General features: G+C 32.2%; 1 protein-coding gene across 1 annotated transcript; it reads right to left on the bottom strand.

The window, feature by feature from the left end:
* Nucleotides 1–13,268: 13,268 nt before the first annotated feature.
* Nucleotides 13,269–53,066, bottom strand: LOC114327247 (toll-like receptor 6). The gene is made up of 2 exons (XM_028275788.2): nucleotides 48,946–53,066; nucleotides 13,269–13,414 (listed from the first exon to the last, which is right to left on the bottom strand). The coding sequence occupies exon 1, from the start codon at nucleotides 52,806–52,808 to the stop codon at nucleotides 48,963–48,965; it is 3,846 nt and encodes a 1,281-aa protein (XP_028131589.1). The 5' UTR covers nucleotides 52,809–53,066; the 3' UTR covers nucleotides 13,269–13,414; nucleotides 48,946–48,962.
* Nucleotides 53,067–72,089: the final 19,023 nt, after the last annotated feature.

Raw genomic sequence — 72,089 nt, 5'->3', positions numbered from 1 at the left:
AGTCATGATTCAAAAAAGATTCGGAAGTACAGAACGCCAAGTGAGGATGTGCGACACACGCAGGCGCGGATACAGAGGGGGGTCAACGGGTCCATGGACCCCCCTATTGTATTTAGTCTATAAGTATTTTTTTTACTATTTATTATTTTTTCTGTCAACCAGAGCTCAATTCTTTTGATACCGTGGGTATCTGAGACGACTGAATTTTATCCTTAGAGTAAGTGTAAGTCGTATGGCTAAATCTGGACAATACAATATTTGAGGTACGCCTGACCCCCCTATTATGAATTTCTAAATCCGCGCCTGAACACACGCATATAATGTTCCAACTTAGCCAAATATTTATGGGTACTAATGGATAAAAGAATGACATGCACATTACATGTCAACAGTTATATCACTATTAAGAGCAAGCCCTACCTCTAAAAGATTGGATTAGAAATATGAACAGAAATCCAAAGAAGAATCGTAGTAGGTATCTACAAGCAACTGTGGAAAGAATAACCACTCCAAAGTGGAATTGGATATGACATATTACAAGAATGATTAATAGTGGATGATAGAGTGTTACACAATGTTCTTTATAAAAATTATTAAGACTTATAAAAAAAGGAATCTTGCAGCTGCTAATAATCCAGTTTTCCCAGTGTGAGCCGAAAACCTGTTAATATACGTCTTAAGACCATTAGGCCTCGAAACAGCCATTAACTAATTTAACAACTTCCCTGTTTCGGACTTTGTTCGTCTTGACAAAACTCCCCGTCTTGAATTATCGGCTATTGATTTTTGTAGTAGAAGAAGTAGATATGGATTATAATTTATAGGCAGTTTATTATGGAATCTAAATTGAGAAACGGTCATAAAACTGTTGGATGCCTTCGGGGCCGACCCTCTCAAAGGGAAAGAAAAATAAGAAGGAGGGCGACTAGCCGAAGATATGAGAGGACTGAATAAATTGAGTAGCTGGGGCTGGCTGGGTTGTTTATTGTTTAGGAAAGCTTGTTTTTGAGTTGTCGATTTTTTTATTTATTTTTATTGGGCCTGAGAAAGGCTAAATATGAGTTTGAATCATAATTTTGAAGGATAACGTGTCAACATTGGTTAAATCTAACAATAAAACACTGAAAAATTTTCGTTTTCAATATTTTCACAAAATTTATTATCAATGTCTCTACAACTGTTTCGGCGGAGGGCTTTTCTCAAGTGATGTATTCAGGGTCACTTTATCCATTAGGCAATATAGGCAGTTGCCTAGGGCGGCACATTATGAGAGGGCGGCAAAAATACTGTACAAAAAATATTTGTAGATATATACAAATTATGGATCTGGGTTATGTCATTAAAGAGTATGAAGCTCTTTCAAATTACTTTACCGCAAGGATGCCAAAAAATTGTGCCCAAATAAAACATTATATAAAGAAGTAAGAAACAGAAAAAGAAAAATTCAATTTGACGAGGGGGCCGATGATGAACTAAACTTTTCAGCTACTGATGAGATGAAAATCCACACATTCTATATTATAATCGACACTCTGATAAGAGACCTGAATAGACGCCTGGACTCTTATCGACTTATTTATCAACGTTTTCGTGTTATGAACATATTTGCCAAAATTAAGCAATGAAGAAATTGTTAGAGAAGCTGAAAATCTGATACAAAATAAAGACGACCAAGATACATCATTCATACATGAATGCATTCACTTAAAGTGTCATTTGGATACCACAATAAAATCACCAATTGACATACTTAATATTTAAATAAGAGTTAGATATTTTTCCTAATAGCCCAGTAAATCACCGTTTTGGAGTGTAATTTTCAGGGGCAACTCCGAATTGCATGAAAATTTGGATTTCGGTTCTACTTACCCTCCACTTCAAAGTTGAATTTGTGCCGTTGGTTGTTTTTACTTGGGGGATGACAGTCACCCTTTCTCGGGGGTGAAAAAACTCGTGTTTAAAATAAGCCCGGAAATGTATGAAATGACTGATTATAAGCAACTTTCGTGCCATACAGTTTTTTATGTTAGTCCAATATTTTTCGAGTTATTTTCGATTAAAAATGTTTATTTTTCTACAAAAAGACTACGTTTTCAGACGGTTTTTCGCAAATAGCTCAAAAAGTAAATATTTCATCTAAAACCCAAAACTGTAGCTTATAAAAAAACGAAAAAAAAACGGTGTATCAGTAATGTCTATAGACCAAGTAAACGCAAATTTGTAGCTCATGAAAAACGCGTTATCATTCGTCTAATTCCAGATCGAATAGTTCAACGTGAAATCACCGAAAAATTAAGCAATTTTCGGGAAAAACTTAACATTTGTTAGCTATTTGTATAAAAAGGGGGGAAAGTGTTACTTTTCCTCCCGAGAATGAAGTTTACTGTAATCATTCAAGGGAGGAAAAGGCACTTTACTCCGTGTTATACATATGATTTTTCCAACTTCCTCCAATAATATCTCATTCTTTGATTTTTAAATAGTTTATTTATGTAGGTAACTACCAAAATTTATTAGAGAACTAAAACTAACAAGTAGGTGCATTATAACTGTCAGCTGTCAAATATAAGTCAAATTTTTAATGTAAACATTGGTGAATCAAAATACCCAAGTTACTGTTTTTTACCATTCTGCATAATAATATACAGGGTGTTCTATAAATAAACGTTAAAATATATAGATACTTACGTAATAGATAATAGAATATTGTATAGGGCGTCAATAAGTTATTTCATGAATGACATACCATGACGTCACTTTTACTTTTTCTCCCTAGGGAAGAAAAGTACGACTTTGCTCCCTACAAGCAGGTTAGGAAAAGTATACTTACGGTAGAGGTAGGTGGAAAAAGCTTTATTTCTATTTTTTACAAAATTTTCTGGCAGCAAAAATAAACGAGTTACACTGAAAAAAAAAACGTTAGCCCCTTTTTTTGGTAAAAATATCGTGAAAATCTCTCTGTATTTAGCACCATAAATAAAATAAACTGTTAGCGCTTTACCATTTACTTTAAATGTAGGTATAGTATTTTTTACTACAAAAACGTTATTACGTAGGTCAAAATTTTTGACGTAAGAGAACTGTCAAAACATTAGAATGTGACTTTTCATTAATGCCGTATTTATAATAAACATAGCAATAATGAAAAGTCACATTCTAATGTTTTGACAGTTCTCTTACGTCAAAAATTTTGACCTACGTAATAACGTTTTTGTAGTAAAAATACTATATGTGTATTGTTTATATGATCTGTAAGTTTGACTGGTTTGAAGTGCTTATTTTTGAAAAAAATTGGTTTTATTTTAAAAAAAATTTCCTAAAAATTTTGGAAACATTTCCTTTTTTCAAAATAACTTAAAAAGTATTAGTGATACGAAACATCTCAAATAGTAAAAAATGTAGGCTTTGCTGTTATAAATATACTAGTTTCATTTTGTTTTTCTCTAAGACAAAAATTGGTTAAGATATAGCTGTTCAAAGTTTGCATACAGTTCAACTATAACCCTTTCAAAAATAAGCACTTTAAACCGGTGAAACTAACAGATCAATATAAAAAATAGATAAGTCAAGTAAATTGTTTGTAAAGCGGTAACGATTAATTTCATTTGGGGAGCTAAACACTGGGAGGTTTTCATGATTTTTTTTACCAAAAAAAAGGTGGCCCTTTATTTTGAGCGTAACTTGCTTATTTTTAATGCTAGAAACTTTTGTGAACAACTAAAATAATCCTTTTTTTAAATTCTTTAAAAAAGTTTAAATGAGTTTTTCCCGAAAAGTGCTTCATTTTTTGGTTATTTTACGATGAAATATTCTATTTGTAATTGGACGAATAAAACATATTTTTCATGAGCTACAAATTTGATTTTAATGGATTTATAGACTTCACGAATACACAATTCTTTTCGCTTTTTTTCTAAACTACATTTTTTTTTAATAAAATATTTACTTTTTGAGTTATTTGCGAAAAACCGTCTGAACACGTAGTTTTTTTTGTCGAAAAATAAACGCTTTCAACCACAAATAACTCGAAAAGTATTGACTTACATAAAAAACACTATAGAACGAGAGTTGCTTATAATCAGTCAATTTATCCATTTCCGGAATTATCTTGAACGTATGTTTTTTCACACTCGAGAAGGGGTGACTGTCACCCCCCAAGTAAAAGCAACCAACGGCACAAATTCAACTTTGAAGTGGAGGGTAAGTAGAACCGGAATCTAAATTTTCATGCAATTCGGAGTTGCCCCTGAAAAATACACGGTATCGCCGTATTTCCCGTTCATTTACTGGGCTATAATTTGACATTGCTTTGCACATTGATTTGTGCATCCCAGTTGCACACGTGTCCGCTGAAAGGTAATTTTCGAAAATGTCAAGAATTAAAAATAATTTCCCATCAAGTATGACGCAAGAACGTGTTAACAATTTGTCGATTTTGTCAAGAAAAATTTTTTTTGAAAAGTCTTTTTATGAAGAGAGGTCTGATGTGATCGAAATGAAATGACAATTTTTTCTGTTATAGGTATATAAACATCGTAGTTTAAATCAATTTTTAGTGCATTCTTATTAAAAAAAAAATCTTGCAATTTTTTTTCGCAAAAATGGTACATGTTTGAAGGGCGGCTACTAGAGAATTGCCTAGGGCGTCAATTAGCCTAAACGCGGCCCTGGATGTATTTTACGATGTGTCTGCACTTTAAAGTTTCTAATGAGCTGTTTGTCTTGAGTTGGGCATTCAGAATTATATATGTATTTTATAATTTTTTAATTTCCATAGATTCTAATAAATATAACTTAACACCTTGTGACTCAGGGTTTATTAATATTCTTACGAATTAATTATTATTCTTTATGAACCAACTGTACAAACAACATATTGATAATTTCTTTTATTATTTAATTTTGAGGCTTTTAGTAGAACCTTTAATAATATGAATCACAGGTTTTTACCGCAGTTTTTGGTTTGCTTTTGTTATAAAATAAATATCTAATTAAATATGAATAACTGACAACGCCGGCTGCTTTGTGTCGGGATATTTTTTCTAGTGCTTTGATAATTCTGGCATATTTTTTAAATACGTTTTTGGAAATTGTAAAATAAATTGTTGATTTGATATTTCGGCTAAAGATCTTCCAGTTTTTCAAAAAACAATTTATAAATTAAAAATAAACTATTAGGTTTTGTTACTTTGAAAGTAAAACAATTTAGAACTCAAAAATCTCATTAATTAATCTTAAATGCAACGTAAGATTGTAGAATGAACAAATATTATTTAAATCATATTGTGTTCCTCTTTTTTTAATTTTCAATGATTACCTAAGATTATAGATATGTTATATTATATCTATCACTTCCAGGAATCTTACAAGTGTCTATTGCCTCCTCTACACATCGGCAGACCCGTCCGCCGATGTATCATAACACGCTGACCACACATCTGAAGGGTCGTTCAGTCTTGGCACTGAAATCCTTTGATCTGTGCTGGAGAAACCGACAAGTATCGGATTTGCTGCAGATGTGTCTGCCGACATGATATACATACATCTGCATCTGCCGATGTGTATTGGAAGTATAAGACATTAGATTGAAAAGCTCTACTTTCCGTATGATCCTAATGCTGTGACACGGGATTAGATAAAGTAAAACGATTTGATATCGTCGTCCTCTTCTACAAAAGCATGTGTAGGTATACAGTTTGCATATTTTTATCGTCATTGGTATAGTAGCCCAGTCGGGATAGCATTTGACCTTGCATTAGGAGCTGCCCCAAATTTTATTTTTCTAATCTTTAGGGAGGGTCAATATTAGTATAAATTTAAAATCTCGACTGAATTCCACCGTTGCGTTAGCCGCCATCTTGATTTTAAACGAGAACGGTTTTTACTCAATATCTCCGCCATTTTCAACTTTTTGACAAAAAGTGTAAAAACTGAAATTGTTGAAAATGCGATTTTCTATAATTTCATTTATTATAATTTTTTTCGTGCTGTCGATATTTTCCGAGTTATGAGGGGAAAATAGTGACAGTTGTAGCATAATTATTGAATTATCTCGTTTATTATTAGTTTTACAACAAATATTTACCTATACAAAAATGAAGAGAATTAAATTTTGTACATTTTTGATGCCGTTTATTTTTTTGATAAAATCAATATTTAAGGTAGTACGTATGTGGTAAAGGTGCGAGCACCTAGTAAGACCTGATTGATTTTGTAGCAATTGTTTTTGTTCAATATCTCCGCCATTTTCAACTTTTCGACAAAAAGTGTAAGAACTGAAATTGTTGCAATTACGATTTACTACAATTTTTCGAGAGAACCAGTGGCGGGTCTACAAGGGGGGGAAATGGGAAAATTCCCCCCAACAGGGTCCAAAATTAAAAAAAAAATTGTTGGAACATCACGATATATTAGCTGACATAAAACTTAAAATATCGACAGAAAATTCAACCAATAAAACCCGCTCGTTAATAAAATTAAGTGAACTTAATGTATATAATGTCTTTTTATGTCTTTTATATACTTAGTTTGGTTGATGTTTCATTGGAATTTTCAAAAATTGTATAAAATATAATTTTCATTATTTTTGTTTATGTACAATTATGTCGTAAAGTTAATAATAAATGAGACAATTCAATAATTATGCTTCCCCTCCGCTTCCATTATTTTCCCCCTTAACTCGGAGAATATTGATCGTATAAAAAAATTGTGCTTAAGAAATTGTAGGAAATTGAATTTCTTTTTTCTTGAATTTTTTTTCCACCACTTATGTCGAAAAGTTGAAAATGGCGGAGATATTAAGCAACAACAGTTCTCATTTAAAATCAATATGGCGGCTAATGCAACTGCGGAATTCAGTCGAGATTTTAAATTTACACTACTATTAATCTCTCCTAAAGGATATAATTATAAAATTTGGGGCAGCTCGGATACAAAATTCAATTCAATAATTATGCTCCCCCCACCACTTTTTACTATTTTCCCATGTAACCCAGAAAATATCAACCGCATGAAAAAAATTGTTAAAAAGAAATTGTAGGAAATTATATTTTGAACAACTTTACTTGAAATTGACGTAGATATTGAACAAAAACAATTGCTATAAAATCAATCCGGTCTTACGCTCGCGCCATTACCGCATACGTACTACCTTAAATATTAATTTAAGCAAAAAAATTAAAGAGATCAAAATTGTGTAGAATTTAATTCTCTTCATTTTTGTATAGGTACATATTTGTTGTAAAACTAACAATAAACGAGATAATTCAATAATTATGCTCCAACTGTCACTATTCTCCCCTCATAACTCGGAAAATATCGACCGCACGAAAAAAATTATAATAAATGAAATTATAGAAAATCGTATTTTCAACAATTTCAGTTTCTACACTTTTTGTCAAAAAATTGAAAATGGCGGAGATATTGAGCAAAAACGGTTCTCGATTTAAATCAAGATGGCGGCTAACGCAACGGTGGAATTCAGTCGAGATTTTAAATTTATACTAATATTGACCCTCCCTAAAGATTAGAAAAATAAAATTTGGGACAGCTCCTAATGCAAGGTTAGGCCTGTTATTCGTCTAACCTAACCCGACTGGACTATAGAAATTTCACAAATATAGTGATTTCATTATCCTCATAATTGCCTCTTAAAAATGACGGTAAATTATTTAAAAAAATCCCCCCTGATAAATCTTCTATTGTTGAAAATTTGTAAGTTATCAGGGCCGATTTAAATCCTAATTTAAAGCTTCTTAAACCCCCGCTTTGGTTTATTGCTTGGTTTATTGGTTATACCACAAGTCTAGGCACTAACCTAAAGACGAAAAAAAAAGGCACTATAATAATTGTCAACCTGCTATACCACAAAGCTGTCTGCCTTTTCCTGTAATGTTTCGCTATTGATTCCTGTTCGTTGTCATTTGTCTACACCTCTACATCTACACTATCCTTCCTCCACAATATGGTCCAATTTCACTAATACCTTCCACTTCCACCGGTATTTATATTAGACCTTCTAGCTCTAGCCCACAAATCCACAAGTCCAGGCAAATTGTGGGAAGCAGAATTCAATTTGGCGGGGTATGAATATTTCTAATAAAAACAAGAAAAGGGTGGGCAGAGCAATAGTGGAGTCGGTATTGTGATATGACTCTGAAGTATGGAATCTCAACGCAGATCTGAAAAGTAGGCTACTAGCTGTAGAAATGGACTATATATACAGGGTGTCCCGAAAAGATTGGTCATAAATTATACCATAGATTCTGGTGTCAAAACTATGTTGATTGAACCTAACTTCTTCTTCTTCTTCATGTGCCATCTCCTCTAAGAAGGTTGGCAACCTCACGGCAATTCGCACTTTCGATACCGCTGCTCTAAAGAGATCAGCAGAAGTGCAATTAAACCAAGCTCTCAAATTATTTAACCAGGAGATGCGTCTTCTTCCGCGACTCCTTCTACCCTGTATTCTTCCTTGTATTATTAATTGTAACAAGTTATAACGCTCGCCCCTCATAACATGTCCCAGATATTGCAGTTTTCTGACTTTAATTGTATTACTAACTTACCTTAGTACAAATGTGCACATAAAAAGAGTTATAGCCCTTTAAAGTTACAAAATAAAAATCAATTTTTTTCAATATTTCGAAAACTATTAGAGATTTTTTATTGAAAATAGGCATGTGGCATTCTTATAGCAGAAAAATCTTAACAAAAAATTATAGTGAAATTTCTGCACCCCATAAAAAATTTATGGGGTTTTGTTCCCTTAAACCCCCCCCCCCCCCCAAACTTTTGTGTACGTTCCAATTATATTATTATTTTGGTACCAATAGTTAGACACAATGTTTTTAAAACTTTTTTGCCTCTTAGTCTTTTTTCGATAAACCAGTTTTTATTCGAGATGCGGATTCTTTTTTATTATGCTTACATACAAATTGTATGGGAGTTTCGTTCCTTTAAACCCCCCAAATGTTTGTGTACGTTCCAATTAAACTTTTATTGCCGTACCATTAGTTAAACACAGTGTTTTTAAAACTTTTTTGCCTCTTAGTATATTTTCATATTATAAAAATGTAAATTATAGATTTTTCATATTATTACCAGGTCTCTATTATAATCGTACTTAACCATTATACAAATAAGTGGTGGATTCGACAAATATTCAAAATATCTCGATAAAAACTGGCTTTTCGAGAAAGTACTAGGAGGCAAAAAAGTTTTAGAAACACTGTGTTTAACTAATAATACTTTAAGAATAATTTAATACTAACATACACAAAAGTTTAGGGGGGTTTAAGGGAACAAAACCCCCATACATTTTTTATGGGGTGCACAAATTTCACTATAATTTTTTGTTAAGATGTTGCTGCCATAAGAATGCCACACGTCTATTTTCAATAAAAAATCTCTAATAGTTTTCGAAATATTGAAAAAAATTGATTTTCATTTTGTAACTTCAAAGGGCTATAACTCTTTTTATGTGCATATTTGTACTAAGGTAAGTTAGGTTTAATCAACATATTTTTGACTCCAGAATCTGTGGTATAATTTATGACCAATCTTTTCGGGATACCCTGTATAAGAAGAAGTGCAAGAATTTTAAGATGAAAAGAAAAACTAACGAAGAAGTAAGAACAAGAATGAACGCTGGGAAAACGGTAGTAGATAGAATAGAAAGAATATCATTAAAATGGTTTGGACACCTATTAAGACTGCCTGAGGAACGTTGGCCTAAACAAATATTTCAGTGGAGACCACCAGGAAAAAGAAGAAGAAAGCAGGGTAGACCGCGAAGGTCGTGGAATGAGAGCGTCATAAGATCGATGTATGAACGCAATTTACAAGAAGACGATGCCTTGGACAGAGAGGTTTTGCAAAGGATGACGGGAATGCTGCAAGATGCTGTTAACAATTGAATAATTATTGTAACATAATTGTACCCGTAAAATAAAATGAGAAAGGTAGGTACTTTGTGCAAGAGAACTGAAATTAGACTTGAGAGTTAGGCTGGCAAGGTGTTATATTTTCTCGACTCTGCTTTACGGGATAGATGCATGGACACTTAACGCATCGACTACTAAAAAGTTGGAAGCATTTGAACTGTGGGTGTATAGAAGAATCCTGAAAGTATCATTGACCGAGCATATAACAAACAACGAAGTCTTGATAAGAGTCAACAAAAGACTGGAAATATTGGAAACCATCAAGACACGAAAGCTGCAGTACCTGGGGCATGTTATGCTTAATGAGAGATACAACATACTTCAGTTGATTATACAGGGGAAAATCCAGGGCAAGAGAAGTGTAGGAAGGAGACGAATCTCGTGGTTGCGTAACTTGAGGGAATGGTACATCAACCGAACTATTCAGAGCAGCAGCATCTAAGATCAGAATAGCCATGATGATTGCCAACCTCCGTCGCGGAGATGGCACGTGAAGAAGAAGAATTGTAGTCTCTTTTAAAAGTGGATCTGGGTCTAGTATCGTAAATAAATATATGTTTTTCGTTTATAACCAAATTTAAATGAATAGCAACAACTTCTAAATGTTATCCTGTGATAACATATTTTTTTTGTATATAAGCTTGTATATTGCTTGTATATATGAGGCCGTGTAAAGACCAGTTTCTTTCTGAAAAGGCGGAATATGGAGGTCCATTTAAAATTCGGGAGGCAATTATAACGGGATTAGTACCATATAACGGGATTAGTACCTACTACATATTTGCACTATCCCATAAAGAATTTCGATTAAAAAATTCAGTTTTTGTTCTAAATTGGGCTAGATTTGCCACCACCTTCCCTACATCTAGGTTTGGGCCCAGTATTTTCAGCTCCGAATAAATAGCTATCGGGAAGTTTATCCGGAAGATTACATGCAAATCTGTTAAATAAACTTCCCGATAACTAGTACCGGGCCTTAGTGAACAAGCCATTTCAAAAATGAAGTCTATGGCTTCCAGTAGTTGGTCTTCATTCAATTATTCTTCTTAACCCTTAAGTACTAACATCTTAAATCAATGGCGTAAACACTAACTAACCGCCTGACAGACGGGTTTAACATTGTAGTGGTATTTTTTGTTTTTGTTAAACATTTTAATGCAAAAAATTATCTCGATGACTTACTGAAAGTATTGATTATCTAAAAAACACAGTAATTAATCTCGTTTTTCTGTATTTATTAAAATAAAAGAAATTATAACAAGAATGGAAGGATTGTTTGTGTAATTTTTTACTCATGACAAAAAGTGTGATAAAAATTAAACAAATTAAAGAATCTTAATAAAAATTTATAATCGAGTTAAACAAATAGTAAGAAAAATGAAAATAATAAGGTTTTTAAAAAATGTTAAAACAAAAAAAAAAACTGACAGGTACTACACTTAGTACAGTGTAGCAATGGTAGTCAGTGACAACATTTTCACCACATATTGATTCCACTTCGCTTATGTCGTCTTCTACCTCATAAAACCCTTTCAAAAGAGGTTCCTCAGGGTATTTATTCCCTTATTTGATGTTTTTTGACGAACTGGGGCACATTATATGTAATGACGAACTGGGCACAAATACTAACACCCGTCTATTAGACGGAAATCACACTTTGAGCCTAAATATCTTTCGAATAAAAACCTGCAGCAACTTGCCGAATTCAGTACTACTAAAGAACAACCCAACTTGAAAAGTCATAAACGGGTGACCTTCAAAATTTTCTAGGAATAGAAATATCCCACTTTCGATAAGCGATGCCGTCTGAGAGACGGGGTGTTAGTACTTAAGGGTTAAAGACAAAAGGCACTTCTGATAATATAGATCTATCGAATTCTACTAAATTTATCTATTTTGATACGGGATGCAGAATTTGTTTAGTATATTGTAACAAATGTCAATTTTTCCGAATTTTTCCATTTTTTCCTGTTTTTTTTTTCGGAAAAAAACAGGTTTTTTCCTGTACCCAATTTTTCCGGAAATTTTAAATCTCTAGTCAGCACTGACCCTTGTGTTAAGTTCCTTCAGAGAGCTGATAGCAGTGCCTACAATTATTTAAATCATCCGCTGTTGTCTATCCACTAAAGACCGCTAAAGACTTTTTCTTGGAAAGCTTGACTCGATGTAGAAAGGGTGACCTGTAGTAAGGTGCTAATGAATAGGGTCGCGGTGAATTCGTAACTATTTTAATCCCACATCGTAATTACAGGCTAACTGGCAACTCTGGCCCTCAGAAATTTTTCGATAACCCATCAACTACCGGTGAATGTGTAACTTTCATTCTCTAAGTCAGCGGTTCTCAACCTTTTTGAGTGATGTACCACCTACAGCTATTTTTATTATTTTGGTACCACCTATATTTTTAAATTGTATTATCAATACTTACTAAGTACTACTATTTTAATTTTTTCTGTGTTTTGTGTACCACCGCCAATAATGATATGTACCACCAGTGGTACATGTACCACAGATTGAGAACCTCTGCTCTAAGTAGTATATAAGTTTTAATACCGGTATTCCAGGTATGTATACCTGGTGGTATAAAAGGTATTCATCATTTACTTATTTATTGCCAATTTAAATTAAAAATAGCCGATTTTAAGAATTTTCGTCTATAAGTTGAAACATTTTACCAAAAAAACTGAAAAAAGAACCGATTAGTTTATTGAAATATCTTTAAAATGAGTTGAAGTAAAAAGTAATTGGAGCTTTCTTTATTAATAGACATTAATGAAAGGTAAAAATTTAATAAATTGTTAATAACTTTTGCAAAAATGATTATGCAATTATTAATTTTGAGCCAAAAGAGGTATTTTTAATGAACAATATCCGACAAAAATCGCAAATGATTTAATCAATGGTTTCGAATTCACCTGTAGACAGTTTCGAGTTGGCAGGATCCGGTAGAAAAGATACGAATTGGCCGGTGTACATTTTGATTTGAAAATGTTTGTCATTAAAAGTTGGGAGTTGGCGCGTGTCCAATGAATGATCACCTGGCCAACACAACTTCTTTCTTCAATGGAGCTACAACTCTTCGTGAGTATTTGTCGCGTTTACTATTGCCTTCCATGTTTGTCGGTCCTGTGCCACTAATTTCCATTGTCGAACTCCCATTTTATCTAGATCTTCTTTGACTGCATCTTTCTTCTAATACTGTTACAGATTAACGCTTTCTTGTAGTTTGTAGGTTTTCGACAGTCCATATCCATCTTTAAGTAAATGCTTACCATCTAAATAATCTTTTTAGAGATTAGTCAAAGGGAAAATAACGACAACTGCTTTATGTAGAAAAATTACTATGTATTAAATCATAAATTATAAATTATGTAAAAATTATATAACAGAAAGTAGTATGTACAAACACAGCCATTAGTAAAAGTCTTGCAGGAGCATCTCCGGATGGATGTCACTCGTCCACGACATACCTTAAAGAAAAAGAAAAAACCAAAATAAATAAAATGTAAAATCTACAATCGAAATTAAAAATATGATAAAATAAATAAAAAATAAACAAAATGTTTCTATTGTTATACAGTGCATTCGTAAAGTGTGGAAACGGTCTATTATCTCATGACTTAATTATTTTCAGAGGTAAAGCTCTGACACGTCGTTTTTTATTTTTAAATTATGATTTTTTGACGTATAGTGCATAATAGTGACGTCATCGAATTGGGCGTCATCGATGATTTTTTTTAAATGGGAATAGGGGTCTTGTGGTAGCTTATTTGAAAGGTGATTCAATGCTCTATTTAGTTATATAAACATTAACATCAATATTTATACAGGGTGGCCAAAAAATAAATTTTGAATTAAAATAATTGACGCACAAAGAAGAATATAGGTATGTAATTTATTTAACTCAAAATATATTTTACTGATGCCACATAATATAAAAAAAATGTTTATTTCATAAATAAACATTGCTTTTCACTTAAATTAAATGTTCAAAGTCCCAAGAGGCAGGTGTGTGGCTGTTTGACATTTAATTTAAGCGAAAAGCAATGTTTATTTATGAAATAAACATTTTTTTATATTATGTGGCAACAGTAAAATGTATTTTGAGTTAAATAAATTACATACATTCTTCTTTTTGCGTCAATTATTTTTTGGCCACCCTGTATAAATAATGATGTTAATGTTTATATTACTGAATAGAGAATTGAATCACCTTTCAAATGAGCTACCACACGACCCCTATTCCCATTTAAAAAAATCATCGATGACGCCATCACGCCCAAATCGATGATGTCACTATTATGTACTATACGTCAAAAAATCATAATTTAAAACTAAAAATCGACCTGTCAGAGCGTTACCTCTGAAAATAATTAAGTTGTGAGATAATAGACCGTTTCCACACTTTAGGAATGCACTGTAATGTTTATCAATAATGAGAGTACAATAATTCCATAGAATTTTGTGCCAAATACGAGTTTTCCAAATATCATAGTTAGCATAGATAGTCCTGTCGCCAGGGGGGGTACAACGGCCTCCTGTATTCAGATGGACTTACCCAAGATTTTTTTATGTATTTTGACCTGTAGAACACGAATTTTTTGGGTAACAGTTGATCCGGATGTCGATAAGATTGTTATAAACCAAGAAGTTGAGGAATCACATAACAGCGATTTCTTGCAAAAGAAAACATTTTTTTGTATTTTTTGGGCCTTTCTAACCAAAAAATGTTTTTACAAATTTTTTCGTAGGATGCATAGTTTTCGAGATAAACGCGGTTGAACTTTCAAAAAATCGAAAAATTGCAATTTTTGAACCCGAATAACTTTTGATTAAAAAATAAAATAGCAATTCTGCTTACCACATTTGAAAGTTCAAGTCAAATTATATCGGTTTTAATTATTTGTATTGCTAAAAATTTATTATCTCATTGTTAAAACAAAGCTATAAACACCTAGTGCTTGAGTGATGTTTTCAATGATTTCTCATTTAAAATCGAATGAGTAGGTAGAGGAGGTAAAAGTGCAAGCGGCGCTATTTCTACGTAGCATGCATTAAAACGCATGTATTAGGCACGGGAAACACTATGTGTTTATAGCTTTTTTTAACAATAAAAAAATAAATTTTTAGCAATGCAAATATTCAAAACAGATAAAATTTTACTTAAACTTTTAAAGGCGGTAAGCAGAATTGCTATTTTATTTTTTAATCAAAAGTTATTCGGGTTCAAAAATTGCAATTTTTCGATTTTTTGAAAGTTCAACCGCGTTTATCTCGAAAACTATGCATCCTAAGAAAAAATTTGTAGAAACATTTTTTGGTTAGAATGGCCCAAAAAAATACAAAAAAATGTTTTGTTTTGCGAGAAATCGCTGTTATGTGATTCCTCAACTTCTTGGTTTATAACAATCTTATCGACATCCGGATCAACTGTTACCCAAAAAATTCGTGTTCTACAGGTCAAAATACATAAAAAAAACTCGGGTAAGTCCATCTGAATACAGGAGGCCGTTGTACCCCCCTTGGCGACAGGACTAAGAGGGACGATTATGAAAGAGGGATTTTTTGAAAAGAAATTTCGGAGTACAGTCAAAACCTCAAAAAAAGTATAATATTTGGATGAGCCTTGCAATTTCAGGCAAATTTATTGTTTGCGACATGAAAGTGAAGACGAGTTTTTGCCGAGAACGTTGTGAACGTTTGAATCGAGCACTATATGGTTATAGTGATAGCCAAGAGTTCGGTGGTTACAGAGAGATGAGACGAAAATAATTCATTAAAAATAAAAATTAAAGTCTCACTACTCGCTCTGTCGTAGTCAGTTCGAATAAACTGCTCGTCAAAAGTTAGGGATATAGAAAATTATGCTGATTTTCATAGTTGATTTTTCCGCGAACAGGCGGATACCGTTATTTTTTTTATTTTAGATTTTTCTGTAGTATTTACACAATTGTGAAAAGGTTTACTCACACTTATTTTCTGTACTTATACCGGGTGGAAGAAAAGAAATGTTTTTCTTATGTTAAGTTTGAGACACCCTGTAGGGAGGACGCGGTACAAATGTGAGTATACATCACAATCGTATTGTAGTCTTATGTTTTGTGAACATGTCGTTGTTTGAATGTCCCTGATATCTTTAGAAACAAAAAAAATAGACGTTTTTGTAATTTATCATGTGTTTTAACCGAAACAAAAGTTTGAGACACCTTGTAGGGAGAAAAAGGCACAAAGGTGAGTATACCTCGATATTATGTTGTAGTCTCGTAGTTTGTGAATATTTTATTTTTTTAATTTCTCTAATATCTTTATTAACAAAGAAATTAGACGGTATTACTCTTTAATATGTGTTTCTATGTTTCACATGTATGATGTGATGCATGTCGTCAGTTAAAACCAATGAACTGTCAACACCGATGGAATGGGCAAGAAGTGAATTTAATGACGCCAGGATGAGATAGCGCTAGTCAGGGAAGGAGGGAAGATAATGGGCCATCTTTCGTAAACAAAAAATTTATAGTGGTAGTCAGCGTTGCCAGCTTGAGGTATTTTTCCATAATTTTGGAGTAATTTGAAAGCGTCTATAGAGGAATTTTTCTAAGCAGAAATGGTTGGGGAGGGACAATTATGAGATATTTTAAGGGGTCATGGTAAATTAAATTTGCGTATATACGTAGAACTGTATAATTATACTCTCATATAATCGAAGACGATAGGACCTATGAATTATTTCCAGGGCCTTCTGTTGCAAGAAGTATAATTTTGGTTTACTGTTCTCTACATTTTTGACTACTAATTTATTAAAATGCGGCAAAAATTTAAATTTAAGGAGTTTGAGCTTTAATTTGAGGGAATTTCAGTTTCTAAGTGGGGATTTATAAAATCACATCTGGCAACTCTGGTCATTATGATAATATCCAACCAATGAAGAAGTCAAATTTTCCCTGACAAGCTCTGTCTCTCTCTAAGACCTCTCACTTGTATGTTGGCCGCAATCACGCTTCACTGTTTGAATGGGATGGGGCCATTCCATCCGTGTTGACAGTTCATTGGTTAAAACACATATTGAAGAGTAATACCGTCTAGTTTCTTTATTATTAAAGATATTAGAGAAATTAAAGAAATAAAATATTCACAAAATACGAGACTATGACCTAATATCGAGGTATACTCTCATTTGTACCTTTTTCTCCCTACAAGGTGTCTCAAACTTTTGTTTCGGTTAAAACACATGTTAAATTACAAAACCGTCTATTTTTTTTTGTTTCTAAAGATATCAGGGACATTCAAAAAACAAAATGTTCACAAAACATAAGACTATAATACAATTTCGATGTATACTCACATTATTACCTTTTTCTCCCTACCGGGCGTCTCAAACTTAACACAAGAAAAACATTTCTTTTTTTCCACCCGGTATAAGTACAAAAAAAAGTTTGAGTAAACCTTTGCATAACTGTGTAAATACCAATGAAAAATCTAAATTAATAAAAAAAGAAATAGCGGAATCCGTTAATCTCTTCACGAAAAAATCTACTATGAAAATTCAGCAGAATTTTCTATATCCCTAACTTTTGACGAGCAGTTTATAATGACAGTCTTCAACGTTTTGGAAAGTTTGGAAACTTTGGAATTAGATTATTGTAAACATATGATTCCAAATTCTTCTTCGTTAACTAACTGCTGAATTGTTTCTAAACGAAAAAAGAATCTACCGCAATTCCATTGTATTGTTCTGAATGCGATTTTTACTTAAAAAATTTTAGGATAAATATATCGTTGACGAATTGGCTGAGAGCCACAACACTTTTTTGAGATTGCCTTAAAATAACATTCAAGTTAGATCCCATCGAACTAATATCGGCCGATATAAAAAAAATTGGTAGTAGACAAAAACACGACTTATAAGTTCTCATATTATATGTTAAGATAACTCAATAAAAATGACAAACTAATATAAATATTCAATATGTTGTAGAACCAAAAATGCGGGAATTACATTTTTTTCAAACTGCGTTTGAAAAATACAGCATTTCTTTATATGTAGGTTTTTGTCTATTTAAAATGGTTATTTTAGGTCCAGCAGAATTTTGTAAATTTGCAAGTTTTTAGCGGACCATGGTTTGCAAAATTATTATGAAAAAATGTTTAGCACACGTTTCATTAGTATCTATTATTGAGTTTCTCAAAGCGGAATATGAAAGATGTAAGTTATTTTTAAGGGGCCGAAAAAATTTAAAGGAAGAAACTTCTTTTTTGCAATTTTTTGCACTATTTTTCCAATTATTGCTATTTTTCAAAAATAAACAGTAGATTTTTAATTTCTAGCTAGCCAAATATTATATAAAATTAAAAAACAAAACTTTAACTAGTATAATTTTTTTCGTTAGAGCAATATCTCTCGAAGTATACGCTGTGAGCTCGTACGTAGAGGGGATATTTACAAATTCGCGAGCGCCAGTAGTGGCAAGTCTGTAAACATTTACCGGAAATTTGACATAAATGTCAAAGTGATTAATTTAAAATTAAAATTAAAAACATTAATTATAAAAAATATTAGTTGGTCAAAGCTGTGGTATATATTTTTACCTTAAATATACCTACTTACGTTTTAAATACTGAATTTAAGTTTTTTTAATTTTCCGTAATATGTAATTATAAATTAATCTATTAATCTTAGCGGCATCTACACGATAATTGTGAAAGTATCCGAAGTAAGAAATTCATATTTTATCAATGGAACATCAAAATGATTAGCAAAAATCTTAAAAAAATCGATTACAATTTAATTACTTTTTTGCGTTGTAAATATTAAGCGATAACAATTAAATAATAAATTTAAAAATTACTGGTGAAAGTTGAATTAGTAATCCGCTAGGAGCGACATCAGCGAAGCTCAGAGCGTATCGGCGAAATATGGGCGCCATATTTCAATTAAAAAGATTTTTGCAGACTTTGTTAAATAAAAAATTAAGTAATACAGCAAAAAAATAGATTCATATGGAAATTGTTCAGTTGAAAACAGATCCCTCCCGGACTACTTGTCATCTGTATTTTCAAAATAATTTATGCAAGTTAAGATAATTTGTATTGCTTTGAAGAGTTTAAAAAGACTTCCTTTTGTAACTGGTATATAAATGTTTTATTAAAAAAATCTTTTAAAAATTATTCAAATTGGACTAAAAGTACACCACAGAACGAACGTTTTCGGCCTTATCAGACCATCATCAGGTTATAATGTAAGATTTTTTAATAAAAAATTTATATACCACTTACAAAAGGAAGTCTTTTTAATGTTTTCAGTATTTTTACTATGGTATACAGCCAACTAGAGGGATTTCCCTTTTAATGTTTGTAATGTTCGTTCATTATGTTGCTCTTCTTCTACTTGTAGTGCCTGCTCGTTTCGGATGTTGGCGACTGTCATGGCAGTCGGTTCTATGCACACTGCTGCTCTCAAAAGAGTTGTTGTGTTGAACCAATATCGTAGATTTTTCAGCAGGCAAGTCCTTGGCATTCCTGATCCTCATTTTCCCTGTAAGATTAGTTGCAGCAGTTCATATCTCTCGCTTTTCCTCATGATGTGACCGCGGTATTCGATTTTTTTGTTAACTCTTGACACACTTCAAAAGATAATTTTTACTTGACGGTAAAAATAAACCACTGGTTTTTATTATTATGTGTATATTTATGTCATTACCAATGCGTATATGCCCTTTAGTTTACTAATTTCATTACTCTAATAACTGCAAAATTAAACCTCCAATTCAAATCCCTCACATTTATATTGAATACATTACTGAAAAATGAGAAATTTCATCGCTATTATTCCGATAATTTAATTATATTATTTTAGGCATTCGGGTTATAACTACCTGTGAATTTTTTTAATATAAACTAGGCCTGGATCCCGCGTTCCAAAAAAAATTATTAATAGCAAGATGAAAATTTGTTAATACCTTAACGGTGTCTAGTCGGACAAACTTTGATGTATGGGAACACTGGAACAGGGGAAGTTTTGATTGTGGAACGTGATTTTAATTGTGGAACTTGTCATCCTGACAAGTTTATGATTGTGAAAACTAGCAGGTTGTTTTTAAATTTATTCAATAGCAAACATTATATAATATATGAAAAAATGTTGGGCATTTTAATAAGTTCGACACATAGAACATGTCAAATGACAGGAATTATGTTGGTGATAAATAGCAGTCTGATTTTTGCATGAGAGTTTAATGAAAAGGTAACAAATCCATTCGAAGTTCTGTCCGACAAAATACAAGGGACGTTTTCGGAGTCTGAGTTCGAAACCTGTAACCTATTCCACAGTTAAAACTTCCCCTGTTCCAGTGTTCCCGCACATCAAAGTTGGTCCGACTAGACATCGTTAAGCTATTAACAAATTTTAGCTCGCTATTAATAAACTTTTTTTTTTGGTAAGCGGAATCCAGGCCTATAAAAGCTATGTAGGTAAATGCATTTTCGGATTCATATACAAAAAACAATAATTATTTGGTTTATTTTCGGTTTAAAAATGCATGATAAAAAAGTTTTTATGGCAGAAGACCAAAAGTTTTTATGACCTTTATAGGGATGTGACCCAATTATGCGAAAATCTTTTTTTTTTTCGGGTTGGAGTGTCTATGGATTAACGGATTACGATGACATTTTTTAACGAATAAATCAGGTAGGTACTTCAGGTAGATTGGTAATTTATTCTTTGATTGATTAATTGTTTATAATTACAGTGAATCCCTATCTTATGGAAAAAAGTAATTACTTAGTTGTAAGTTGACTATTTTTTTACTTTTTATTTACAATATCACCAAATGTAATAATGACGTCGTATAAACTCGTCACTAATTCTAAACTCTGATTATTCTCTATACAGGGTGTTTGGTAAAGAATGGGCCATAGCTTAACCTTAGATTCCTGAGGTTAAAATAGGTTGATTTAAGCTAACTTAATTTAGTACAAAAGTTAATAATAAAGGAAATACATGGTGTCAAAGTTGAACTTTAATTTTATTTATTTTTGAATATTTCCTGACAGGCATGGGACAACAACATGAAATTTGGTAAGGGGTGCTGGTATTGTACAATCTACTAAATTATGTTAAACAAACGTTTCTGGCTACTACCAGAGGCGTACGACGGGGGAACGTGAATAGTTGACCCTTCCCAAATTATACGTCACTGTCGGAATTGCTATTTTAGTGCAATTTTTTGATTCTCCAATACTTTCTATGTAAAAAACATACTCTTCATTCGTAACGATAAAGCCATTAGTTTTCGAGATATTTGAAGCTAAAAACGAAGGAGCATAATACATCAATCAAAATAAGTGTGCCTTTTCATTTTTAACTTCAAATATCTCGAAAACTAATGACTTTATCGTTACGAATAAAGAGTATATTATTTTCATAGAAAGTATTGGAGAATCTAAAAATTATACTAAAATAGCAGTTTCATCAGTGGTGTAGAATTTGGGAAGGGTCAACCCTGTCGTACGCCTCTGGTAGTAGCCAGAAACGACTATTTAACATAATTTAGTAGGGTGTACGTGTACATTGCCTACACTTTCTAGCAAGTATGACATGGATAAGTCAAATTTTTTAAAGTATTTTTTTTAAATAAGTAATTTATTTTTTATTTAAAACTTTAAGAACTATGTGTGCCCGGTACTATAAAACTATTTGACATATCAAAATCATATCCTTTGAAAAGGAATGTTTTTCCTGTAGTTGGCTGTATACTATCAATCACAAGATTTGGGAAAAATTCTTTGTAAAAGGTATAAAATATTATTAAAATCCCTTTAAAGGGCTACATCACAACAAAACGTTTTCGATTTTTATAAAAATCCTCATCAGTGTTAGATAAATTGGATGCTAGCTGAGCCACAGAAGAAAAATATCCGGGTAAAAACCCTTTAAATATAACATAGATGTGTTAAAAGTGCATACTTTAATGAAATTCCATGTGACCATCATAAGGCATTTCATTAAAGTATGCACTTTTAACAAATCTATGTTATATTTAAAGGGTTTTTACCCGGATATTTTTCTTTTGTGGCTCAGCTAGCATCCAGTTTATCTAACACTGTTGATGATTTTTATAAAAATCGAAAACGTTTTGCTGTGATGTAGCCCTTTAAAGGGATTTTAATAAAATTTTATACCTTTTACAAAGAATTTTTCCCAAATCATTTGACATATCCTTATGGTACTTGGCAGAAAGTGTAGGTACTGTACACCTTACTAAATTATGTTAAGTATTCGTTTGTGGTTAATACCAGAGGCGTACGACAGGGGAAAGTGAATGGTTGGCCCTTCCCAAATTCTACGTCACTGATGAAACTGCTATTTTAGCATAATTTTTAGATTCTCCAATACTTTATATGCAAATAATATACTCTTCATTCGTAACGATAAAGTCATTAGTTTTCGAGATATTTGAAGTTAAAAATGAAAAGTCTCACTTATTTTGATTAATGTATTACGCTCCTTCGTTTTTAGCTTCAAATATCTCGAAAACTAATGGCTTTATAGTTACGAATAAAGAGTATGTTTTTTACATAGGAAGTATTGGAGAATCAAAAAATTGCACTTAAGTAGCAATTCCGCCAGTGGCGTAGAATTTGGGAAGGGTCGACTATTCACGTTCCCCCGTCGTACGCCTCTGGTAGTAGCCAGAAACGTTTGTTTAACATAATTTAGTAGATTGTACAATATCAGCACCACTTACCAAATTTCATGTTGTTGTCCCATGCCTGTCAGGAAATATTCAAAAATCAATAAAATAAAAGTTTAACTTTGACACCCTGTATTTCGATTATCAACTTTTGTACTAAGGTAAGTTAGCTTAAATCGACCTATTTTAACCTCAGGAATCTAAGATTAAGCGATGGCCCACTCTTTACCAAACACTCTGTATATGATATTTTCTCAAATTTAGAATATGACAAGGGGAAAATTACGTGCAACCTTTAATGTTTAACTTTTCCTATAGCTTTATTTTTGTTATATTAAAATTAATTATTATGTGGCTATTGTAGTGGATGAACAAAGGTGATCGACCCCGGTTGCAAAATTTTCTAAAATTATAACAAATAACTTTGTATTTAGAGGTACATATATATTATGTAAAACCTATTATAACCTTAATTGTTTATTTGTCATTATAGTAATCCAGGGAGGCCATTATAATTTTATCAACAATTCACCAATGCGGGGTACAGTACACGGCTTGCAAAACGGTCACAATTGGCATACAGGTTTAAATAATTGATTAAAAAAGCTATGGGCAATAGTTCATCAGTTCCGCAATGTGTAATAAAATTTATTATTCAGCCGATCAATCTATTTAGCTGTACAAGCGAAGCTATAATTTAGAGTTTACGGCAAATTAAATTTTGTTAGTGATTTTTTTTCGTCAAAATCAACAGCAAATCTGCGATGCGGAATTTATTATCGGCTATATTTGTATACTATTTCACGTTTTTATGTTAATGGTACAATTTGACAAATTCCATTTGGCTTCACATAGACAAAGGCAGGATTTTTAAAATGTAACATTTAATGTGGAGCAGTGCAAACTTTTACAGTGTTTATTTTCATCTTTTGAAGAATAAGCATACAAGAATAAAAAACCGCTAAACGCCGTAAAAATGAGGCGCATACAATATTCCAGCTACAAAAGATCTGATATGAATATTACGTGGCGCGTAAATGTATTTTCATTTTGATGCAACACAAAATTCTAGTTTTATTTTAAAAGATTTTTTCATATTTAACCAATTTGAAGTAAAACGCGCCACAAAAGAGTAACTTTGATACAGTTTGAATTTTGAAACTCTTTTGTGGCGCGTTTACTTCAAATTTAGCAAATATTATGAAAAAATCTTTTAAAATAAAACTAGAATTTTGTTTTGCATCAAAATGAAAATATATTTTCGCGCCACGTAATATTCATATCAGATCTTTTGTAGCTGGAATATTGTATGCGCCACTCATTTTTACGAAGTTTAGCGGTTTTTTATTCTTGTATATCAGGAGTTTTTCAAAGTTATTTATAAATTAAATGTATAAAGTTGAATGCAATGCTTCTCTACTACACGTTAAGCTTTATAAATGGTCGCCTTTATCACATTATCTCCCAAATGATCTAGTGTCCATCGAATGTACACTAGATTTTTTTTTATTCGAAATAGATTGCAAAAAAATATTGGGATGGCCGGTAAATGAACTCGGATTGCCCATTGCCAGATCAAATTAGCGTCGTAACCACTACAACTACATAAACCATTTAGGGAATTATCGTTAATTGGATTATATTTTTGTAGCTTAATAACTTCTAAACGGCTTAACCGATTTTGTCCATTAAACATGAGTTTGAAACGTATTGACAAGTAGTATCTTATGCATCTAAGGTCAAGTATGATAACTGAAGCTATTACAGGAATTATTGAGCTTGAAAAACCGTTTTTCCCATAAGAAATAGATTTGATCATACTTATGAAGCATATAACTTAAAAATTCAAATTTTCCCGGATATAAGGTATACACCGTTAGATTCGTCTAGAGTCCTTCTACAAACGCTCAGTTATTGGTGTAATTCGTAGGTTGAAATTTTGAGTAATTGTCGAAAAACCAAAATTTTCAAAGTTTAGTTTTTCAGCTATACTGAGCCGTGTGTATGTCTGATCCTGACAGCTTAGACACCATTTGAAAGCTTAACTCAACGCTATTGATTTGGTGTATTTACTGTTCTCCTGTCTCTTCTTGAACCGAAGATATATACCGCCAAAATATATGCCATTTTTTACCTACCAAGTCCTATAGCTGGCTTATGGGTAGTCAAAACTCACAAACTACACCGGTTCTGAATCGGCCCTCACCCCCTCTTCAAACACAGAAAAAAAAATTCAGATCGGTTTAACTTTTTCACACACATACATACATACACATATCCACAAACATTTTCCCTTTTTTAAATAAAAATTGACTCATATAACTTTTGAACGGTATAACCGATTTTCAAAATTAGACATGCGTTGGAAAGGTAATGATCGTTTCTATTAGAAGCCGCAAAGGTCGGAGTTAAATTTTTGAAGTTTTGGTGAGATTTGGGGACGAGAACGAAAAACAGACCCTAAATAGGAAGGGCCGTAAAATCCACACCCTTGGACCAAAATGGATGGCTGACATATGAATGGGTGAGTCTTTTCCTGAACTTTAAGATGGGAGTTGGCCCAATTTTCAATTCAGTCAGATTTAGAAAATTTCGTGTATATAGTGTCGCGTGTAGGGGGTGTAGGTGTGCGCCACTGGCGAGAACTGCCGTTCTCTGGTAATTTTTCACAATAGCAAAAAGACCTGTTGTTACATATGGGATGGAAACAACGACGATTAACAAGAAGGAGGAAGACAGCCTTCCGTAATTTGAAAGAAAAGTAATAAGAACGATACTGGGCCACAATATAACAAAACAGGAAGAAATAAGAATAATAACAATGCCGAAATTGAACAAGAAGTAAAGAGAGAAAATCTAGTCAGATACATAACGTCCTATTAGAGACAAAACTCACTTTTTTGAGAATTTGACATTTTCATCAATTTGAACTAAATACGGTACTGCCCAGCCCTGGAGAAGTCACCTGGGGCTCTAACCCTTCTAATTGCTAAGATAATTTATGGTACAATTCACTAAGTGCATTACTGTGAATTTCGATTTCAGAGCAAAACTCATTAAAAGTATTATTGCACTTAGTGAATTTTTCCTTCCAATCTGGAGTGCAATATTGTGAATTTCGATTTCAGGGTAAAACTCATTAAAACTTATTATTGCACTTAGTGAAATTGTCCTTCCAATCTGGAATGCCGAATCGGTACTTTGTGATTTTTTAAACAATACATTAGATAACCTTATCTAGTTTGCGATTAAGCAGGCGACTTGTGTGTTACATTGTATTGTTGAAACTGTACATTATATTTGTGTGCATCATCTGTTCAGCGATTGGTTAAAAAAATATGAGCTTAAATTTCCTTGTAACAGTGATAGCTTATATAAAGTGTAGGTACCTAACATAATCTATTTTGCGATTAAGAAGGCGACTTTTGTGGTTGTCATAAATGCCGAAAGAATTGCATTTATTTTCGAAGAACAAAATTTATTGTTCTTTTTTTAAATAATAGACTGTTACTTCTGATAGCTCGTTTGTTATAAGTCAGCGAAATTTTATGGAGACAAATTCATTAACTTCTAAATATCCAATAATTGTGTTCTCAATATCCAATAATCCAAAGGAAAAACTCAGCAAGTACAAAGTGTAGTTAGTGAATTTTACCTCTACTAGGATATTAATATCCAATAATTGTGTTTATGGAAAACTCATCAAGTACAAGAATTTATCTAATATTGATTGTATCATAGTTCCTGTGACGAAATATGGCTTAAAATATCTGTTTTTATTTATTCTTTAAAGTTGCATTACAAAACTTCCAATATTCGAGTCAGGTGAATTTAAAAAACAATTTGTACCTTTAAATCGATTTTTCTCAACTTTCTGAAAAGTGTAGTTAGTGAGTTTTACCTCTATTTTTAAAATATGTTCACTTAGAATGGATCAGACATATTTATACGAGACGCCCACACTCAGATATGTTGAGAAGGATAACTAATTGGACATCAGTTGGTATGGGCCAGGTGTAGAGGAAGATCTAGAAAAAGATGGTTGGATGATGTAGAAGAAAACATAAGAGCAACGAATGTTGAAGACTGGAAAGTTCAGTGCAACGACAGGAAAAAATGGAAAAGGGTCAAGACAGCAAGCTATACATGACAGAGGAGTAATCCACACCCAAGAATAGGATCTTGAACGCCATGGCATTAGCTATAATCCCTAGGGATTGTAATGCTTAATGAATGAATCATTGCAGTAAAATAACCACATGCGTCTTATAATTCAGTAACCATATAATATTATTCCAGTAATGAATTCTCTGTTAAGTGAATTTTTATTTTGACAAATTCTGCATAAAAAACATAAAGAAAATATAAATTTCGTATGATAAATAGACTATTGAAAAAATTGGACGATAAGTAAGTAGTCCTGTCGCCAGGGGGGGTACAACGGCCTCCTGTATTCAGATGGACTGACCCAAGTTTTTATTATGTATTTTGGCCCATAGAACACGAATTTTTTGGGTAACAGTTGATGCGGATGTCGATAAGATTGTTATAAACAAAGAAGTTGAGGAATTACATAACAGCGATTTCTCGCAAAACAAAACCTGTTTTTGTATTTTTTGGGCCATTCTAACCAAAAAATGTTCCTACAAGTTTTTTCGTAGGATGCATAGTTTTCGAGATAAACGCGGTTGAACTTTCAAAAAATCGCAAAATTGCAATTTTTGAACCCGAATAACTTTTGATTAAAAAATAAAATACCAATTCTGCTTACCGCATTTGAAAGTTCAAGTCAAATTCTATCGGTTTCGAATATATACATTGCTAAAAATTTATGTGTTTATTGCTAAAAAAAGCTATAAACACATAGTGTTTCCCGTGCCTAATACATGCGTTTACATGCATGCTACGTAGAAATAGCCTCGCTTGCACTTGTTGTACCTACTCTATCTACTCGTTCGATTTTAAATGAGAAATCATTGAAAACATCACTCCAGCACTAGGTGTTTATACTTTTGTTTAACAATAAAATAATAAATTTTTAGCAATGCAAATAACTAAAACCGATATACTTTGACTTGAACTTTCAAATGCGGTAAGCAGAATTTCTATTTTATTTTTTAATCAAAAGTTATTCGGGTACAAAAATTGCAATTTTTCGATTTTTTGAAAGTTCCACCGCGTTTATCTCGAAAACTATGCATCCTACGAAAAAATTTGTAGGAACGCTTTTTGGTTAGAATGGCCCAAAAAATACAAAAACATGTTTTGTTTTGCGAGAAATCGCTGTTATGTAATTCCTCAACTTCTTTGTTTATAACAATCTTATCGACATCAGGATCAACTGTTACCCAAAAAATTCGTGTTCTACGGGTCAAAATACATAAAAAAAACTTGGGTAAGTCCATCTGAATACAGGAGGCCGTTGTACCCCCCCTGGCGACAGGACTAAAGAAAACAAATACAAAAATAGAAATTTAAATAAAGAACTAACAGACTGATTGGATGACAATTTGCGGCCCAATTCCTTAATGAGAGGAAGGGCTCAAATTTCAGGGCTTTTTATCTTCACAGTGTCTTTGATTATTAATCAACTTACAAAAATTGGTCTATTTATAAGAAATGTAATAATAGCATATTTCTTTTATGACATTATGCCGCGACAGATAATAAGGGGAGCGGCTTCAAAAACTGAAATTTTCCGTATCTATTTATCTTAGCGGTGTCTTTGATTAATGATCTACTTACAACCGATTTATAGGATATGTAATATCATCTTTCTTCTATGACATATGCCACGACCACTTTTGTAATGAAAGTATTGTTAAAAAATGATACGAAAATGATTAAAAAAATTATAGTCAGACTTTGATTAGATATCTAATAAAATTTTGTGTTATTTAAGAATATTCACAAATATTTAAAATTGATCGTTGAGTTGGATGACGAACAACTTGTATGAATAATTAAATAATCTGTTAAATAAACATTATAAGCAACTTCAGACGCCCAGAATAGCATGCCTCGTTCCATTGCCCAAAAGAGTAATAAATAAAATGAATAATAGAGTATGTTGTAGCCAAGTAAGGGATCTGTACCGCAATACATATTATTATATTAAAACATGTTAGTTTTCTGTTCTGTAGAAATACCCAGGATCTTGGATAAACGAGACGAGAGAAATTAAAACTCATATAGAAATTGCAAAAGGAGCATTTATGAAACTTAGATCTATTATATACCCGCCGAGAGGGGGGTACAGCCGGTACATTTTACCGGGGCCCGACGATGTAAGGGGCTCAGTTCGACCAGTCCAAAGACGTAATTTTTCCTGTTTTTTTTTTTGCTCTTTGGCTCTAACACTCGGCTATGAGCTTTAGCTCTATTTTGAAATATATTTTATTGTTTTATTCTAAAAACAGCGCAAGAAGCTTGCCAGATTTTTTGATGATTTACCTGCATGGGCCTAGTAGTGACACGACTGATAATTTTGAGCCCGACGAAATATTTCGCTGTGAAATATTTGATATTGTCATAGATTGTTTAAGCAATTCAGGAATTTAGAAGAGGGAAGATCATTTAATTGTCTTTCTCGCATTAAAAATGCTATGAGATCTACAATGAAACAGGATCGGTTAACTGGCTTTGCAACTTTATGCATTGATATAATGATTTGACATGCGATTTTTCAAAAATTATAGAAATCTTTGCCAATCAGAAAACTCGAAAATCACCTGTATTATAAAAGTTTTCCCTATTATAAATATAATCAAAATTTAATAAAATTTATATTTGAAAAGTTTCTTAATATTATTGATAATTTTATTTCTTATAAAAATAAAAAACATTTTTCGCTCTTCATTTTTGCGGTGGCCCGCTTTTCACTTGTTACCGGGGCCCGCTCATCTCTTTCGGCTTCCCTGGATTATACTTATACTGAGCAATTATTCTCAGCTGAACATACAACTAAGAATCAAGCTCCTAAAATGTTATGTGTAGGTACCCTGTATTACTATATGGAGGTGAAACCTACATCATGAGGGTTAAATGATGAACAAATTAGAACCCTTCGAGATGTTGTCATATCGTAGAATGCTCAGAATATCTTGGGTTCAATGCATTTCAAACACAGAAGTCTTAAATAGAGTAGGCCAAGGCGAAGGTGACTTGATGAAGAAAACATAAAAGATAAAACTTGAATATCTGGTACATATAATGAGAGGTCAACTCTACTGGATACTGCAGTTAATATTCAACGGAAAGATCGACGGAAAATGAGGCAAAGAACTTTTAAACACATATTTGGAGCACATACTTAAAAATGATAAGTTGTTGTTGTAGCTGATTATGAAGAGTATAATCAAAGGAAAAAGGGGTCCTGGTAGACGACAAATTAATATCCTGGCTGGAAAACATTTGCCACTGACAGACGCACAGACGCTTTTAAGAAAAGCAGAAGATAGTTAATCTAATAGTTAAAGTAGGAGTATATCAGGTAAAAATCAAAAATAATCAAGAAAATAATCATGGAGTACATAGTAAGAGATGTCAGCAGTACCAAATGTCAAAAATACTGAATAAAAAATAAAATATTATTAACAATTTGTATGACTGTTTACATTTTTCATTATCCAAATCGTTCAATTATTAATTATAAATATAACACTTTAATATTGAATATCCTCGGTAAAGCTGCAGCTTATTGCATTTATCGAAACCATTTTGCGCCAAATTTCGGTAAATAATGTTTGTTGAACTAATTGCGAAAATGCCGGGTAATATTTGGGGCAATGCGTTATATCGAATTCAGTTAAATTAAATTAAATTTTTCACCTAGCCTCTATAATCAGATTATGTAGCAATAACTACAATGCTCTACATTTTGCACAACCGTATTATAACATTATTCTATTTTTCTACTCGCTGTCAGCACATTGAACGATTACTAATGAAAAGTACTTCAACATATACAAGGCTTCAGATACTGAGCTGTAAATAAACTGACATTCACATCTCCATAGACAACCACTCCATTGAAGAAGTCAGTGTGTCAATTTGAAAAGGTACCATCCTCTATAATTTTGTTGCTTTAGAACAGCTAAAAATATTCAAAAACACGTCAAATTTATTTGTGCGGGTGACATTTTGTAGACCAGTTGTCAACTAAGATAGGTTACCTTTTTTAAAGGTCGTTCAACTACCCTTTCAAAAATACCACATAAATTATATTTCTTTTCAGTACTTTTGAAAAATCAGGTAAAACCGTAAAGATACATATTAAGACTTAGTATTGAGTTCACTAGGTACTGCAAAATTTTTTTTGAAGTATTGAATTTCAAATTGAATTTTTTTTGGAGTATTGGAGTATTTTGAGTATTTTTTGGAGTAACGTTGGAAAACTCAGGCAAGACCGTGTAAAGATATTAAGTATCGAGTTCAGAACTCCAAATTTATTTTGGAGTATTGAGTCCAGGAATTTTCCCAAATTACTGAAAAGAAATATAATGTATGTGGTATTTTTGAAAAGGTAATTGAACGACCTTTAAAAAGAGAGCTTTAAAGATTTTAGGGGTTGTGTCCGCCACCGCTAGAGGGATGATGTAATTTAGTTGAAAAGTGGTCTACAAAACGTCCCCCTCACAGATAAATTTGAATTGTTTTTGCATATTTTTAATTTTCTATAGGGACCAAATTATAGAGAGTGGTAGGTACCTTATGAAATTGACACACTGTATATCTAAGCCAATTCTATTAATTTGGATAAAAAACCAAAAACAGAAATTGCAAGACCTGTGATTGTGCAACCTATAACGAAAAATTACAAAAAACCTTTTTTGTTTCGAATGATTCAAAAAAATCTAAAAAAAATATCTGACCAAGCCGATTTTTTTTAATTTATAAGAAGAAAGTAATTTTTTAATTATTAATTAATTATAGTCAGGAAGTCAGGACAAAATGATATCGGGCACCCCTTGTTTTTATATAATTTTTAAAATTATAAATTACATATCAAATAATTATTATCCATCAAAAAGGTCGGTGAAGGTCGTTCTTATATCGGAGACTGTAAATGAATGAATCTATAGAGACACTACTTTGTGGTTTCTCATACTTTTCTGATTGTTCAAACATCCTTATCTTTTTTTTTTAATTGCTGTGATATCTATTAATGTTAATTGGGTACTGAACTTTGATGACATCCGCCATTATCTTTTTTGCTATAAAAACACCGCTTGTTTGTGGTTTCTGGTCAACGTTATTTATATTTATAGTCCTAGAATTATTTTAAAATTTATTCATTCATTGAAAAGATTACAATATTATTTACAATGACGTATTCGTGGTATAATAAACATCATTTCTTTTTTGCACTAAATTATGTTATTATTCGCAGAATCTCATATCTATATTATTTATATTTATTAGAAATTGTGCCTTTGAGCATGGGATCACACATGTTCATTAACTCGGCCCATGGAGAGTTAGAGCCATCTTCTCTAACACTCACATGGGTAATTCCTACCTGGCGCGTCCATGTCGCGGGGGTGGGCACCTCTCACTTCAGTAGGCCGAAGTGAACAGGTGGCGAAGTTCAGGTAGGGACCCAGTTCTGCGGGGTATAACGCGGACCCCTGCCCAGGGATACGGGTGAAGACCACAACGGCGGAGACGGCGTAGAAGAGGATCTTCGGTTCGGCGTCAATGGCGGAAGTGGCAGGCCTGTTTTTTCGGCATACCACTGCAGAATCGGATCTAAAATGGGCGGTTGTGGATTCTGGTTGGCGAAGAAACATCGACGGCGAAAGAAAAGGAGCAGATTGGGCTCTTTAGTCCTGTAAGACAACCAATCTAAAGGAAGAAAACCTTGATTACAAATTACCCGGTCCTCCTGGTAGGGGGTTAAGACGTCAGGCCGGTTCCCTGTCACTTGTAAAAATTAGAAAAATACCAAAAAGCCTAAAGATTGCCTCGGAATCTCGGACGGATTAAATAATAAACGACTTCGGCGACGGAAAAGGATTATGAACATTGGCACCTGGAATGTGCAGAGTATCAGCGGAAAGATGGAAGAAATAACTGAAGAAATTAAAAAACTAGATATGGATATAGTTGTCTTAACCGAAACAAAGAAGAAAGGGATAGGTATAGAAAAAGTAAACAATTATGTACACATCTTCAGCGGAGTTTCAAAACATGAGAGAGCGAAAAGAGGAGTATCCGTTCTAATACACAAAAAACATAAACATAAAATCACTGACTTTGAAGCAATAGACGAAAATATAATAAGAGTAAACATAACGATAAAAGAAACACCTATTACGATACTTGGGATTTATGCAATCAGTGATGATGAACCTTACACAAACAAAGATGAGTTCTTTGCTAAAGTTAACGACGAAATTACGAAAATTGGAAATAGAAGAGAATTGATAGTTATGGGAGACCTGAACAGTAGAGTAGGTCGTAAAGTAGATAATAAGGTGGTAGGTCCCTACGGAGAAATAAACCAGAATGATAATGGTGAGAGGCTAATTGAAATATGTGAAAACCATCAATTAAAAATAACCAATGGATTTTTTAAACATAGAGATGTACACAAGTACACCTGGACCCAAACTACAAGAAATTTAAAATCAATTATAGACTATATCATCACAAAACAAAATACTAATATGCAAGTACAGGACACAAGAGCATACATAGGAATAACATGTGGTTCAGATCATTATGTCGTAAAATCAAAAGTAACCTGTCCATTTAGATATAAAATAACACATAATCAAACAAATTGTCAACCCCAACCAGAAGAAACTTTGGAAAAAAGAAGTTATAATTTGGATAGTTTGACCCAAGAGAGTACAAGAATACTATATCAACAAAGACTGGATGGCAAACTAATGAATATAACTGAAACATCAACAGTAGAGGAGGTATATGGAAACGTAGTCGTTAGCGTTAAAAAAGCTGCAGAAGAAGCACTCGGCTTTAACACTCAAAGAAAAAGTGAAAAACTATGGTGGAACAAAGAAATAGAAGCACTCGTAGAAGAGAAAAAGCAAGCGTATATCAGATGGCTGAGCAGTAAACAACAAAAAGATAGAGATGAATACCTGGAACTCAAAAGAATAACAAGAAGAACAACAGTAAAAGCAAAAAGAGAAATGTGGGATAAGAAGTGTCAGGAAATTAATACCTACCTGGGAGGCAGATAATGTACAGAAACATGGAAGTTCCTCAATAAAATAAGAACTAACGAAAGGAAGAGCACAAACATTCAATTAATATCCACACAAAAATGGGAAAAGTACTATGGGGAACTACTGACAGAAAATAGGGACGAATACTTAACTCAATCACCAACAGAGGTTAACATTGAAGGAGAAGATATAACAATACATGTGACAGAAATTATAAAAGCTATAAAAGAACTGAAAAACGGTAGGTCTCCAGGACCAGGCGATATCCCAGCCGAACTAATAAAATGTGGATCACAAAAATTGTTTGAAACCGTCACTTGGTGCATAAATCAATTTATAAATGGTTCTCCCATACCCGACGAGTGGAAAATTGCTTATATTTCGTCGATCCATAAGAAAGGAGATAAGCTTAAATGTGAAAACTATAGAGGGATATCAGTGACTAGTACATTCAGCCGTTTGTATGGACGAATAATTAGAGACCGCATTGAGAAGGAGTACAAAGACCAAGAGGAAGAAGAACAATCCGGTTTTCGAACAGGAAGAAGCTGTACTGATAATATCTTCTGCCTCAAACAACTAATAGAAAAAAAATTAAGCACAAATCAAGAAGCCCACCTCATGTTTATTGACTTGCAGAAGGCGTACGATACAGTTCCTGTAAACAAACTCTGGAACGTGTTACGACAGACGAATATTAGTGTCACCTTAATAAAAGCCTTAAGAAATTTGTATGAAGGGTCAACATCACAAATAAAAACTGGAAACAGATTATCGCAAAGCTTCCTGGTTAATAAAGGTCTACGTCAGGGGTGTTGTGTATCACCGACCTTATTTAAAATATATGTTGCAAAAGCATTGAAAGAGTGGAAACGAAAATGCAGAGGCATGGGCGTAGACCTTGGAGAGATTTGCTTATATACATTGCAGTTTGCTGATGACCAGGTTGTTATAGCAAACGATAAAGATGATTTAGAGTACATGGCAAGGAAATTACAAGAAGAATATAGAAAGTGGGGACTAGAAATTAATACAGAAAAAACAAAATACCTGCCAATAGGTACCGAACTATCGAACATCACATTAGAAAATAATGAAATCATCATGCCCTGCGACCATTACACATATCTAGGAATCGTTTTTGACACAACGGGGAAAGATGATGAAGAAATAAAGAGAAGAATAACACAATCCAGAAAAACAATAGGTTGTCTAAACAGCGTACTGTGGAATCATGAAATAGGAAAAAGAAGAAAACACAATATCTACGAATCTCTTATTAAAAGCAGTCTATTGTACGGAGCAGAAACTTGGCGGATAACCGAAAACAACAGAAGAAAACTGGAGGCAGTAGAAATGGACGCTTTTAGAAGATCAGTAGGAGTGTCACGCAGAGAGAGAATACGTAATGATGAGATAAGACAGCGAATGGGGGTTGACGGCTCTCTAACAACAGACATAGAAAGAAAACAGCTGATATGGTACGGACACGTCCAGAGGATGGATAACTCAAGACTCCCTAAAATAATTATGCAATGGGTACCACCAAACCGCAGAAAGAGAGGAAGACCCAAGAAATCTTGGAGAGAGGGAGTAACGAAGGCGATGAGCGCAAGAGATCTTAGAGAGGGCCAATGGGATGATAGAGTGTCATGGAAATTAGGCATCGGACAACGTCGCAAGACGTTTTAAAACCGATTGATAGATAGATATTAGAAATTGTTGAAATTTGTTGAAATATTCCAATTATTTTTTATATTTGAATGAAAACATATATCTGATTTCGTAAATTATTGTTGTTTAAGATGTAGATTTAGCCGAAGTAATTGATGAAGAATTTGATTTAAAAAAATCTAATATGACTGCATATTTTCAAATAAAAAAGCTTAAAGGCGGTAATCTCCAGTAAATGCCGTGACAGACGTTTAGAGTAACAGAGAACTTAGTTTAAATCATCGTGATGATCGACAAAATTCGAAAGAAGACGTTGCCTTAAGAAGAAGACACATTTACCAGTTTCAAGTGAAACTAGCTGGTAAACTTTGCTTCAATTTGTTTTTCTTATGTGTTTCAAGCAATTCATGACAAATTGCTCGTTTTAAATGATTACATTCACTTTTATGACAGAAGATTCTTCATATAGGTAGGTATTCCAATAATTTCTTAAACTACAGCTCTATATACTTCTTTTAAGAAGTCACGATGTTCCACTTGTACCAAGATCTCTATCACCAAATGCCATATCTGTGGTTTGGTACAAGAAGTGCCTAAGCCAAAATTTGATGTTTTTCGGTACGGCCAAATTTGTCTCCCTTAAAATTTTTTTGTTGTACAAATAGTTTATTTAATATATTTTTGACACCGATCATGTTACTTTGTTGAGACAATAAATTAGTTTATAAGTTGTAGTTAAAATTTAACAAAAATTCTTCTTTTTTTGTATTTTTGAGTGACATAGTCATTTATTGAAATAAAAATTTTAGGTAAATTATTAATTGTGTATTGACATAGGCAATTTAATACAAATTATTTGTGATACATATTCTACTTAAAAATAAAGATGGACAAGTAAATTCCTGGTGTTTACATATTATCATCTTCATAAATGTGCTCGTCAGGTAAATAATTATTATCTACAGCTTGGGCTGATGCTGGTCTAGCAAAAATACATTCGTAAAAGTACCTGCTAGATTCAGAAATGTAAGGCATTAAGCCCTTGAGGTCTTTAATTTTTTTATCTGATAGTGGAAATTTCTGATTGGTTAGCGGGGTTAGCGTAGCTTCGCGTGGAGTACTGCTTGATGCGAACCCAGACAATTGTGCTGAACATGTAGAACATGTTGCTTTCTTTCTTGATAAATCCATTACCTTAAAATAATCCGAATCAAAAGAAGTGTTATAAGAAACTTTTGAAAGTGCATCCATGCGATACTGTAACCATTTTATTTGAAGGCAGGAAATATTTTCGCTGTCGGTCTTAATTTTGCGATGCACATAGTGATTTTTAAGAATTTGTGAGAAGTTCAGGAAATGTTTTAGTTCCATTTCTATAACTTCAATAGAAAGATTTCTTGGAACCATTATAATTAAGTTCGCTGTCTCTGGGTAGGTACTTCTAGTTTGACAGTTGTATCCGCTTCTTGATATGTATCTATGCTCCGGTTCAAGAAATTTACGATAGATCACAAGATCTTCCATTTCTGTTAAAGTCTTCTATTAAAAGACACAACGTAACAGCCATATAAATATTTCTTGTTTGTCCTGAACAGTAGTCACTGTACATGTTAATTTCTTTAATTTGTCGGTAAGTAAAGAATATTGTGCCTCAAACAAGATGATATTTCTTGTCCTCCTCTAGCGCCTATTGATTCGTCCCAAACGTAACAAACGTAACAATCTTTTATAGAATAGAAATATTGTTTTGAAGCAGGGGTGTAGCTAAGCTTTTTTCTAAACCGAATGACAAAAATGCAACAATTTCAGAATTACAGCTTCGGATTTTATCATTTTTTTCTCCTTGTATGCTCGATCTGCCATGTCAAGATGCTGGCTATAATTTTCTTTATGAACTGCTTGTTCTTGCAAATCAGAAGTTGTATCAATATTAATTAATTATACCGATCGCACTTTGCACAAGTATCTAGCACTAAAATCAAATCGACCACAAATTTATTATCTTCAAATTAGACATAGACTGCACAAATTATACCTATCAAAAATATTTGTAAAATAACCGTTAAGCAGACGTTCCGATGTTGCCGGTAAAAAAACCATACATTTAAACAAGATGTGATTGTTACGACATAGGCAGTTCTGACATTAAAAATTTAAATCTCAATCCCCAAGTCGACTTATGAATTTCTTGTACCAATTTTCAGTTTAACCAGAAAACCTATGTCTAACATGCGCATTTCTAGTACTAACTTTCTAGTCTAGTACTAAACGAGACTTTGAGACATAGGTACTTCTTGATTTGATGAAAATGTGATTTATAAGGCTAGATAGACTTAGGCATGTCTTGCACTGAAACCGTTGTGTTTTTTTAAGACACTTAGACCAAAAATGTCAAAAGTGAAAAAAAGTGACTTAGGCACTTCTTGTACCAAGCCACAGATATATGCTACGTTATTACATAGAGTAGACGCTTATATTAGGATATATAGAGTATTTTAAGAATTTTATGGGGGATGGTCGATGGTATGAGTAATGCTGAGGTTCTACGTAGAATGTGCAAGGAATGTGAGATTTATTAACAGTCAAAAAGCGCAAATTAGAATATCTTGTAGACCAGGGCGCATCTGTAAAAATATTAGTATCTACATTTGGACGTTGAGAGGTGACTCAAATTTTTTTGCAGAAATTGCTTGAAAATAACCCAAATAATAATATTTGAGTTATCCTCCCTCTCAAAAAGGCCCGGAACATTGTTTAAATAATTAAAATGTCAAAAAATGAAGGAAAAATTCGATTTTTTTCTTAGTTTTTTGATTATAACTTTAAAAGCATTCATTTTCGAGAAAAGTTGTACTAACATAAAAGTTGCGTAATTAAATTTCCTACAATATATAATTGGTTAAAAATTTAAAAAATAGTCACCCTTGTTGCAAAATGGCAATAATTGCGAAAAACCCATACAAAAACAAGTATTCGCATTTTACGTTTTTTAACCATTTACGCTACACCTAGGACATTTCTATTTAACCCAGAAAAACTATATGATACAGTAAAACAGTACTGTAAATTTCATTAAGATCGGTTCAATAGATTTTGTAAGATAAATTTTGCAATCCAGCTTTCGAAAAAAAAATTAATTTTTTCAAAATGTTACAGGACAGAAAATAAAGCAGATAGCAAGTTGAAATTTTTTTTTGCATATAGAAGTGTACTGTACCTTTCATTTGCAATTTGCAAAATTAAAATCGATTAACTACCACGGCGTCAGGTTTTTTTTTTAAATAAACATTAATTATTGGTGCTACGCGCAGGACAGCGGATAGTTGGCTCTGATTGGGCATTCCATTGACTTTTGATAATGCTTGATACATTTCAATTTTTATTACATTTCGATATAAATAAATAAATTTGTTTATTGCAAAATAAAAACACATACTTTATCTTTTGAAATAACACTTTTTTTAGCAAAAACTTTCTTTGTTCATATATTTTAACTTAGAGAATAAAAGTTTATTATGTTTAAACATATGCAATTGTTTAAACAATATTTCACAAATAATAATAAAATTAGTTTGATTTTTGTGGAATTAAAACCGTTTGGAGGCCTTTGAAATGTGGCTGCACAGACGTATTCTAAAAATAGCATGGACGGCTATGCTGACAAATGTGGCAGTCCTTAAGAGAGCAAATGCTACCCGTGAGCTGCTTGATAACATCAAATATAGAAAGATGGCCTATTTTGGACACGTAGTAAGGGGAGACCGGTATAATATTCTTCAACTTATTATGATTGGTAAAATCGAAGGACGCAGAGGAATTGGTAGAAAGCAGGCCTCTTGGTTGAAGAATATCCGGGAGTGGACAGGAATAAAGAAAGCAGAACACCTATTTAGAATAGCTCGAGACAGAGAAAGTTTCGCCATGTTAATCGCCAACGTCAAGGGGACTTGATAGGGCACGTTAAGAAGAAGGAATTAAAATATTAAAATACAACAAAATATAGAGTAAGAAAATAATATATTAGATAAAGATTGGAAGAAATTTTGGTGGAAATTAACTTGTGTGAATCGAACACCGCTGTCCTGCGCGTAGCACCAAAAATTAATGTTTATTTAAAAAATTTCCTGACGCCGTGGTAATTAATCGATTTTAATTTTGCAAATTGCAAATGAAAGATACAGTACACTTCAATAAGCAAAAAAAATTCAACTTGCTATCTGCTTTATTTTCAGTCCTGCAACATTAAAAAAAAATGAATTTGTTTTGCGAAAGCTGGATTGCAAAATTTATTTTGCAAAATCTATTAAACCGATCTTAATGAAATTTACAATGTTGTTTTACTATATCATAAAGTTTTTCTGGCTAAAATATGAAAGTCCTAAGTGTAGCATAAATGGTTGAAAGACGTAAAATACGAATACTTGTTTTTGTATAATTTTTTTTCGCAATTATTGCAATTTTGCAGCAAGGGTGACTATTTGTTAATTTTTAACCAATTCTGTATTATAGAAAATTTAGTTACGCAACTTTTATATTAGTACAACTTTTCTCAGAAATGAAAAGTTATAATCAAAAAACCCATAAAAAATCGAATTTTTCCTTCATATTTTGACATTTTGATTATTTAAACAATGTTCCGGACCATTTTGAGCGGGAGGATAACTCAAATATTATTATTTAAATTATTTTCATGTTATGAAAACTGAACAGAAATACGGCTTGATGCAACTCGTTTTTCAGGACAAGGTATTGCGAAAGAAAAGACCAGGGAGAAGAAAAATATCTTGGCTTTAAAACCTAAAAACTAAAAGAAAGTTGTTCAATAATATACAACCCGAGTATTCCGAATAGCAGCAAGTAAAGTTGGGATAACCATGCTGATCGCCAACACCCGGAACAGAGAGGCATCGTAAGAAGAAGAAGGCAGCTCTATATTAGGTTTTTACTTGCAGTCACAGAAAGAATAGAAAAATTCATCCGTTTTCATCCAAAAATATGTTTTCAAAATCACAAATATCTACTAAAAGTGACGTACCTACCACTTTCTTAGTTTTTAAAGAAAAATCGAAAGTAGACTTTTTTAACTATGGTTGTATTTACCAGTTTTTATCCTTCAGTTGAGAACAACCATTTACTACATAATATCATTGCTATCAAAGCACGGTTATTGCGTGACTCGGCAATAATTAAATTGAGAGTGTCAAGAATAATATGCTATTCCCAATAGAGTGCCACTGGCAACATGTGCAGAATAGATTACAATGCATGAGGATAGTATGTATGATTGAATGAATATTTTATAAGCAACTGAATACAAACATTACGAAGCGCTATGGGCCAAATTAGCGCGATTCAAACACAATTTAAGTGTATGATTTTTACGATAAAATATCACAGAAATGAAAAACATGACAGAAAATCCTTGGACTAAATAAAAAATAAAGCTTTATGTAAAAAGAGCATGTTTAAAATATGACCAATATAACTAAATACCAAACGGTTTAATGTCAAAAAATTGATAAGGGTTAAAAGATGTACCCTTCAGCTACTAAATATTGTACTCTGTAGTATAGTACTGTATATTCAGGGCTTATATTTATATTTCTTGATAATTTTTAGAAGGACTTACAAATACCATTACTGAAGGGAAAGTTGAAAATCTTCCTTTTATTTAGGTACCATCTCCTGTGTTGGAGAATGTTAATCATAGCAGCTCTCTTCTCTTTTAAGACTGTAGCTATAAACAGGTCAACGCAGCTACATCTATACTATTATTTTAAATTATTCTTTCAGAAAATGCGTCTTTTACTTCCTCTCATCACATGACCAAGATAAGTCAGAATCAGTTACAGCAAAGAACCATTCTTATCAGCAAAGAACCATTCAGATGAACCTAAAATAGAAATTGATGGTATCTGTGTTGAATAAGTAATGAAAATAAAATACCTTGGAATTACAGTGACCAGCTATGGAGACCTGGTCAAAGAAGTGAGAAATCGCAAATACAAAAAGCAAATAGACTGGCAGGATGCATTAATAACACTGTTATGGCAAAACCGACATTAACACTGAGATGAAGTCAAGAATTTATAACGATGACATAGGCATCAAAAATAGTGTTGCCCAAAATCGGTCTTGGTCTTGCAGTCTTGGTCTTGTTCTTGCGTTTTCGCAAGACCAAGACCGCCTAATTTTAGCAAGACCAAGACCAAAACATACCGTGCAAGACTTAAGCAAGAACAAGACTAAGCCTGCGAGACTCTTGCGTCTTGCAGTTAGAACTGAGGGTCGCTTTAGGGAGTATATTAGTTCGGCTATATTCTTAGATACTTTATGAGAAACAAAAAAATTTGTAACAAAAATGTTGAACATTGGACTTATGCGCATTACGAACAATACCATAAACATACATAGCAAACAAAGAACACTTGACACATTTGTCATCATTACAATGTAAAAATAAAATATTTTGTAATAAAACTTTCCCAGCAGACGACTTCTCTGAAATTAATTGAGAATAGTCGCCTTCTAATCATAACATAACATTCTTGCGTAGCGACGCCGATAGTAAATAATATCGAATATCGTATCCAAACTTTTTAAAAATATGTTACCTTATCTGATAAAAAATATACCTAATAAGTAATTAATTTTTTTCATTAATAGTTTTCTAGGGATTTAAACACCACAAATCTTATCGGTATATAGAATAGTAAGACTATTATTATGTATTGTTTTTGTTCAATGTGCTATGAGAACACTCACACAAAATTTGCCGAAGCAGCGCGGCTAATATTTAAAAGTATGATAAGGAGACAAAAGAACCAATAATGCCGGATACCCTTTAATAACGATATACACTTCTCCAAAAAATTTACGCACCACCTTAAAAACGGGTCATTGTTAATGTCTCGAATGTCCTAAATTGTCCGATTTAAGTGATTTTTTTTAATATGTTGTCTTATTCTTTATAAATATCGCTGGAATAATATTGTTGATAGACAGGTCAATTATTGTCATTGTATACCGGGAGTACCAATTAAACTCTGTTTTTTCTCAGAGCTAGCATCACTCTGTGAAATATTCTAGCAATTATAAAATACTGAAATTAAAACTATATCCTCACATTTTCTTAACATTATGTTTTTTTAACTAGGCATGTTTTTCATCATTACAGGCTGTTTTTAAATAAGTAAAAAAGTAATGACAGTCTAGTTTCAAACAGTGGGTTCACACCTCACCCGGTGTCAGTTTCTAAGTCTAGATATTTATTAATTTGGCTAGTCTTTACTATGGCTATGATATTCAAGCTTAAAATCTACCTCTCTGTTACGTTGTTCAAAGATATGCAATATTCTAATGGGCAACTGCGAGACTTGCAAGACTCTTGCTTCAAGACCAATACCGGGAGAGCAATAACAAGACCAAGACCAAGACCAGGTGTACTGCCGCAAGACCACGACCAAGACTGTCTAAGTCTCGTCTTGGTCTTGCATTTGGGCAACATTAATCAAAAACAGAACACAAAGACTACTAGAGACGACATAGATGAGAGTACTGAGAAGAATTACAGGAAATACGCTGAGAGATCCAAACAGGAGTGAAGACATTGGAAAAAAATGTATCTTGCAGTGCATAAACGAATGGACAAGGAAAATAAAAAAAAAATATGAAAAAAAAATTTTAAGAAACGCTTTTCTTTAGTTACGAGTGATTAAAATTAAAAATATTATAAAAAAATCAACCGAAAAGCAAAAAATAAAAAAAATTGAAAAATCTAACACATTCGTCAAAGAAAAGCGTGGCGCGTCTTTATCGAATAAACGGTTAGAGGATAGCGCCTCACGCTTTTCTTTAACGAATGTGTTAGATTTTTTCAATTTTTTTTTATTTTTTGCTTTTTGGTTGATTTTTTTATAATATTTTTAATTTTAGTCACTCGTAACTAAAGAAAAGCGTTTCTTAAAAAAATTTTTTTCATATTTTTTTATTTTTTACTTTTTAGTCTTAAGTCGACTTTACACTACATGATTTATCATGTGATTTGTCATATGATTTTTCCCATGACGAGCCGCATGACAATGCTTATGACAAAACGACCCGTATAAACAATGCAAAATCATATGACAAATCACACAGTGTAAACATGTAAATTTCACTCCATGACCAAATCATATGACAAATCACATGATAAATCATGTAATGTAAAGTTGACTTTACACTTTTCAAACATTAATATAGATCGTCATGTTTATTAAAATATCTATAAAACATATATTATGATGTACTAACTAACATGACAAGTAGTCGGAATCGGCAAAAAATTTGAAACTTTGTTTATTTATGAAGCATAACGTATTGTTCCCATATATGCATATGTCTGCAAATTTTTTGTCATTTACATTGAAGAAAAGGCAGTCAAATTAACGTCCAAAGATTTGACCCAAACTTGAACTAAAGAAAAGCGTTTAATTAATACGCCAAAACGAATTCTAATGTTCATTGTAGCACAAAACGTCTCTACCGGTGGTTTTTCTAAGACTAAGATAAAAACACGAATTTTTTTAATTCGAGTTTTGAAGTTTTGTTTCGTATCGTATTGAAATTTGACACAAATAAGCGCCGATTTTTATATAAACAAATATGAGCGTTCAAAATTTGAAACTTCATTATTTATTTATGAAGCATAACGTAAACAATTAACGTAAGAAGTGAAATTATGTATAGTTCATATTATTAGCTACAATCCGTAAAATTTTCAAGTTTCTACATTGTAAAAAACAAGAGAATTGAAGCATTTTCCATTAAAATCTTTTTTTTTTATTTAAACAATTATTAAACATAAAAAAAAATTTTATTGATTATTCGTGTATTGTTCCCGCGAATGCATACGTCGGCAAATTTTCATTCATTTGCATTGAAGAAAAGGGAGTCAAATTAACGTCTAAAGATTTGATGCAAACTATTGAACTAAATAAAAGCGTTTAAAAAAAGAAATAAATAACCACATAATAATAGTCCTGTCGCCAGGGGGGGTACAACGGCCTCCTATATTCAGATGGACTTACCCAAGTTTTTTTTATGTATTTTGACCTGTAGAACACGAATTTTTTGGGTAACAGTTGATCCGGATATCGATAAGATTGTTATAAACCAAGAAGTTGAGGAATCACATAACAGCGATTTCTCGCAAAACAAAACATTTTTTTGTATTTTTTGGGCCACTCTAACCAAAAAATGTTCCTACAAATTTTTTCGTAGGATGCATAGTTTTCGAGATAAACGCGGTTGAACTTTCAAAAAAACGAAAAATTGGAATTTTTGAACCCGAAAAACTTTTGATTAAAAAATAAAATAGCAATTCTGCTTACCGCATTTGAAAGTTCAAGTCAAATTATATCGGTTTGAATTATTTGTATTGCTAAAAATGTATTATTTTATTGTTAAAACAAAGCTATAAACACCTAGTGCTTGAGTGATGTTTCAATGATTTCTCATTTAAAATCGAACGAGTACGTAGAGAAGGTAAAAGTGCAAGCGGGGCTATTTCTAAGTAGCATGCATTAAAACGCATGTATTAGGCACGGGAAACACTATGTGTTTATAGCTTTTTTTAACAATCAAAAAATAAATTTTTAGCAATGCAAATATTCAAAACAGATATAATTTGACTTAAACTTTTAAAGGCGGTAAGCAGAATTGCTATTTTATTTTTTATTCAAACGTTATTCGGGTTCAAAAATTGCAATTTTTCGATTTTTTGAAAGTTCAACCGCGTTTATCTCGAAAACTATGCATCCTACGAAAAAACTTTTAGGAACATTTTTTGGTTAGAATGACCCAAAAAATACAAAAAAATGTTTTGTTTTGCGAGAAATCGCTGTTATGTAATTCCTCAACTTCTTTGTTTATAACAATCTTATCGACATCCGGATCAACTGTTACCCAAAAAATTCGTGTTCTACGGGTCAAAATACATAAAAAAACTTGGGTAAGTCCATCTGAATTAAGAAGGCCGTTGTACCCCCCCTGGCGACAGGACTATAAAGCAAAATGGGGAAATCCGCCAACGATGGAGCAGAATTGCTCATAACGAGGATGAAGAATGAAAATTAATTTTAAGTAGTCGAAGACATAGTTTTAAGACTGAAAATATTCAAAAACATATTTGTTGTAACTATTAATGATAACATTTTAAGTTGTTACAATTTTTAATTATAAATTAACAATTAGTATGCTACTAATGTTTCATCAAATGTTTGTATTTCATCAAATGTACTTTTGTTAAGTTAATATTAAGGTATAGGTATAATAAATAATAAGTTGTTTGACTATATGTTGCTTATAATATGATTAACAAAAATAAATACTTCAATAAACAACTTGAGATTTAATTTTTCAGAAAATAATTCAAGAATTTTTGGAGAAAATAGAAAATTATCAGAAAAAACATTTTTTATTCGACATTTTAGCCTCAGCTTCATATATTTTACAAAATAAGATTTTTAAAAATCTTTTCAATATTAAATAAATTTAAAAGAAACTGAAAACAACGTATTTAAAAAAATATTGTATACCTATTTGTTGAGATTGTAGTCAACTCAGCTTGAGTTTGTAATGATGGGAGATACTGTTATCGGATTTTCATCGTTAGAAGATGCTTCAGACTCCAATCAATATAATAAGCATCCTGATTGTAAATAGGCACAATATTAGACTCGACAAGCGTGTGACTAGTGAAGTAATTCCGACAGAAACAATTTTATCCTGTCAGACGTGAGAACAAACACTAATTGAACAGAAGAATATTAAGTTTCTGCAAAAACCAAGTTTTTAATTCCTATCGGAGAAGTTGAATAATACATATCATATATAGGTATATTTTGCAGACATAAAAAGACAAAGTCACATAGAATTGAAGATTTAAAAAATTATATTTTTTTAAATGTACCAAATATTATTTTAAGATAAATACAGACAGATAAGAAAATGAATTTAAAATGTACCTAAATATAGGAGAAAAACTAAAAATAAACTTAAAAATTAAGTCTTTTTTGATCAAAAGAAGGCAAATTGATTTAAAGTGAAACACGGATAAAAAAAATAACGAAGAGGAATCAACCAAAAATATTTGAAAGGTCTTTGTTCTACATATAAGCTAACAGACAAAAAAACAATCCTAATAAAAACATACACCAAAAATCATTTCTCATTATAAATAATATTAAAGGAAATAAAAGAAAATAGAGAGCCTAAGAAATCAAACTAAAAAAATACCTTAAATTTTGCATTAATTTTCGTTTCATAATAAGTGAAGAATAGAAATTCAACGATTCAAGGACTGATAACGAGAAAATGTCAGATTTCTTGGCAGACACTCTTTTTATTACATTTTTGGTGTCCTAAAAACAATAAAAATCATCGACTCTATGGAAAAGATATTCAATCCTGAAAGCTACAATACACGTGCAAGTCGCGCGTGTTACTGACATCGCAATGTACAAAAAAAAATAAAACCTTTGTTAAAATTCGCCAGTTTTTAATTTCAGTGCTTATTGTTCAACCTATCAAAATTTTACCAGTAGGTATTCATGAATGAGAGACAGGAGCTTCAAAAGTTGATACGAAACTACAAAATGACAGTGATAGTGACGATTCAAGTAACATACCATTTTTTTTAATAAGAGCATTTAGCGAGTCATTTTTTTTTAACTTTTTTTCCCTAATATTTTTTGTACTTATTTGTTTTATTTCTGAGATACGGGATGTTCAATTTTTTTTACAAACTGACGATTTATTTATTGCTTTAAAACCAGTTGATATATGCAAATCAAATTTGGTGGGTTTTAAGACGTAGTTATTACACATTTTTTGACAGACAATTAAGAATTTAATATTCACCATTGGAGGGCAAACGGGTATTATGACCGATAATATTACCCGTACGCACGCCAATGGTGAATATACAATTTTTAATTGTATATTAAAAAATGTACAATAACTACGTCTTAAAACCCACCAAATTTCATTTGCATATCTTAATTGGTTTTAAAGCAATAAGTACATCGTCAGTTTGTAAAAAAAAATTGAACATCCCGTATCTCGGAAACGAATTGTTTGCGGACATATGATTATAAAGCAAATTTTCATTATTTTCTCATGTAAAATTACCCCTTAAAGTTTGTCGCACTTATTTAGAAAACACCCTGTACTGATGACGAACATGGCCAGTTGTTAAAGTACCTAACTTTTTTATTATCCAACATAAGCGAATGAATCGAAAGACAAAACGTTAAGAAAACCTGAGGCTACAGTTGGGTTTTAATTTCAGTATTTTATAAATGATAGAATAATCCACAGGGTGATGCGAACTTTGATAAAAATGCACAGTTTGATTCGTACACCCGGTATACAATGACAGTTTGACTGTCTAGCAACAATATTATTACAGCGATATTGTCAATGAATTAGGCTATAACGTGGTAAAAAATCGCTTAAATCGGACAACAGGTTTAGGAAATTCGAAACATCAAAAATGACAAATTTTTAGTGGATCGATATTTTTTGCACCGCAGTGTATATACAGTGTGTCCATTTAAGTCGGCACCATAATATGAAAAACCTTTTTATTTGTAGCTTTATGAAAAAAAGTTATTCTTTATAAAAAGTTTTGCACGATCCAAAATCTAAAATACAATTATCAAATATTAAAACTTTTCAGGCATATACGAGGTGTTTCAAAAAATATGAACATAAATTCATATTTTCTGACAAACTGCGTACCTACATATATGACTAAAAAATTTAATATCTGATGAATATATTGTAGGTTTTAGAGATCATGAAGACCTTTTTATAAAGAATAACTATTTTTCATAAAACTAAAAATAAAAAAGTTTTCCACATGGTGCAGACTTAATTTCACACCATGTGAAACTTTTTTATTTTGAATTTTGTAAAAAAAGTTATTCTTCATAAAAAGTTCTGAATCATCTACAACCTAGAATGCAATCATCAGATTATATTAAATTTTTTTAGTCACCTAATGTCAAAAAATATGAATTTTGGGTTCATATTTTTTGACAAACCTCGTATACGACTAAAAAAAATTATTATTTCATGACTGTATTTTAGGTTTTAGGCGATGCAAACCTTTTTATAAAGAGTAACTTTTTTCATAAAATTAAAAATAAATTGGTCCCGATTTAATTGGGCACCCTCTGTATATAGATCATGTATATGCACAATAAAAATTACTTTATATATTTAAACAGTGATTCAAGTATTTGTTCCTTTTTTCAGGCATCAATACCTAGATAAGTTAAAAAATAAAAGATCTAAACGTCAAAGTTAACCGAAATTTTTCACAAAAATTTTGTAGGACTTCAAAATTATTTTAGTTATATTAAAAATTATTACGAAATCAAAAAATACTCAACATACCTGCTAAAAAACATCCGCTACGCCCACAAAGGATGCGGCATACTCGTCCTCGAATCTCTGGGCAAACTTGAAGAATGTTGAAGAAACGGGGGCAGCTTCCCTGGAGGAGGTGGCGGTGGCAGAGCGGGACTCCTGGCCCGATCCATATGGCTCGGAGTTGCTGTAGCATAAATATTAACAGAACTCCTTTGATGCACACAGGGTCTTCGAATATCGGGCATCGAGAACTGCAACTTCTGCCAGAATTGACGATCACCCCATTCGATTACAGTATTAGTTTTTAAGTACAAGCGCAAATCAGGGTCCAAGTCCCGTTGGGGAAGCTCCCCAGTCACTACGAATATCAGTCTACGTCTGCGGTCCTTCAAAACTTCGTGTAAAGCACTTTTGAATTCGAATCTACACCACTCATTATGGATAAAGTTCTTGGATAAAACTATAATTGTTCTCCGCGAGGATTCCACGGCTTCAATTATGGTATCAGCCACGTACGCGGAAACATTAAAGTCTCTGTAATGTAAACATAGTCTGTATCCCGGATCCCCCGATTCTAATCCAGGCGCTAATACCTGACTGACGAACGCCTCATCTTTAACGCTGTAGCTGACGTACGCATCGAAAAGTCTGTCTTTATCCTGTTGTTCCTCGAAAGCTGTCGTTTTGTAGCACATTCGTAACCCGCAGCGGGAATAAACCCACACCCTGAGCTCTCTGCGATAGTAGAATGCCCCACACACGATAACAACACTCGCTATGAATACGCACATTGTGACTAATAGCAACGGCAGATAATCGTTCATCACTTGAGTCTCAACAACAGCTCGATTGCTACCTGTGAACACGTTAACGCAAGATGTGCCGTTAAAATCGGATAAATTAGGTCCTAGAGCTTTCGTGACGTTGTTGTACATACACATTATCTTATTGGCATCGACGACTTTGCCGTAATTCACCTGGAGCCACGTTTTGAACTTTGATACGTAGGTACAGTCGCAGGACCATTGATTAAAGGCGAGACCGATCTCGACAAGATACGGATTCAGGGCAAATTGCCATACTTCGAAAGAATATAAACGGTTGCCATCAAGCCGTAACACTTCGAGTTGTTTTAGAGGCAAGAAAGTTCTATTATCGATAAAATGGATAAGATTTCCTTGGAGATACAACTCTTTTAAAAACTCCAAACTCACCAACTCGAATCCCAGCAACTGCTTTATATGATTATTCTCCAAATGCAAGATCGTCAACCTTTTCAAACCACTGAAAGTATAATTATACACTGCGGCTATATTGGAATTATTTGCGTACAAAACTTTCAAATTTTTTCTTCCTATAAAAGCATGACTTGACAATTCACCAAAATTATTTCCATCAATATAAACTTCGGTCGCATCCATTGGAATCCTGCTGGGCATTTCAGTGTAACCCACTCCTGAACATTCGACCACATTAGCTGACCAAGACTGGTCATGATAACAAGTACAATTTGTAGGGCAGGTCATTTCACAGTCGCAAGCGTCAAAATCACAACAATGGCACAATGCAAAACAATGAGTCTTATAAGTACATAAAAACTGAGAAGATTCTGCTTCAATCAATGGTAAATAATTAGTTTCTCGATTGTACAATAATTTGCAATAAATACTCTCTAAGTCCATTACTTTAGGATGCTGTCTTAAATGATCTAGTTTGTTTATTCTTTGCAACCATTCCATTGTACAATCACACTGAAAAGGATTTCCACCTATATAAAATTCAGGCAAAGGTTTCTCAGGATCGACAGGAGTTAGTCTTAAAGCGTTTAAATCCATGCTGACAATCTGATTAGCATATAAATCAACTCTTGTTAAGTTCGTTTTCTTTAAAAATGTATGGGCTTCAACAGTTGTTATCAAATTATCGTTCAAAAAGAGTAATTCTACATTGCTAGGCACTGAAGCTGCACTAAGTCTTGTTATTTTGTTAAAACTTGCATCTAAGCTTTGTAGTTTCAATTCAAAGTCAATGTTATAACGATTGCCCAAGTCTTTGACGTTGTTCTTGTGCATATCTAGCCACTGTAAACCTTGAGGAATTAAAGCATAGTCGAACCATTCAATTTGATTATCAGAGACGTTCAACCAGAGCAGACTTGGAATATCTGCAAACAACCCGCTAACATCTGTAAGTTTGTTAGCATCTAATCGTATAGCTTGTAAATTAGGACTGTAAATAAAAGCTCCTTTTTCCACTTTTTCAATCTTATTTCTAGCCAAATTCAGAATTTGCAGTGCTGGTAAATCAGAAAAAATTCTCTTACTAATATTAGTTAGCTTGTTGCCTATAATTCTAAGCCCGTATAAGTTGCTCATTCCTCGAAACCCAGGATCCTCTAAAGAGTCTATGACGTTTTCTCCTAAATCTACGGTCCTCATTAGTCTCATATCTTTCAGGGCTAAAGGCACTGCTTTCAATAAGTTTCCATTTAAATTCAAGTCTTGTAAACTCGAACAGTTTCTGAACGCTTCGGGATGAATGCCTTCGAGAAGGTTATTATCTAAGGCTAGCAGTGATAAAACATAAAGACCATTCAGGGAGTAAGCATCTAAGTACGTGATTTTGTTGTAGGAGATGATTAGAGTATGTAAGTTATTCATAGGAGCAAACGTGTCTGCAGGAATTGTTTCCAGAGAGTTATGTTCGAGATTCAGGATTTGTAGAGTGTACAAGTCGCGAAAGAAGGAAGGATCTAATTTGCTTATTCGGTTGTACGATAAATTTAACAACACTAGTCGAATAAGTCCTGAAAATGTATCAGCGTTGATCCAAGAAGATGTTAGAAGGTTTCTCGATAAATCTAGAGCTAAAAGTTGTTCTAAGTTTGCAAATAATCCAGGGGCTAATACGCTGAGTGAGTTATTTTGGAGATATATTTCTCTGATGGATCCAACACTGTCTTTGAATAGTTCTGAAGGTAATGCAACTACTTTGTTATTAGAAAGACTAAAAATTTGCAAAGATTTGAGTCCGGCTAAAGCTCTATCCGCGACCATTGAAATTTCGTTATTATGAATATAAAGTTCTTTTAGTCGTCGCAGGACACTGAAACCGCTAGCAGGAATAAGAACAAAATGATTGTAACTAGCATCAAGTACCTGAATATCCAAATTACATGGATTTGTCAAAGTCCTCGCTGTCTCCGTGTGTTGTTGGTGATCATCTTCGGCGACACTAATCAACGGTTGAGGTAGTCCCGGGGCTTTTTCCCTAAATCCCAAGTCACTAACATCTTGTAACCGATTCTCACTCACGTTTAAATACACTAAGTTTATCAAAGGGCAGAAGATGTTTTCAGGAAACGACCAAATGTTATTACAACTCAGATCGAGTCTCTCCAATTGTCTGACTGGTAAGAAACTGTCTCGAGCAAAGTCTAAATTCATAGCAGGCCAGTCAGTGTTGTGAGTTCGTACAGTTAGATTTCTCAAATCTCTGAGTCCCAGAAGAGTTCCCGAAGGCCATCGACCCAACTTGCAGTGCTCTAACTCCAAAGCTCTTAACTTCGTCAAATGTATAAAGCTTTTATCGTCCAAGCTACTCCTCGACATGATGTCCCCGTTGCATTCGATCCTCAGGGACGTGGTGTGCTCTGATGGAATTACGCTAAAGTTTGTCGTATCGAACTCGCTGTTGATGGTCCTTAAGTTGCACGTCAGGGCTACTTCGTCCTGGCCCCCCGAAGATGCTGGCTCTCTAATCCACCACTGACAGTCATCAGGAGCTTCGTAGCGAAGTGGCTGCGAGGAAGAATCAGTGGGTAGGTATTCACTGGACAGCGATGATTTGAAAAGAAAAGGAAGGATGAGAAGAAGGTGTGAAGCCATGGTAGTTGTGGTCACAATTTCATAGTAGTCCTAGCAAATTTATTATTTCCGAGTTAAAACGCACAGTTCGATTTGTTTTTACACATTTGTACAATTTTTTCTTATTTATAACACGCACACTGTCGTTTAAAAACCGAAAAGTCAAATTTCAAAAATTTACTTCATTTATTTTGTATATTTCTCGGAGATACCGGTGTAAAAGCTGCGACTTATACGTCCACCTAGACCGAATGGTGGCGATAGACTAACTTGTCAGGATGCTGGTGAAAGAGTTTGTGATTCCACGAGCTTTCGTCGTTACGAGAGCACTCGAGTCTAGTCGAAGAGGTCCGAGATCCATGTTGCGCCCCGCCTTATTTTGTAAGCGCCACTCTTCAGCCGACCGTGGGTTCCATCTGAACTTCACTCGTCAAAAATTTATTTATGCCGGTAAAAGTCCATCGGCAGTGTTTCTCTGGTTTCTGTGGCATTGAGGATGGTGTTAATCTACCGAACAATTGGCTGCTTTATATGTTACAGAAAAAAATTAATCCAATTATTGTAGGGACGCGTATTAAAGCTTTGCAAATAGGAACTTTTGTGAACAATATAGGAGGAAAAAATTATTATTTTAACAAATTAACTTAGCACCTTCACCAATTTTTTAAATATTAAAGAATAGGAATAAAAATAATCACAAATCACTATTGCTTTTCTGTAAAAATATTTATAGAGGAGTGCAATTAGAACGAAAACATGCATTGTTTCGGAAAAATTCAAACAAGCTTATATTTTTCTAAAACTTTTTTTGTTAGTTTATATACATGCTAAAGTAAAAAGTTCTACTCGCAGATTTGGCCGCTAATTATTTATTAATTGTTTAAACAATAACAATTGTTTTGTATAAATAATTTTAAAAATATCGATAAATTCATTATTTTACTTTGATCAAATATGTTTCTATTTTGTTTTTGATTATGCTGAATCCGAATATGGCATTGCAATTTGAAAATTCTTATACAGAAGCTCTTATACAGTGTGTCTGCGTCGCTAGGAACCACATGGAAAACTTTTTTATTATCAATTTTAAGAAAAAAAAGTTATTCCTAATAAAATGCTCTGGATAGTCAAAAATCTAAAACTCAACCATCAGATATCAAATTTTATCAATTTTATACGAGTTATGTCAAAAATATGAATTTCGTTAAAGAGTAAAGTAGATACCTTTATATTCCAGAATATCATAAAATACTATTATGAAAAGTTGTTTGAAATTAGAAACTATGTCTAGATATACAATTACATCATTCTAATCGAAAATAAAAATTCAATTTTTTCTCAAATTACGGATACTTATCATCATTTTATTACAATTATGATAACTATTTTATTATCACTTTTACGAAAAAAAGTTATTCTTCATAAAATGCTCTCCCTGGTATAAAATCTAAGATACAATCATCAGATATCAAACTTTTTTAATTTTATACGAGGTATGTAAAAAATATGAATTTTTCTTAAGGGTTATTCACATTATTATTCACAATATTTTAATTAGAAGGATGTAATTGAACACTAAAACAAATTTTTTAATTCCAAACAACTTTTCTTAATAACAATTTTCGATATTGTGAAATGTAAAGGTACTTTACTCTTGAGTGAAATTCATATTTTTTGACATACCTCGTATAACATTAATTAAATTTTATATTTGATGATTGCATCTTAAATTATTATATACGATGCAGAGTATTTTATAAAGAATAACTTTTTTTCGTAAAACTGATAATAAAAAAGTTATCAATAGGTTCCAAGTTATGCAGACATACTGTATAAGAGCTAAAAAAAATTTTGTTGCTGAACATTTATTATTGTTGAAACTTATTATTAAATGTATTTTAGGTAAGTTTTACACAAAAAAGTTTTGATCACTTTGTATAAACATTTTTTTAGCTGGTAATTTTCGGTTTTGTATATTACAGTTTTGTTGTCTTTTGTTGTCATATCTTTTTTAAACATAGTTCTAGAATTTTTTAGAATACATCATTTTAAAGTAAAGAAAAAACGCTTTCTTTTTTTATTGTACAATGTATATACCTAAATATACAATGAAAAAGTTTTAATGAGAAATTTAAAAACAATCGTAAAATATATCAAAAATCATTAAAAGTATAAAATTTCGAACAACCATATCTTGCTTAAAAATAGTCATACAGACTTTTACAATACACCATTTTAAAGGTAATTGACGTTTCTTCCTATTAAATGCAACATTGAATATACCTAAAGCTACGTAGAAAAAAGTTACAGAACAATGTTTAAGAAGTAACAAGAAAAATGGGCCAAAATCGCTGTGAGTGGCGAACTTGGAAAATGTAACTCTTAGAGACATATACCAAACGTCATTTTAAAGAGGAAGGACGGAAGTTTTTTTTTCTGTGAAGAAATGCCTATACCTATATAGTAGTCTCCCGTTTTATACCGCACGCGGCTTTGGGAGTATAGCAGGGTAGTCTGCTATATCTAGGGCCTACGGTATACAAGGAAGGTAACAGGGCCAGTGCTACGCTTCAACCGCCTATTATTACCCCTGGTTTTACCCAAGGTACTCATTTTATTCAGGCTGAGTCGACCTGGAGCCTATAGACATTTTTTAAAAATGTCTAGTTGTTCTTGCCGGCGGTAGGATTTGAACTCCGTACCACCGGCATGCGAGGCAAGCACACTACCACCTGCGCTACGCCGGCCCCCTATACCTATATCCCCGTGGAAAAAAGTCAATGGGTAAAAAACAAAATTACCATCTTTCGTGATTTTTTCTTGCTTTTCTTTTAAATATATTTTTGTATAAAAAATATTTTTGCCTTTAAAATGTGTCATTTCGATAGTAAATTTAACCTGGAACAACTTTCCTGTAGACGTGTTTGTACCAAAAGTACATAGAACTCACCCTAATTCGCCCTGTGCCTAGGGACTAATTCACCCCTTTCCCCTTTCTCAAAAACGCACCCCTTTAAATGGTAGCATTCGGCGGGTTTTTCAAATTTAGAGGTCCATTGACTACATGACTTAGGAGAATACTAGGACCTGTGAGGGAAAACGGAATCTTCAGAAGTCGATACAACAACGAGCTTTATCAACTTTATAAGAAAACGCCCCTGTCAGACTTCATTAGATTACAAAGATTGCAATGGGCCGGACATGTGATAAGAATGGGAGAGGATAGGCTACCAAAACGAGCACTGAATGCTAGAATGCAGGGAAAGAGACCGGTTGGGAAGCCACGAAAGCGCTGGGAAGACACAGTAAACAGCGACGCACAAGCCCTTTTAGGAGTCCGTGTATGGAGAAGAGCAGCCACAGACAGGCAAGGGTGGAGGCAAAAAATAAAGGAGGCCAAGGCTCAATTGGGCTGTAGTGCCGTAGAAGAAGAAGATTGACTACATGAAACAATAAAACCCCGTTAACGTTGTAGTTTCTTTCTAAAATACATAATCAATAGCCTGATAATTATTATAAAGTATTTGGAGAACTGTTTAAAATTCTTGGAGTTATATTTTAACTAATGTATCGACTGCAAGAAATACTGTGAAAGATTCATTTTGAGTATGATTTCTTTGTGTTACTTGTTTCGAAATTTTGAGAAATCTAATAAATGAGGATTAGCTTATTTTGTCGCATCGTGTTTATAGACAGACTCTTTTGAGATATTGTCTAGTACTGAGTACAAACAGGTTTGGCCAATATTTTCGATTGTCCGAGAATTTTTGTTTTCGTGGAAATTTTGATTATCAAAAACTTTGTTTTTAAACTGTTCACAATAATGATTAGCAATAAAACATATTATACAATGTATTTGTTGATTTCCGCACATTATAAGTGGTTGTTGGTCATTGTATAGAGGACCTTTTTAAACAATAATAATAATTTTCAATTTCGGGACATCTTTTAGCAACCATCCAATTTTCTTTGCTATGATATTGTATAGAATATAGAATAACTTTAGAAAAACTTATTCTGATTTAGGTAATGATATAGATATTATAGTTACGTAATCCGATTTCATGAAAGTTTTCAAATTTTTTTAATTTATAGATTTTTTAGGTTTGATTCTTAAAAATACTGTTTCGATTTGGAAATGAATAATAGAATATTCGAATGATTCGAATATACTGGAATGAATAATAAAATAATTAGAACTATGAGGACTATTCATTAATAACAACTATTTGCAGACCATGTAATTATTTTATTAAATTAGTAATTAATTAAATTTAACGAAAAATCTTTTTTCGACACTTAATATTTCTTTTATTTCTTGTGTCATTATTGACTTGTTTATTAAGCAGGTTCCGATTTTCTTTTAGAATATTAAAGTATTTTTCAAATGATATTGAAAATTCAATTAAAAGAGTGTGGTTTTATATAAACTTGAATTTATTTAATTTTGATTATTACTAACAATAGATAGATACATAATGATATTCTAGTAATTTTCATCGTCAGAATGTTTCCAAAAAATTTTGCATACTGCATTAATTGAAGCTCTTTTTGTTACTGTTTTTTTTAAATAGTGAGAATTTATAGCTTTACTTAATTTTAGAACATGAATTACTTTATTACAAGACTACTTTTTTGAAATATTAGATATTTATGATAATACAATTTTTTAAGTTTAATAATAATTCACATAATATATTTGATTACTTATATCTAGTGGTTGAGTTAAATTAAAGTAGATGACTTTAAAATGATATTGCCAATATTATTTAATAATACTTGCGTTCCTAGGATGACTTGATGGGAAGATACAGTCGAAAAAATGAAAGAATACCCATGAACGAACATGTAAAACACGCTGTATTTTCCTGTCACCGTGTCACAAAGAAAATTGCCCAGCGCAAGTACATGTAATAACAATTATTACATGTACTTGCGCTGGCCAATTTTTTGTATGACACGGTGACAGGAAAATACAGCGTGTTTTATGTGTTCGTTCATGGGTATTCTTTCATTTTTCCTACTGTAGTTCATTCGATTACATAAAATCAACTTTAAAGAATACCAAAAATATTGATAATATCATTTTAACCTTCAACTACACGCGCTGGCGTATTTTGTACGCCAGATATAAGAATTCTACTCCAAATATATTTAAAAATTTAATTTTTGACCTTGTTTATCTCTCTAACCTATCACTGGAATGTGATTTACAATTTGGTTTTAGTTTCGTTATAATCGGCGTTCTGGAAATATCGTAATTTACAGTTTATTATGTGTTGTTTCCGGTGGTGGACAATATACTCCACGATTATATTAATATAAGTAGTAATATAAGTACATATTTTAATTGTTTTTTTAGTCATTATGGCACAAAATATATTTTTCTTAATAAACAATACTTTTTCTCCTGTAAAAAATCACATTTCGAAAAATTTGTTATTAGTAATTTTATTTATCATGGAATCCAGTTATTCCATGATTCTAGTTATAAATCCCAATTGGTTTTACTGAGAAGGAACTCCAAGTATTCACTGATGTCGAATAAGGTTTATAACAAACAACTAAGCGTATTTTTTCAAAAAATAATAAACAAATCCGCTGTTTTTAAGTGTATTTCCTTGTGGCTTATAAAGTACGCCACGCGTGTAGTTATGTTATAAATTGATGCGCGGGTAGTTAAAGGTTAAAGTCATTTACTTTAAAATGTATAAATTATGTCTGAATTGTCAACATGGATGAGTCAGATAAAATTAAATTATTAGAAGAATTTTTTTACCAAGTACCAAAAATAAAATTTGTTATTGATGTTTTGTATTTTGAAAACCAAGTTCCGATGTAGAAACCGAAAAGTCAAAATAACTATATTTTGAAGCAAAAATTGTGGCTTATTTCCAATAGAAATAGTAAACTATGTTTAAATCTGCGAGTTTATTCAACGAAAACTTTTCGTTTATAAATTCGCAAAGTCTGTGTGTTATTGCGTTGCCGCTCCTGCAATACTTGGAGCAGATTTATCAATGGATTCTTATGTAGTTTTGTCATCTGAATCCAAATATGAAAACGGCATTTCGATATCTCTAACCGTCTTTCGAGATAATCGACCTCAAAATCTAAAATGTGACGTCACAATCCTTTTATTTTCTGCCGACACACTAAACGTCAGCTGAAATCGTTGCTAGTAAGTAGGCTAGTTTTTAATCTGAATTTGTTAAGCAAATCATAGATTATTTATATTTGAGTTTGACACTTCGTGAATGTCAAACTAAATTTTAAATTAAGTAAAAATGTATATTATTTTGCCAGTTTCCAGGGAAATGAACCAATAAGTTTTCAATTTAAAAATCTTTTAGTAATATTTTTAATATTTTTCAATATAATTAATGTTGCTATTAGGATTGAAAACTTTATCTTTTAAATTAAGTATTCATAAAAAAATCTCAATGACATTTGATAGTGAATTTAATTATTATATAAAATAAATAAGATGTTCAAGAATACAATTTAAGTATATTTTGAAAGCAATAATTAATTAACAACTTTAAGAACGTTTATGCGAGTATCCGGCCTCCCTTTTCATGGGAGTACCTAATGATAAATTGACTGTTCCATTTGTTATGAAATGAAAATTGTTATTATAGTCGGTTGGCTAAACTCAGACACAGCTGGCTAGTGCTTTTAGTAGGTATTTTTTTTGGTTTTTGCCAATTTTGGCAAAATTACTAATTATTTAGTAATTATTACCTATTTAGTAATTATTTTTTTGCCAAATTGTCAAAATTACTGACTAAAATCACTAGCCAGTTGTGTCTGAGTTTAGCGAACCGACTAAGTATATGAAATGTTCTTTGGAATAAAAAATTATGGTCTGATATGTGCAATTGCATCCTTCTAATGGAAAAATATTTAAAGGTTTTTCTCAAATTATTATGGATACCAACAACATTTTCATTTATAACTCTTTTATTTTTAATTTGAAGAAAAAAAGTTATTCTTCATAAAAAAACTCTTTATGGTCTACGATTTATGATGCAACCATCATATATCAAATTTTATTAATTTTATACGAGGTAAATAAAAAATATGAATTTTAATCAAGAGTAAAGTACCTTTATAGTCCACATGTAAATTAGAGTGATATAATTGCACATTAAAACATAATTTTTAATTCTAAACAACTTTTCATAGCAATTTTTCATATTATGAATTAAAATACGTAAATAAACAAAGTTTTCGTTATGATATTGCTCGCATTTTCAGCTTGTTTTTAATTTAACATAGCAAATCATTGTAATCTTCTTTTTGATAGAAGCAAATCATTGTTATCTTTTTTATGAGAGCAAGAGGAAGGCTGGAGCTGAAATACAAAGAATACATAGAAATTATATCACAACCTTAAAAATAAAAAAAAAATAAAAACAAACAGATCAGAATGCAGACGAATCCTGGAACAGGAGTAACAGGACCTAAACATTCTATGAGTTTGTTAGCAATGTGATCCCTAGTAGTTTACCCGCTCTTTAGATGTGGCCTTTGATGTTTACTTTCTGATCATTTCAAGGTATTTGTTTTATGAGAGTAATATCTTGGTTGATTATCGCATCGCTTGTCAAGAAATCCACTTGTCACTTATTCCCATATGGTAAGGTACACAGATGAAAGGAATATCTTATTAAAAATAAAAATGTATACCATTTTTATTCATTCAGTTGCGGTGCGAAACCAAAACTGTCTTAATTTTTACTCAGATCAGAGAGTGCAGCCAGCACTCCTATCGACGATTTCACCTCTTGTTAGAGGTTCATCAGAGACTGCATAGGCTGCATTTCTCTGGCCCAGATAAAAATCTTCGAAATATCCATCTCCCACCGCAACTGACGAGATGGTAGTAGGTGCCTAGCGGCATCTGCTAAATAAAAGACTAAGTTTTTCAACCTAATAAAAATATTTGTAAATTAAATATTTTTAAAAGATTTTTAATTGAAAAACTTTATTGGCCCATTTCCTGGTGACAACCTCCAAGGCTTCTACAATATGCAAGCCAAATGGATGCTGCAGTGAAGACTAAAGGGAAGGAATTCTACACTATGCAATTCACAACCCCCGTCTGCAGCGTGGTAAAGTTCCAACGGAAAATGGACCTAGTTACTCTATAGGAGTAATACTAATATAAAAATAAAAATAAAAATGTATACCATTTTTATTCATTCAGTTGCGGTGCGAAACCAAAACTGTCTTAATTTTTACTCAGATCAGAGAGTGCAGCCAGCACTCCTATCGACGATTTCACCTCTTGTTAGAGGTTCATCAGAGACTGCATAGGCTGCATTTCTCTGGCCCAGGTAAAAATCTTCGACATATCCATCTCCCACCGCAACTGACGAGATGGTAGTAGGTGCCTAGCGGCATCTGCTAAATAAAAGACTAAGTTTTTCAACCTAATAAAAATATTTGTAAATTAAATATTTTTAAAAGATTTTTAATTGAAAAACTTTATTGGCCCATTTCCTGGTGACAACCTCCAAGGCTTCTACAATATGCAAGCCAAATGGATGCTGCAGTGAAGACTAAAGGGAAGGAATTCTACACTATGCAATTCACAACCCCCGTCTGCAGCGTGGTAAAGTTCCAACGGAAAATGGACCTAGTTACTCTATAGGAGTAATACTAATATAAAAATAAAAATGTATACCATTTTTATTCATTCAGTTGCGGTGCGAAACCAAAACTGTCTTAATTTTTACTCAGATCAGAGAGTGCAGCCAGCACTCCTATCGACGATTTCACCTCTTGTTAGAGGTTCATCAGAGACTGCATAGGCTGCATTTCTCTGGCCCAGGTAAAAATCTTCGACATATCCATCTCCCACCGCAACTGACGAGATGGTAGTAGGTGCCTAGCGGCATCTGCTAAATAAGAGACTAAGTTTTTCAACCTAATAAAAATATTTGTAAATTAAATATTTTTAAAAGATTTTTAATTGAAAAACTTTATTGGCCCATTTCCTGGTGACAACCTCCAAGGCTTCTACAATATGCAAGCCAAATGGATGCTGCAGTGAAGACTAAAGGGAAGGAATTCTACACTATGCAATTCACAACCCCCGTCTGCAGCGTGGTAAAGTTCCAACGGAAAATGGACCTAGTTACTCTATAGGAGTAATACTAATATAAAAATAAAAATGTATACCATTTTTATTCATTCAGTTGCGGTGCGAAACCAAAACTGTCTTAATTTTTACTCAGATCAGAGAGTGCAGCCAGCACTCCTATCGACGATTTCACCTCTTGTTAGAGGTTCATCAGAGACTGCATAGGCTGCATTTCTCTGGCCCAGGTAAAAATCTTCGACATATCCATCTCCCACCGCAACTGACGAGATGGTAGTAGGTGCCTAGCGGCATCTGCTAAATAAGAGACTAAGTTTTTCAACCTAATAAAAATATTTGTAAATTAAATATTTTTAAAAGATTTTTAATTGAAAAACTTTATTGGCCCATTTCCTGGTGACAACCTCCAAGGCTTCTACAATATGCAAGCCAAATGGATGCTGCAGTGAAGACTAAAGGGAAGGAATTCTAAACTATGCAATTCACAACCCCCGTCTGCAGCGTGGTAAAGTTCCAACGGAAAATGGACCTAGTTACTCTATAGGAGTAATACTAATATAAAAATAAAAATGTATACCATTTTTATTCATTCAGTTGCGGTGCGAAACCAAAACTGTCTTAATTTTTACTCAGATCAAAGAGTGCAGCCAGCACTCCTATCGACGATTTCACCTCTTGTTAGAGGTTCATCAGAGACTGCATAGGCTGCATTTCTCTGGCCCAGGTAAAAATCTTCGACATATCCATCTCCCACCGCAACTGACGAGATGGTAGTAGGTGCCTAGCGGCATCTGCTAAATAAAAGACTAAGTTTTTCAACCTACCTCCAAGGCTTCTACAATATGCAAGCCAAATGGTCAGTTGCGGTGGGAGATGGATATGTCGAAGATTTTTACCTGGGCCAGAGAAATGCAGCCTATGCAGTCTCTGATGAACCTCTAACAAGAGGTGAAATCGTCGATAGGAGTGCTGGCTGCACTCTCTGATCTGAGTAAAAATTAAGACAGTTTTGGTTTCGCACCGCAACTGAATGAATAAAAATGGTATACATTTTTATTTTTATATTAGTATTACTCCTATAGAGTAACTAGGTCCATTTTCCGTTGGAACTTTACCACGCTGCAGACGGGGGTTGTGAATTGCATAGTGTAGAATTCCTTCCCTTTAGTTTTCACTGCAGCATCCATTTGGCTTGCATATTGTAGAAGCCTTGGAGGTTGTCACCAGGAAATGGGCCAATAAAGTTTTTCAATTAAAAATCTTTTAAAAATATTTAATTTACAAATATTTTTATTAGGTTGAAAAACTTAGTCTTTTATTTAGCAGATGCCGCTAGGCACCTACTACCATCTCGTCAGTTGCGGTGGGAGATGGATATGTCGAAGATTTTTACCTGGGCCAGAGAAATGCAGCCTATGCAGTCTCTGATGAACCTCTAACAAGAGGTGAAATCGTCGATAGGAGTGCTGGCTGCACTCTCTGATCTGAGTAAAAATTAAGACAGTTTTGGTTTCGCACCGCAACTGAATGAATAAAAATGGTATACATTTTTATTTTTATTTTTATATTAGTATTACTCCTATAGAGTAACTAGGTCCATTTTCCGTTGGAACTTTACCACGCTGCAGACGGGGGTTGTGAATTGCATAGTGTAGAATTCCTTCCCTTTAGTCTTCACTGCAGCATCCATTTGGCTTGCATATTGTAGAAGCCTTGGAGGTTGTCACCAGGAAATGGGCCAATAAAGTTTTTCAATTAAAAATCTTTTAAAAATATTTAATTTACAAATATTTTTATTAGGTTAAAACTTAGTCTTTCTTTTTTTTTTTTTTTGAATATCTTATTGTTGAGCCTGTGGATAAGGCTATAATTTTCTTCTTTGATTTTGAGAAATATAGTTTGAGTTGTCTATACTTAGCTATTTTATTCCAAGTGAGACGGTCATTGAATCGGTGATAATTACAAATTTGCTTGTATAGTTCAGAGAAATAAGATTTTTCTCGTGACACATCCCCCTCCAGGCCGAAATCAAATTTTTTTAGTACGTTGTAGTACGTCCGAGTACTATGGACATTTATATTAATAACCAATATGTTTCCTGCAGCCTATTTTGATGATATACATAGTTATAAACATATGAAGATCAAAAAACGGCAAATTTTCGCTTTTTTCGTCTATTACTAAAACGTGAAGCATTCTAACAAATTTGAGAATAAGAAACTCATAAATCTTATAAAAAACTTCAATATGGCGTTCTCTGAATATTTCTTTCCTTATTTGTTGCTTAGAAAATTGCAAAATAACTCATAAATTTTGAGATTTTATAAATGTTCATAACTTATGTAAAAATTAAGTTAGAACCTTCTTATTACACGGAATGCTGAGACTTCTTGTACTTAAATTACATTTTAAATTTCAAAGCAATTAAGGGTAAATAGTTTAAAAGTATTTAATTTGTTTATCCCATTGTTTAATTTGTTGTAATTTTTTAGAATTATTGTTTGTCATTTTTTTTAAATTAAATGAATAGTGTAAATCTTCTTCTTTCATAAACTATCCAAAGTATTTCTGTAACTTCATAATTTTCAGACTGATAATGTTGCAAAAAAAATTAATTTGGGATAAACAAATTAAATAACTTTTAAACTATTTTACCAATTGCTTTGAAATTTAAAATATGATTTAAGCACCAGAAGTCTCAGCATTCCGTGTAACACGAAGGTTCTAAGTTAATTTTTTACATAAGTTATGAATATTTATAAAAACTCAAAATTTATGATTTATTTTGCAATTTTCTAAGCAACCAATAAGGATAGACATATTCAGCGAAGCCATATTGAAGTTTTTTTTACGATTTATAAGTTTCTTACTCTCAAATTTGTTTAAAATGCCTAACTTTTTGGTAATAGACGAAAAAAGCGAAAATTTACCGTTTTTTTATCTTCCTTTGTTTATAACTATGTATATCATCAAAATAGGCTGTAGGAAACATATAGGTTATTATTACAGATGTCCATACCTGTAGGGGGTTGTGTCACGAACAGGATATTTGTTTCCTTATTTCTATAAACTAGTATGGATAAAACCTCATTTTTTCATGGCCTGGCGAATTGCTGTAAGTTCTCTTTTGTATTTGTAACAATTTTTCGAAATTCGTACACTGTATTTGATTTTATTCAAATTAAGCTTTCGTTTGACCGAGTCTAATGTTTAATTACTGCCCGTTACTGTTGACCACCACTGTCTTTAGTCGTCTATGAACAAGATGTATAAGTAAATACCAGTTTACTTATTTTTTATCAAGGATGGTTAATTTTTATTAAAACAAACGAGGAATTAATTATTTACTTTGAAACTGTTTACCGTTTTATCTCTGCCTTAGTTTTTGATCTGGCAAGTTAAACAAAAGTAAACCATTTAGTTTCGCAAGTTGAAATTCTGATTTTCGAAAAATTAACAAGCTTACATCTTTAAGGCGAGAAAATAAAGTTTCTTTAGTAAGTATCAACTTCTCTAACTGCGAAACTTTCGCAACTTACAAAAGTTTGGATTTCTGAGGTTTATTATTTCTTTCCTTGGTTAACTAAATTAAAACTAGGTATTAATTTTAATTCTATATTGGGAATGATGGGAAACTTTGCACTGAAGAGAAACTGTGACAAAGAAAAGTACTTGATAAGATTTAAAAGTTAAATAATTATTACAGGATTTTTTTTTAAATGTTGAATGGGTTGCATGTGAGAGTTCATTTTGAATGAAGTAAAAAACAGACGTACTCTCAATCATTTATTGTAACTTCCGACGACCGGTTTCGCTCTCTATAATATATGCAGAGCATCTTCAGGTCAACGGTTACAAGTCACTAAATGCTACAAATAAAAACCAGAGTTAGAACAATGTCTGGTTGTAAAAGATGCTAAAGATCCCTAAGATCAAGCCAATATTGAAGACAGCAGACAAATACATATGCATGTACAATCGGGGGCGGCAACAAACTTCCCCCAAGCATAACATGCAAATGCACATGTATGCCGTCTGTAGTCATGCAATGATAACGTGTCGTACTTACATTCGGCTACAAGGAGCTACTTCATGAGTATTCATTAACATGATGTCTTGATCAAGTTATGCTAACGGGATATGGTGGAGTAGACGGAGAATGTTATAAAGGTTAACAAGTTTATGGAAATTCTTGAGGGAGGTGGGATAATTGGTGAGAGACAACCAAAATAATCTGTGCTTGCTATTTTGTTTGTGAAGTACACTGAAGTAAATGTGTTATGATTGATTTGGTTGATTTTTTTTACTTTACAACACTTTTTCGTTTTACAGAGTTTAATTAAATTAATCACCTTAATTTAATATTACTTAATTTAATTTAACTTAAATAAAGAAAAGAGGAAAGTCCCAGATACAAATAAATTCATTATTAAACTAATAACAAATAATTATTTAAATCTGATAGGCTATTGATTATGTACTATAGAAAGGAACTACAACGTTAACGGGGTTTTATTATTTCATATGGTCAATGAATCTCTATATATGAAAAAACCGCGGAGTGCTACCATTTAAAGGGGTGCGTTTTTGATAAATGGGTGAATTAGTCCCTGGGCACAGGTTACATTAGGGTGAATTCTATGCACTGTTGGTACAAACACGTCTACATAAAAATTGTTTCTGGTTAAATTTCCTATCTAAATATTACTTTTTAAAGTCAAAAATACTTTTTCTTACAAAAATATATTCAAAAGAAAAAGCACAAAGAAATCCAAAAGAAAGAAATTTTGTTTTTTGTCCCATAACTTTTGTCCACGGGGATATAGGTATACACATTGCTTCAGAGAAAGAAAACTTACATATTTTTTATTTAAAATGATGTTTGGTAGAGGTCATTAGGATTTACAGTTTTCGAAATATGATTTTTCAAAGTTCACCACTCACAGCAATTTTCGGCAATTTTCCTTGTTATTTCGCAAATATTGTTCTGTAACTTTTTTCTACGTAATTTTAGGCATATGCAATGGTACATGTAAGAGGAATAGAAATCAATTGCCTTTAAAATGTTCTACTGTATAATGTTGTACGACTTCTTTTAAAGAGATTATCTTTTTCAAGATTTTATACTTTTAACGAGTTTTCATATTTTTTACGATTTTTTTTTAATTTCCCATTATAACTTTTTTTTTACACTTAGGTAAATATTATATAATAAAAAAGAAAGCTTATTCTATTTAATTTAAAATGGTGTATTATAAAAAATTCTAGGATTATTTTTGAATAAGATAGGCTTTTTCAAAATGTAATAAGTACTTGCAACGATTTTTTATTTTAGGATTATTTTTTAAATTTATCATTTTAACTTTTTTTATGTGATTGTGTGTTATGATTGAATCTTATTTTTTATAGGTAATACTTTGGATCCACTTGACTCGGCCGGACAAACTTCAAAATATGGATTAATTTCAATATTTGTTGTCAAAGCTCCTGCACCACAAGCTTTGCTTGAACAAATAGCATGTAAATGTACCAAAGGATGTACAAAAAACTGCGGTTGTAGGAGGATAGGAATTAGTTGTTCAGTATTCTGCAAAGGGTGCATATGCATGGATACTAATTGTGGGAACTCTAAGGTAACTGAGGTGTCAGGAAGATATTGAATCTAATGCTAACGAAGAGATGGACTTTAATTTTGCAAATTTTTTAAATGTCAACGTTTAAATAATTTTAACTAAAGTGATTTTTTCTAAGACTATTGTTTATGTAATTTTTGTAAAAGGAATAATTTTCAATAATACAGGTAAAAAATATAAAAGAATTACTCGGTTTTCATTATTTAAATATAGATGATACACCATTTTAAAGAACAGAAAGTAAGCTCTCTTTATTGAGGGCTTATATAGTATATTCATGTACAAGAAAAAAAAATATAATGAAAAATTTCAAAAATAATCCTAAAATCAAAAATAATCGTAAAGAATGTAAAAAATAATATTTTTTTATATTAGTTATATAATAATATATAATATATAACATATAATATATAATATATAATATAATATTGTTATATATTATATAATATTATATAATATATAATATATTACATATATAATAATATTATTTTATTTTTACATTATATTATAAAAAAGCGTTAAAAGTATAAAACCTTGAAAAACCATAATCTCTTTAAAAAAAGTCGTACAATGTTATACAGTAGAGTGGAGAACTTTGAAAAATCATGTTTCGAAAACTATATATCCTAATTACCTCTACTAAACAATACTTTAAAGAAGAAATATGTAGGTTATTTTTCTGTAAAGCAATGTCTATACCTATATTCTCGTGGACAAAAGTTATGGGACAAAAAACAAAATTTCTTTCTTTTGGGTTTCTTTGTGCTTTTTCTTTTGAATATATTTTGTAAAAAAACGTATCATTGACTTTAAAAAGTGATATTTAGATAGGAAATTTAACCAAGAACAATTTTTATGTAGATATGTTTGTACCAAAAGTGCATAGAACTCACCCTAATGTAACCTGTGCCCAGGGACTAATTCACCCATTTCTCAAAAACGCACCCCTTTAAAAGGTAGCACTCCGCGGTTTTTTCATCCATTGATCCTTTGATCATTGATTTTCGGTCCATTGACCATATGAAATAATAAAACCCCGTTAACGTTGTAGTTCCTTTTAGCTATATTATTTTGAATATAATCAATAGCCTATGAACTTTAGAATCTGAATCTTTTCTTATTGGAACCCCTTTCTGCGAACATCCTTAATCTCTGACGTTTACAATTTCTAAGAAAAGAGACGACGAATAAAGAAAGCGAAAAGGACATTTACAAAGCAGCAATTATACCAGTAATCACATATGGTGCTGAAGTAATAGGTATGTCTGACACAGAAAGAGAAAGAATAATTGAGGATCCTAGAAAGGAAAATAATTCGGAGGATAGCAGGACCACTAAACTTAGGTAATAATGAATTTAGAAAACTCATGAACCAAGAAGTAAGAAACTTCGTGGGAAGAAGTTAAGAAGTACTTCTGAAAGGAGAAGACATCGTCAGATTTATCAAAGCACAGAAACTCAGAGAATCCAGAAGCCGTTATCAAGAAAATTTCCAAATGGAGACCTGTATCAGGCAGACCACGAGGAAGACCCAAAACTAGATGGGAGAACCAGATAGTCGAGGATCTTAAGAAGATGGGAGTCAGAGAATGGGTAACCAGAAACCAAAACAGGAACGAATGGAGGAAAATTGTAGAAGATGCCAAGTCACACAACCAATTGTAAAACCAAAATGTTAATGCAGATTGATTCACCGCGACAAACGAATCGGAAGAGCCCAAAGAGGGCGCCAATCAGTCCGCTAGGAGTGTAGATGCCATGATGATGATAGTATGCGGTCTACCTCGATTTGCACAAAATAACGAATTGGAAGAAAACTCTTGCAGAAAAAAAATTATTCACAAGTTATAAACATTTGGAACAAAATATTAATTAATTTGTGTAAATCAATGGGGCCATTTTATTTGAAAAGAGGGGTTGATATTTTTGTGCATACCCTGCGAAAAGATGACGGTGATATTTGCTAATAGTAAAGAAACTAAATTTTTTGCAAAATATTTTAAAATCTTATTTATAAATAATTTCTTATCGTTTTCTTTGAATTTGGTTGATAAATTTTTACTATTTCCTTTACTATAACATGCACAATAATTATTTATAGTCCTTATAACAGCTGTAGACAAGGGCGCATCTGTAAAAATACATATTAGTACATTTGGACGTTGAGAGGTGACTCAAATTTTTTTGCAGAAATTGCTTGAAAATATCTCAAATATTAATATTTGAGTTATCCTCCCACTCAAAAAGGCCCGGAATATTGTTTAAATAATCAAAATGTCAAAAAATGAAGGAAAAATTCGATTATTTTCTTAGTTTTTTTATTATAGCTTTAAAAGTATGCATTTCTGAGAAAAGTTTTAGCGACATAAAAGTTGTGCAATTAAATTTCCTACGATATAGGATTGGTTAAAATTTTTAAAAATTGTCACCCTTGTTGCAAATTAGCAATAATTTCGAGAAAAACATAAAAAAACAAGTATTCGTATTTTACATTTTTCAACCATTTATGATACATTTAGGAACTTTATATTTTATCCAGAAAAACTTTATGATATAGTAAAAAAATGCTCTGAATTCTATTAAGATCGAGTCAACAGATTTTGCAAAATAAATTTTGCAATCCAGCTTTCGCAAAAAAGTCATTTTTTCAAAATGTTACAGAACTGAAAATAAAGCAGTCAGCAAGTTGAATTTTTTTTACATATAGAACAATACTGTACCTTTGTTTGGCGATTTTCAAAATTAAGATCAGTTTACCACCACAGCGTCAGAATTTTTTTTAAATAAACATTAATTTATGGTGCTACCAGCAGAACAGCAGATAGTTTGCTCTGATTGGGCATTCCAATGACTTTTGATAATGATTGATACATTTTCATTTTTAGTACATTTCCATATAAATAAATAAATTTGTTTATTGCAAAATAAAAACACGTACACTGTCCTTTGAAATAACACTATTTTTAGCAATTGTTTAGCTTTTTTTCTTTGTTCATATATTTTAACTTAGATAAAAAAAGTTTATTATTTTTAAACATATACAATTGTTTAAACAATATTTCAGAAATAATAATCAAATTAGTTTGATTTTTGTAGAATTAAAATATTAAAATACAACAAAATAGAGTAAGAAAATAATATATTAGATAAAGATTGGAAGAAATTTTGGTCGAAATCAACTTGTGTGAATTGAACACCGCTGTTCTGCACGTAGCACCGAAAATTAATGTTTATTTAAAAAATCCTGACGTCGTGGTAGTAATCGATTTTAATTCTGCAAAACGCAAATGAAAGGTACGGTACTCTTCTATATGCAAAAATATGCTTTACTTTCACTCCTGCAACATTTTGAAAAAATGAATTTTTTTAGCTAAACCTGGATTCCAAAAGTTATTTTGCAAAATATGTTGAACCGATCTTAATGAACTTTACGTATTGTTTAATTTTATCATATAGTTTTTCTGTGTACAATATGAAGGTCCTAAGTGTAGCATAAATGGTTGAAAAACGTAAAATGCAAATATGTACTTGTTTTTTGATGTTTTTTTGCTATTTTGCAACAAGGGTGACAATTTTATAAATTTTTAACCAATCCTATGTTATAGGAAATTTAATTACGCAACTTTTATTTTAGTAGAACTATTCTCGGAAATGAATACTTTTAAAGTTATAATCAAAAAACCAAGAAAGAATTCGACTTTTTCCTAAATTTTTTGACATTTTGATTATTTAAACAATGTTCCGGACCTTTTTGAGTGGGAGGATAACTCAATTATTATAATAATTATTATTTTTATTATTATATTATTATTATATTATTTAAGTTATCTTCAAGCAATTTCTGCAAAAAAATTTGAGTCACCTCTCAACGTCCATCTCAAAACTGATGCGTCCTGGACTACTAACCGATATTTTAACAGATAACTGATAGGTATTTTATGAGAACTAATTCACAAATAATGTTAGGTGTAAAAGATCCCAGCTTTATTTGTAGTCAGAAAGTCCTCGAGACAACAATAACGAAAAAGGCAAGAAAAATATCAGGCCCTTAACAACAACAAAAGAAATAATAAATATCCTCATTTAGATCTTTTGTGCCACTTTAACGACTGTCCTAGAAAACCTCTCGAGTCATTTAAAATTCTTTAATTTTCTCCAGTTCTATTCATTCCCGTTTAATGCTTTGTAAAATTTTCGAGATAAACCACTTGAATCGGCTCTAGAATTGGCACTCATTCAAAAGACACAAAGCCAGTGGGATCTGCCTACCTAGCTGCTAATTGTGTAAAAATACATATTTTTGAATACGGCCTTGACACTTTTGTGCCTTTGTGGGTCGTTATTTTAAGATGTATTGCTTTCGGCTTGTATTGGAAATAATGAAGAACAGCTGTTACTTTGGCATGTGTTTCTTTCCGAGTTCCTTTATATTACGTGTACGTAATTTGTTTTTAAAGAAAATAAAATTATTAACGTAAGTGAAATTTCATATAATAATGATTTAATGATTGTTTAAATTTTACTTTTCAGAGTAATAAGAGTAACATAATGAACATTGTA

Source organism: Diabrotica virgifera, chromosome 2, assembly GCF_917563875.1.
Source record: "Diabrotica virgifera virgifera chromosome 2, PGI_DIABVI_V3a".
In the NCBI taxonomy this organism is placed as follows: domain Eukaryota; kingdom Metazoa; phylum Arthropoda; class Insecta; order Coleoptera; family Chrysomelidae; genus Diabrotica; species Diabrotica virgifera.
The sequence above is the reverse complement of the archived record's forward strand: the minus strand, read 5'-3'. Positions and strand labels throughout refer to the sequence as shown.

Coding starts and splice junctions, on each gene's coding strand:
- LOC114327247 (XM_028275788.2), bottom strand. CDS start 52,808: ATGGCTTCACACCTTCTTCTCATCCTTCCTTTTCTTTTCAAATCATCG.